We start from the raw sequence: 72,089 nt of genomic DNA on the forward strand, positions 1-72,089 counted from the left end.
AGTTGTGAAGCACCGCCAGAGCACTGCATGCCCTGAAGTACCCCTATAGCACACAGACACGTGGGTGTTCGGTGGAGGTCCATATTGGAGCCCCTCAGCCCTCTCCTAATATAATTTTTTTAATTTTTCTTTTTTGTCTCGGCTGTCACTGAGGAAGACGCCAAGCATCTCACCAAGCCCCGCAAACAGCCCACTGGGAGGAAGGGAGAAGGAGGCAACCCCAATTGTACATACAGGAAAGAAGTGTACCGAGAAAGACTGCTTCCTTTGTCTGCGGACTGTTCCACGACCCCTGTATTTTTTTTGTCTTGTTGTTCTTTATACCTTTCCTGAATAAAGAAAGCACTAGAAAGGCCGAAGCCCTCCCTGTCCCTCACTAATAAACCCCTGCATGACAAGTAGAGAATTACAGGTGCCATTAGAAAGTTTGACATCGCTGAACACTTAGAAATATAAATTGCAACAAGGCCATGGGGACCGCTCTCAAAAAGGTAGTAAATATGTATGCGAGCAGGTGCAAATTTACCACTTTTTGGAATTCCCACCCATGTCCAGTAATATCTCTGGAAAGCAGCGCTAGTTGCAGACTTCCATGCACACTCGAGGGAATGTCACGGGACAAAGGGGCAGATTTACAATTCCTGTCACATCCCTTGCAAATCAGCAGGGATGTGCCAGGAAACTTGCGACACGCATTACAATCCTTGCGCCACCACGGATGCGCTGCATTTACAATGCGGCATGCCATGGCGCAAGGAAATGCAGATGCGTGTCGCATCTGTAGGCGTAAGGTTGGTGCAGTGCTGGAGTCATGTGGCGGGCGCGATGCAACTCCAGCACTGTTCCAACCCAGCTAATCTGCAACATGGTGCGTTAAACCTGACGCAGGTTTCCTGTGGCACAGGGCTTTACAACGTGACGCATCTCCCTAGATGCATCACGTTGTAATTCCGTTGCATCATGGCGCTAGCTTTACGCTGCCGCTGCGTTACAGAAGTGACGCAACAGTGGCGCAAAAGTGGCGCAAGGGGCTTGTAAATCTGCCCCATAGTCTGCAAGCTCCTATTTCTCAATCTGTAATTTAATGCAGGGAAAGCGCAGTCCGACGTGCAGTGCAAATCCATACATAGGGGCATATTTACAAGGTCTGGCGCATCTCTGCAAATCAGCAGGGATGCGGCAGAACACTTGCGACAGGCAAAACCACCTGTGCGCCACCACTGATGTGCCGCATTTACAATGCCCATGGTGCACAGATGGGCAGATGCGTGTCGCACCCCTCGTCGTAAAGGCGGCGCATTGCTGGAGTCGCAAGCGCGACGCTGCTCTAGCAAGGCTTGAGGGCGCCCTATGCCTAACATGCCTCGTCACTCCTTGCACCTGCTTCAAGCAGGGGCAGGGTTTTGATGCAGCATGGCCGTAAAAATGACTCCGTGAAATATTGTAGATTTCACTGCGTCACGTTTACGAGGCGTACCTGCGAGGGAACGCCCACCCTGCACCGTAATGCCAACATGAAACTTGACGCAGGTTTCATGTTGCGCAGGGCTTTACAACGTGACGCATCTCCCTAGATGCGTCACGTTGTAACTAGGGCGCAACGTGGTGCAAGGTTTAAGCCGCCGCTGTGTCACAGAAGTGACGCACGGGCGGCGCAAATGAGGCGCAAGGCGCTTGTAAATGTGCCCCATAGTTTTTCCCGATGTCTTACAAGGCAAACGTGGACTGTGTTGTTGAGTTCACAAATTGTTGTTTACTTAAAGAAAGTAACCACATGCTAAGAGAATTACTCGTAATCATTTCTTTATTCCTGTTTTTTTTTTTATGGTGTTAAATAGTTCAAAATAAATGCGCTCATGTTAAGTACTTTGGGGCAGATTTACAAGCCCCTTGCGCCACTTTTGCGTCACTTTTCCCATGTTAAAAGTGATGCAAAAGTGGAGCAAGGGTCTTGTAAGTCTGCCCCTTTCTACTCAGCTCCATAACGAAGCTTTCCAGCGTCACAGTACAATATATGATACAGTACAATACAGGCCAGCACAATGCAATGCATGTCACAGTGAACAGTGACCAGCAGCAGTAGAAGGACTTGGGAATGAGACCTACATTACCGTACACAAGGCAGGTGAAAACGGAGACACGTCACGCATGCTTAATGGTGGCTATGTTGTCGTGCAAGTTGAATGAGACTGAATAATATGTATCAGTGTTCAGTTCGGTTTTAGGGGCAGGGGAAGCCCTCCCCACAGCGAGGAGCCTCTCTGCCTATCTCCTCCACAAGCAGTATCAGCTCTACCGGCCCGGCCTGCATTCTTATATCCAGGCCGGTATAAATAAGGGGAAACTGCGTAATCCAGTTTTTTTCATATCGCAAACATAAACCTAAAAAAGAAAACAAATTGAAATCAGATAACAAGTATTTGAGGTCTGTCGTTTCCGTGGGGTTATTGGAGCAAACAAAAGGATAACTGACGCGTTACAAAAGAATCATGACATTTTTACACTAGGGTGCCGATTACGATCCTGGAAAAAAATTCCCCGTACGACTCGTATCCGGTCTTTTTAGCGTACGAATCGTACAAGTGCCGTACAAACTGCCAAGTACGATTCGCATGGGAAAAAGTCCATACGAATCGCATTGGGAATAATTCCCCACACGTCCTCGGGTCGGAAAATGTTTCCGACACGTCCCCGGACGATTTACCGTACAAATGTGAAAAGTGAAGTCCGACCGCGCAAGTACGATCCATCCCGTGCGTCCAATGTTACAACCGCATGGAAAAAACACCGTCCGCACCGAACTTCCATAGCAACCATGGAGACATGTGCCCGCATACGCGCCCAACACTCCCCCCAGCCCTCCAATGTACGAGTCGAATCCCCACCCGTGTATGTACAGCCGTGTATGTACGAGACGTACCCCCACCCGTGAATGTATGGAGCGTACCCCCACCCCAACCGTGTATGTACGACCCTTACCCTCACCCGCGTATGTATGGAGCGTACCCCCACCCCAACCGTGTATGTACGACCCTTACCCCCACCCCAACCGTGTATGTACGGACCGTACCCACACCCCAACCGTGTATGTACGACCCTTACCCTCACCCGCGTATGTATGGAGCATACCCCCACCCCAACATTCTAAGTACAGAGCGCACCCCAGGCCCCAACACCAGCACCTTCACCCAACATCGCGCATGTACGAGTCGTACCAAGCCAGACACAAGGACAGCACTGTACAACTAAATTCCCGAAGTACACACCGTACACACGCTAAAAACGCACGTACACAACCAGGACAAAGCAAAACAACACAAGAATACACCATTCGAATGGCACAAAGCCACAAAACATGTCCAACAAGCACAAAAACAACACATCCACTGACCTGCAACTGCCAAAATCCCAAACAGAGGCCCAAAACCCAACCACTCCTTATAACACACCCACCCAAAGTTCAAACACAGCCACACCCACCAATGGACCAATAAAAAGGGCCCACAGACACAAACCATGAGCCTTTGCAACAGACTCACTGCTGCCAGACCCCACAGACAACCTACAGCACCATACTTGAACCTTTACTACACCTTACACTTGCACACCTTCACACACCCACCTTCACAAACATCCCCTCATCACATTCACACACACACCTGCACAACCACACCCACACACCCACAACCATCCACACCCACACCCCTCACCATGCCCACTAACAAGAATCCAAAGTTCACTAGCCGAGAGTTGGAGGTCCTTGTCGATGAAATCCTCAGAGTCGAGCCACACCTCTTTGGAACATTGGTCAGACAGACCAGCATTTCAGAAAAAACAGCCATGTGGCAGACGATTGTCGATGCTGTGAATGCTGTTGCGTCCACCAGAAGGACCAGGCATGAATGCCAAGCCAGGTGGTACGATCTGCTGAGGAGGGTCCGAGCCAAAATGACCGACGACCACAACCAGGCCAACGTCACTGGAGGAGGGCCGCCCCGCAGACCCGTACAATACCATCCCTGGGAGGAGAGGGTGATGGCCATACTGCCGGTGGTGTCAGTGGACGGATTAGAAGGACTCCGAGACCCAGGTGAGTACACAAACAACTCACCTCACATGGGGGGAACGTCATCCACAACCAAACTCACAATCAGGCACGCAACCACCCCAAGCTATCGCATGACTCAACCACACTCCATGAACACGCACATGCCACTGGCGCCACCATGCCCCATGCACCCAGCTGGACAATGCAAAGTCACAGGCCACAGAAAACACCAACACAAGACACGGTAAGCCGGATGGTGGGAGTGTGGGCCCCAAAAATCACATAGTGCAACTCAGAAGCAGACAACAATGCCCTCTGCCCATATGGCCTAGGTCACAGCCAGACAAACAGTGTGTCCCCACACAGGAAAGACTTGCCAGCAAATGGCGGACGCCTTGCATTAAGACATGGGGGTGACGGCACGTTTTTGCACATGACAGCAGCTAATGAACAGCCAACACTGTGAAAGAGTGGCAGCACACACCACCACAGCAGCAGCGCAGACACAGACACTACACCCAATGGGTGCCTGGAGATCAGAAACAAACTCACATCAACAAGCCAAGGGCCATTCAAAGATCTGCAAAAAGTGTGTGCCTAGGAAGCTGGGCTGAGGTGACAGAGGGTGACACACAGAGGGAGGGAGAGGGGGAGAGAGAGGGAGGGAGACACAGGGAGACGGACAGAGGGAGGAGGCTGACACAGGGAGGGAGGGAGAGGGGGACAGAGAGGGAGTGAGAAAGGGAGACACAGGGAGACCAATTCATCCTTGGGGGGTGTGGGAATGTCTGCTCGTCAGCAGGTGGACTGCGTGCATGTAGACAAGGGTGGCCAGTGCCTGAATCCCCCTCTCTTCTCCATGGCAAAACACTGGGCCATGTCTCAACCTGTGCACGAGCACAACGACAGCTACCTGCATCATATAAGTGTGTGGAACAACTCCATGTGCCCACGTACAGTGCAACACGGAAGGCGCCAATGCATGGCTCGCCACACCTGCCCACTCCACTGCTGACTGCAGTCACAATTGATGCAGCAAGTAAGACTGTGCCACACATAGGTAAAGTCACAAAAGCTGTGGCCAAGGGACATACCCATGCACAAGTGCACTGTGAGTGGAATGCAAGACATATCCAAATTCCCAGAGGAAATGTGCCAACTTAGAAATGAATGAAACATGGATGTTGCATGGAACAAAATTAACATTGTCTCTCTCACACACAGGTCAACGTCGTAGATCACCCCCCAACACTGGGGGGGGGGAAGACTCACAGGACCCGGCTCTGCGGGATGACGGACCCACCGGCAGCGACGACTCTCACCACTCTGTGGACGACCCCGACCAACCTGGCCCCTCTGGTGTCCAACCACCTGCAGCACCTGCGTCAGGTACAACTGGGCCAACCACCACCCCCACTCCTGCCACATCCCAGGAGACACCCAGGATCCCTGCCCCACCACCACAATGCAGCCAGGCTGGCCAGGAGGGACACGGTGTACCGGGCACCCAGGAGGAGGCAGGCGACAACGCCAATGCCACCCCTCAGGGGTCCCGGAGACCCGATGTGCCCACAAGGGCAGGCCAGGTGCAAGTGGGCAGGGGTGGTGGGAGTGGAGGACGGCGGAGGCGCGAGCCTGACCAGTTGGCAGCGGAACCGGTATATTCCCATGTCAGAAACATCCTGGACACATACCGGCAGGACACCACGGGCATGGCCCAGGTTGTGTCCATCCTCGAGGAGATCAAAACCCAGCAGGCCCAGCAACATGCGGAGCAACATGCCTGTCTACTGCGACACCAAGGGCGGATGGAGGACAGACAGGCTGAGCTCGTGACGGTGTTCACGGGAATTTACCGTACACTCCGTCGGATAGCCGACAACATGGGCAACCCTCCCTGTGCCACCAGGCGTAGAACATCACCACCCACAGGGAGGGATCAGCAGGAGGAGGAGTCATCCGACGGAGCATCCCAAACATCGTCACGGCCTGCTTCTGAGGGTCCCCGCAGGAGGGCGGGTCGTCCACGGAAAAGACCGTGAGGGTCAGCGCAACAGCACCATCTCCCAGGACACCTGGCCTGGCACCTGGCCCACTGGACCAACAGCAGCAGAGCAGCAAAAGACATTCTCTGCCACATGGACTTGCTGGTCACTGTCTGACCAATGTTGACAAAGACTGTGGCATGGACTCTGAGGATTTCCAATGGCAAGGACACCAACTCCCCTAGTGAACTTTGGATTCCACACACCCGCAAAGCCCCTCATGTCATACCCCCCCCACGTATCCCAACCAAAATAAAAAGTTACACGATAAAGAGATGATGCCTACATTTTGCATTATTACCTTACATGTGTCTTGTAAAGTCTAACCATGCCTGAGTTCTCATTTGACTTCAACCATCCACACCCTGGGGCCTGAGTCTGGCACAGGACACACATGGGTCACAATGTATTAGGCAAGACGGACATGGAGCACCATACACACCCGTGATGGGCCCAACCAGCTGAGGGGGTGGCCGCACAACTGTGCCGACAGACATATTGAGTACAGCGACAGCCATGCGCAGAGGTCAGGGATCATGTGGAGTGTCCTGGGGGGCACCCAGGTATGTGTGGACAGGTGGCAGAACCATGGCCTGCAAGCTTGAGTCAGGTGGATGCAGAGAATGGTGGCCTGGCCAACGTTGGATGCATGGGGATGGCACATGTCACAATACCCACACAGTCATGGACATCATGCACAATACACAGTCTAATCCCACACAAACAGCTTGCATCTTGCTACTCGACACATAGACACATAGCCACTATCACGGAAAACCACGCCAGACATGCCGGATGCACCGTGGCAACACACCAGCATTGACTGAGAATAGGCACCTTGGAGGCATAGGGACACCTTTATTATTCATGTATTCGGGAATGCAGAGGCAACTCGGAGTACACATAAACAGGTCATGTGGAGTAACATGTGGGTCCAACACTGGAACCCCCCTTCTGCAGCACAAATGCGTGATAGCCATGGAACTGGCACACAAGTGTCGGCTAACAGCTAAACACCCCCTGCTGCTCACGGAGAGGCTGCCATACACCATTGATCCTCTGATGTGGAAGTCCCACACCATGTCAAGCCAATGCAAACCGTATGTGTCCGAGGGCAGTGTTACACACATTGATGCCATTATCACAATCCACTATCCCATCACAGATGACTGTCAACAAGTCTGACCATCTATTCAGGTGTACCCAGCTACATGTTATGTGTCCCATGGTGATGCGAAATGTCTGCAGAGGAACCAAACATCGACAGGGGCAGTGTGCACACATCGTAAACAACTGCCACACCCAATACACCCCTGATGCATCCCTTACCCTAAGGAGACTTCCAAACTTGTTCGTGCGTGTAACGCTGAGTCAGCACACGATGACGTGTCCATGAGGAATAGCAGTGCCACAACAATGCAACCAGCAGACGGCATGCGCAAGTACCTGTGGATGAGAGACACACAAGAAGTCAGCCACAAAAAGCACAGCCACTTGCATGTGCATGTACTCGACACACTCGACACATGTAAGGATGACAACATGCTAGGTCACAATTATGACTGGGGAAATACACTCATCACTGGCACCATCACTCCAGTGACACATCCACACACACCTCTGACTCAAGTGGCATACATGCAGATGGACACACACATCGCAACACATGCCACACGGGGACCAATGCGTGCACACACAGACACTGGTACTCACCACTAAGCAAAGAAGTCGCGTATGAGCCGACTCCGGATGTCCTCTTGCGGAACCACATCCTCCACATCACTAGCCCCATTGCCAAGCCCTTCGTCCTCCACGGGTGGATGGTTCTGATCATCTTGATCCAGGATGAGTGGCACAGCTTTCTCAACTGCCATGTTGTGCAGCATGCAGCAGACCATGAAGATTTTGCAGACCTTCGCCGGGGCATATGGGAGGGCGCTGCCGGTCTTGTGGAGGGATTTGAATCGGCTCTTCAGGAGGCCAAATGTCCTCTCTATCAGTCGCCTTGTCCGGCCATGGGCGGTGTTGTAGCGGAGCTGGGCCGGCGTGATGGGGTTGCGGAGAGGTGTGATCAGCCATGGCATGTTGGGATAGCCAGCGTCCCCTACATGGAAACATCATGGACAACAGTGGGTCAGGAGAAGCAGTAAGACAGGGAGATGACGTTAAATACAGGACTGCTAGAGTGTACCCACCAACAACACATGCTCGTTCGTTGCGCAGCTGCGCCATCATTTCAGGCACCCTGCTACGCCTCATGATGTAGGCATCGTGTGCTGATCCTGGAAAACGAGCACAGACATGTGAAATCACCATGTTGGACAGACACACCACAAGGTCATTGATGGAGTAGTAGTGTTTCCTGTACGCTACCTCCTGTGCCTGTGGTGGTACCAAAGCCACATGTGTCCCATCTATGGACCCAATGACATGGGGCATCCCTCCCAGGGCATAGAATCCACGCTTGACCCCAGTCAACAGTTCAGGAGTAGGGAAATGGATGAACTCATCCAGGTGAAGCAACATGGCCTCTAAGAAATCATGCAGCACACGGCTGAACATGCTCTGGGACATGCCACCAACATGAGCTATGGTATATTGAAAGGTACCCGTGGCAAGAAAATGTAGGGCTGCCATTACCTTCAGCTTGGGTGTCAGTGCCGTAGGATACCTGTGCGAGAGTTTAAAAGAACAAGGGTACCCCTTATGCGAACCTGGGGTGATACAATGTGGAAGAGAACAATGGTTCGGGATGGCCTGAGAAGGTCCAGTGAAATGAAAAGCCCTAAGGAGGGCGAGATGATTTAGTATAGGTTCAAGAACTCATATTGGAGAGTGATACTTAATATAGAGAAACAAGGGACAGGGGAGGTCAATGTATGACACTTATCTATTGAACAAAGATTGAATTCAAGTGCTCACATATTTAGTGACAAGAAAGCGTGACATGCAGGTGAGGGTGGAGTCTTTAAAAGAGAACATCGCATTGGCAACAATAGAGAACCATTTTTAAATAAAATTAGTACAGAATAGGTTCGAGTTGCATAGGGTCGACGGCGTTTCGAACTCAGTTATTTGAGTTCATCATCAGGACAAAATGTGAGCATATGAACTTGAGCATATGAGCGGTAGAGTGACGGGGTAGTCGTCAGTAAAAACGTGTTCGTCGCGGTAGTGAACGTCTTGGTTTGAATCAAGAGCTGAACTAATAAGCTGGGTCCGGACTTCTCATTAATTGGGAGCGCGGTGTCTGTGCCGAAATTTATTTCAAGCAGGTATCAGGAGGAAGTTGCTTAAGGTAGGAGTGTAATCATGCCTGGTACGCGCGGTAACTACACGCACACAGGATTCGCTCCACCCCGTGACCCCCATTGAATGCACCGAGTGCCGCATGGATTAAATTGAGTTCCTCGGCACCGAAAACTCGCCTCTACTCGCTGAGCAGGCATGATTACACTCCTACCTTAAGCAACTTCCTCCTGATACCTGCTTGAAATAAATTTCGGCACAGACACCGCGCTCCCAATTAATGAGAAGTCCGGACCCAGCTTATTAGTTCAGCTCTTGATTCAAACCAAGACGTTCACTACCGCGACGAACACGTTTTTACTGACGACTACCCCGTCACTCTACCGCTCATATGCTCAAGTTCATATGCTCACATTTTGTCCTGATGATGAACTCAAATAACTGAGTTCGAAACGCCGTCGACCCTATGCAACTCGAACCTATTCTGTACTAATTTTATTTAAAAATGGTTCTCTATTGTTGCCAATGCGATGTTCTCTTTTAAAGACTCCACCCTCACCTGCATGTCACGCTTTCTTGTCACTAAATATGTGAGCACTTGAATTCAATCTTTGTTCAATAAATAAGTGTCATACATTGACCTCCCCTGTCCCTTGTTTCTCTATATTAAGTATCACTCTCCAATATGAGTTCTTGAACCTATACTAAATCATCTCGCCCTCCTTAGGGCTTTTCATTTCACTGGACCTTCTCAGGCCATCCCGAACCATTGTTCTCTTCCACGTAGGATACCTGTGCAGCGGTTGCAGGTGTGGTGCCAGCCTTGCCGTCAACTCCTCAATCAACGGTTGGGGGAAGCGGTAGCACTGTATACAGTCATTCTCCCGCATGTCAGCCAAGTCCGGAATTGGTCGGGGAAGAGGCGGCGCTCTGCAGTAATTTGGAAGTGACAAGGAAGATTGAGTGCACTACAACAACAATTTATTTGTACTGAGCACATGTTAATCTGACAATACACATATGCTACATACGGAGTCAGGTATGTGCCACATGCCCTGGACACGTATGGCTGCCAGGTGACACTCCTACCAAGACCCAGCTACACACGGAGATTGTGAACCTCCACATGCCATGGCATGGGATTAGCTGTGTCCCAGTGTAAGTGAACAGCCAGACGCAACACAGGAGTGACATACATCAACACAGCAGAAGTAGGATGTCGATTTCAGAGACAGGTAGCGGAACACTAGAGCCACAGGTCACATGACATTACACTAGGACAGCCCACACACCTTGCCAATAAGGTGTTCATGTAATGACTCACCACACATTCATTGAGAGGATGCAGACATGTCCTTGTTACGCTACTCCGTGTCCTATGCATACATACGCACCTCACATCCGATACCACATGTGGCCTGGTGTGCGTAACAGTGTGCCATGTCCATCTACACACAGACACATGTTGGTTGCTGCAACAGCTGATGCTTTTGAGGGAGCACCAACATCAAGCTAATGGGAACACCCCACACATACATGACATAGACACATCGTGCACCGTGGGTAGTCACATGTCTGGTGTGGTAACCCCTGTAGCGGGCATCAGGAGACACTTGCGTGTGTTGTTGACTGTGCCATGCCAATGACGCTCATCCCAAGTGTGCAGTACGACATGCACACATGTCAAAGGAGTTAAGGGCATGCCTGGCACACATTGCACCGTCACACATAACATCTGTACACATCTCATCATACATCTGTTGCCTTCTCGACTCAGGAGTAATGTGCCACATCACAGCCTTTCACACCTGTGCCCCACACATGTAGTACTGCCCAGACAATGCCTTGATGTCCATCCATGGACAAGTATGTCAGCTCTATTCCTTCCTGTGTGCTGCCTGTCACCACTGTGATGTGTGAAAGGCACCGTACATTCGCTCAGAGGGCCTGTGTACGTTCCCTATCACTATGGGAGTGCTGCCGTATGCGTACCCATAGTGAAAGTGAGCATACGCACGGGTGTACGGTCCATATCACTATGGGTACGCATACGCGAGCACACCCATAGTGATAGTGGGCGTACAGGCGTGTGTACGGTCCGTATCACTATGGGTACGCATACGCGGGCACAACCATAGTGATAGTGGGCGTACAGGTGTGTGTACGGTCTGTATCACTATGGGTACGCATACGCGAGCACACCCATAGTGATACGGACCGTACACACGCCTGTACGCTCACTATCACTACGGGTGTGCTCGCGTATGCATACCCATAGTGATACGGACCGTACACATGCCTGTATGCTCACTATCACTACGGGTGTGCTCGCGTATGCGTACCCATAGTGATACGGACCGTACACACGCCTGTACGCTCACTATCACTACGGGTACGCATACGCGAGCACACCCATAGTGATAGTGAGCGTACAGGCGCGTGTACGGTCCGTATCACTATGGGTACACATACGCGGGCACACCCATAGTGATAGTGGGTGTACAGGCGTGTGTACGGTCCGTATCACTATGGGTACGCATACGCGAGCACACCCATAGTGATACGGACCGTACACACGCCTGTACGCTCACTATCACTATGGGTGTGCTCGCGTATGCGTACCCATAGTGATACTGACCGTACACACGCCTGTACGGGCCGTTGCTATGCATTTGGGGTGCCCTAGGGTCCCGGTACGCACCGTACCTGTGTGTGAAACTCCAAATTACATAGGGGACACATGAGGGACAAGTATAAAGGTCTACATGCATGCTGGTTGTCATGGAGACCAAGTTTAAAGTTTGAATTTTTTCCGGAAGGTGCACAGCAGAAGTCAGTTTGAATGAATCTACTTTGTTGCAATGTGGTTCTGGAGTTGACATCATGCTCAAGAAAAAAAACAATAAAAACCCACTGACTGTGCTAGGTTTGAAGGGATTGGAGGAAACATAGGATGCAAATGTGAGTGACCAATCACTCTGTACTCCTGTGCATGGAACAGACCAGCAAGGCAGATATAAGGCAGCCAGGTCCCATGAGGGAGCACTTGCCTGCACATCTTTGGATTCTACGACCCAGCTGCTGCTCCTGATTCCCTGGAACCATGTCAAGGTCTGTGGAGAGGGCACAGCCTTTCACCCTGGAGGAGACCCTGGCATTGCTGGATGTGATCCTCCCACAGTACCCCCTGCTGTATGGGCGACCAGGGTATCAGGTGAGTGCAGAGTCTAATAGCACAGACTGTGTCCCTTTTTTGTGACTGTGACTTCTGGCATTGTGTCCAGGTGTGACACACATGCTATGTACTGTAGTGGGGGTCCCAGGGGGGGGAATGCCTGATGTCTCCCAGCCAGAGCATGCTGTGGTGCATGTCTGCCGTCCTCACTTGCATTGTGTTTACTGTGACAATCACTGCATGGTGCATGCCACATTCTGCCTGTCTTGACCTCCTGGGAATGTAGCCTCTACAGTCCTCATTTGATTATGTGGTCAGCCCAGTGTGACAGGTGACTGTACCCACAGATGTGTGTTAGTTCTGTGTACCTGTGCTGAGAGTGTCCACATGATGTGTTCGTACCCTGGACATGGGTGTGTGTGTAAGTCCCCTGTCATGTGGGTGGGTGCATATGTGGAGTGTAGCACCCGGGCTGCATGAGGGATGGATATACCCTGCCCATCTGATGTGAGCAGGGAGCAGTGCTGTGTGTCTGACGTGCAGAGCCAGCCCCCCACCTGTGAGCCCCCCCGTCTAGTGGCACATGTGCAGAGTGAGGTTTGTCGCTGCATTTGGCAATGGCAGGTGTATGTCCTGTGCCTGTGTGTGTCTGTGTACTCTGCTGAGGTAGCGTCAGTGGTCTGTGGCATGTGACTGCTTAGAGGTGCTGCACATAATCCTGGTGTAGCTTGTGATGCACAGTGTGAGCCTGGATCATTGATTGTGTCGTTGCCCTCATTCCACCTGTGTACTTTCAATGGCACGTACTGCTTTTGCCCTTCCCCAGAGGATCATGTCCCTATGACAAAGGTGCAATGCGTTGGATGCATACTATGCCTTGTTGTAAACAGCAAATTTGTTCTAATATGTGTCTCTGTGACATGTGCCAGGTGTATTGATGTAGTGTCACTTGTTCATCCTCACAGGTAGGCGCCTCTGCCAAGAAGCAGATCTGGATGAACGCCGTCAGTGCCGTGAGGAGGATGGAGGGTCGCAAGCGGCGCTTGGCCCAGGTGAGAAAACGCTGGCGGGATATCCGGTGCTGGACGCGGAGGATCGCACGGGTCCTGCTGGGGGACTCACCTGAGACCCATAAGAACCGCGGGCGCCGCCGTCTGACCCACATCCACAAGCGTGTGATGGCGGTGGTCTTTCCAGGCTTGGACAGGCTCTTACAGGAGAAGCAGCAGCAGGAAGGGGGTAGGTACATGTGTGTTTGTTGTGTGTCACCAGCATTTGTAAGTGCACAGTTGCATGGATACACTGCCAGGGTTTAAAAGTGCTGTGCAGATCCTGTTACCCACAGTATAGCGGTGCTCTCCTGCCTCCCTTCCCCTTTTTTTTTTTTTTTAAGTTTTAAAGGAGAGTTTATTGAAGTTCATTAACAACAAATTAACAGTAAGACATAGTATTAAAATTCATCTCAAGTAGAAAAACAGAACATCATAATTAAGTGAGAGGAATAAAAGATAAGGGAAAGAGGTAGAAGGGAGAGGGGGAGAAAGCATCATCAAATAACACAAAAGCAGTTGCAATAGAGATGTAATCGTTGTCATACTAAATTATATAAAAGAATAAAGAAATAAGTCAAACGCACAAAAAATTCCTCCAATAAAAGAAAACTAAAAAATATACAAGGTAGGCATAAAACAAGCAGTAAAAGTATGTACATGAAACCATCAGGAATGCATTTATGGGGGTTTGGGAACTTCTTCTGTACATGGATTATGTAGGGGTAGGGATCGAGCCGACACATCTAAAAAATCTGTAATGGGAAGCCATAATAAATCACGTTTAATGGCAAGTGTAATGGGATAAACATAGGCTCTGTCAAGTCTATGATGATAACAGACTCCATACCACCAAGCCTGAAAGGAAACATTGGAGGTATCCTTCCAAGATTTAGTGATTTGCTGAAATGCTACAGCTAGAAGTAAGTCAATAATGGACGTATTAGTGGTGGAAGAGGACCATATGTCTGAGAGACTACCTAAAAAGATATGTGAAAATGTAAGAGGGAAAGAGGTGGAAAAGATCTTATTGATCTGAGTCCACACATCAGTCCAAAATCTATGAATCCTCGGACAGCTGAATAACATGTGTTTAAGATCTGCCCTCGATGCTGAACAAGACCAGCAAGAGGGAGGGATGGAAGGATCAATTGCATGCAAGTTGGCAGGAGTAATCAAAAGTCTGTTATATATAAAAAATAAGGTTTGAGTTGTATTCGCTGCTCTAGAGGACTTCCTTATCTTGATCCAAACCTTTTGCCACAAGGAGAAAGAAAATGTGTCCTCTACATCTGATTCCCAGTCCGTTTCTGTTTTAGATTTATCCCGAGTGCCAGAAGTATCTCTTAGTTTTGCATATATCTGGGAGGCAGAAGAGGAAGCAAGCAAACAAGGGAGAGAAAGAGGGGATAAATTAGTGTGAATGATGGAATTAGAAAGAGTGTCATAACTGTTTTGCAAAACCGTACTCAATAGATTATATTTGGATTCAAAGGAATCATGTAAAGAGAAGCGAGATTGAAGGGTAGAGAAGGGGACACAAGCGCCTTCATCAAACAATTGATGGGTCCAATTAATACCAAGGCTATTCCAATCTTTCCAAAAAAGCATCCTATTGCGAAGTTTGATAAGAGGATTATACCACAAGGGAGAGTGTAAAAAACGCGACCGTCATCTAAACCTCCCAGGAAAAGAGGAGAAAAAGTTTTGCGAGAATTTTTAAGAATAGGGAGGGAAAATTTATTTGGAATATGGGACAGTGATACAAATTCCTCAAAAGTAAATGGATGGAAAAAAGACGATTCAATCTCAACCCACAAAGGCCTTGAAATGATATCGGCTTCCTGCTCAGATAATAAGGGAACAGAATGCTTAAGGAAAAATGAGGAATGATAAGAGGCAAAATCCGTAAAATTAACTCCACCCAACTGCTTAGGTCGTTTAAGTTTTGCAAAAGACATTCTAGCTTTTTTATGCTGCCATAAGAACTTAGACAACGTAGAATATATATTCTTATAACAAGATTTGGGTATATTAACTGGAAGATTAGAAAGGTAAAATAAAATAATGGGAACCAACATCATTTTAATTGAATCCAATCTTCCCCACCAGGATAAAAACAAAGGATGCCAACGAGTTGTAGAGTCCTGAATCATTGTTTGTAGATTGTTAATGTTAAGTGCTACAGTGTCTTTAATAGAGGATTTAAACCACAGGCCTAGGTATTTTATCTTAGCCGGACTCCAATGGAAAGAAGAAGCCAAGAAGTCTGCATGAAAACAAAATTTATTCAAAGGAAGAATTTCACACTTGTCAACATTGAGTTTATAACCCGAGACTTTCGCAAAATCAGATACTTCCGACAAAAAGGATGGAATAGAGGATTGTGGATTGGAGATGAATAAAAGAATATCATCCGCATAGGCAGAAAGTTTCAAATTCTTATCCCCATAAGGGAAACCAGTAATATCTGTATTCATACGAATTTTTATCAGGAAAGGTTCTAATGCCAAAATGAAAAGAAGAGGAGAGAGCGGACATCCTTGACGAACGCCTCTGAAGAGAGGAAACGAGGAAGAGACAAGGCCATTAGCCAAAATAAAGGATCTAGGAAAGGAATACAACAGAGAAACATAAGCAAGAAATTTCTGGCCAAAACCAAACCAAACAAGGACTGCGAGCATAAATTGCCAATTAACCCTATCGAATGCTTTTTCAGCATCTAATGCAACAGCAGCTAAAGAATGTGGAAAGGAGTGAGACTTACTCAGAACATTAAAGAAAAGACGAGTGTTGTCAGAAAGGTGACATCCTTTAATGAAACCGCATTGTTCCTTGCCAATTATGCTAGGTAAAATTTTGTCAAGACGGAGCGCAAGAATTTTTGCAAAGATCTTATAATCCAGATTGATTAAAGAGATGGGCCTATAATTTTTACACAAAGTATGGTCTTTATTATCCTTAGGTATGAGACAAATTAAGGCCTCTTGAAAAGATCCCTCAGATTTTTTGGAAGATATAAAAAACAAAAATAGTTGATGAAGTTTGGGAACAAGCAAATTCGCAAAATGTAGATAGAATTCTATCGTAAAGCCATCTGGCCCAGGAGCCTTACCTTTTTTAATTATCCGAATGGACTCTAGGATATCTTTAGGACCTATATCTGCCTCCAATGGGGCAAAGTCTGTGTCTGGAAAGGAAGGAGAAGGAATGGAAGATAAATAATGGTCAATATCTGTTAAAAGAGGAGGAGATTCCGGAGTATAGAGATTTTGATAAAAATTAGTGAACTCTCTTAGAATATCTTCATCCTTATGAAGAGTGGGGCCCGACGAGGAAACAATAGATTCAATTTTTGTGCGTTCTTGTTTAACTTTGAGATACTTGGCAAGAAGATTGCCTGCCTTATTTAGCGCACAATAATATTTGGCACTGGATTTAAGCAAAATTAGATTAGCAGAGTCCGTGGAGAGTTTATTAAAGGAGAGTTTGGCCTTGAGAAGTTTATCCAAGTCATATTGAGAGCTAGTTAAATAATAACGATGTTCCAATTGCTTAATTTGTGCATTAATTGACTGTAAGGAATGGAATGCAGCTCGCCTCTTATGGGAAACAAACGAGATAATGAAATCTCTAGAAGCAGCTTTGAAAGTGTCCCATAATACCTGAGGGGATATTAGAGGGATGAAAACTCAAGGAAAGCTGGAGTAAATTTGGGGTCTAATAGGAGGGAATTATTGAATCTCCATCTCCTAGTACCTTTTATGGGGGGAAGTAAATCAAGGTGCAAGGAAACTGGGGCATGGTCAGAAATTAAAATGGAGCCTATTTCAGAATGGGTAATGTGTTGGATCAGAGCTTTAGAAACAAAAATATAGTCAATTCGGGACTGTGAAGAATGAACTGGTGAGTAATATGTGTACTCCTGAAGTGTAGGATGACAGAGTCTCCAAGAATCAACAAGAGAGCGTTGGGAGATAGTGGATGTGAATTGAGTGTGCATGGAAGAGGGAGAAAAACGTGAACGGGATTTCCGGTCTAAAATAGGATCCATAACCATATTGCAATCCCCTCCTAAAATGAGATAATCATCAGAGGATTGCATCAACGAGACTAATATCTGGGGCCAAAAAAGTTTATCATGTACAGTAGGAGCATATAAATTAAAAATAGTTAAAGGGACTTTATCAACCAACAAAGATACGATGACCCATCTACCATCAGAATCATTGGTTTGATTTACAACTTTAACATTCAACCGTTTATGACAGAGAATTGCAACACCATTACGCTTCCCTGAACCAGGAGATGCAAATACATGTCCTACCCAATTACGGCGTAATTTGACAACTTCAACTTCTTGTATATGAATTTCTTGTAATAGCACAATATCTCCCTTTAAATTTGCTAAATGGGACAAAACTCGTTGCCGCTTAATGGGAGAACCCAAACCCTTAACATTCCAGGTAAATATATTTAGCAACATCTAACTATATACCTCATAATAAAAAATATCATTTATATAAGAAAGAATCAGGCAAATGAGTATCCATAAACTCATCATATAAAAATTGGAGAAAAGTAATATTAGCACAGGAAGAGAAACGATAAGATGCAATAAAGAAGTATGATAGGAACAAAACTGAAAGCGAGGAAGTAAGAAGTCTAGCAAAGCAGGAGGAGAGAAAGAAATAACAGAAAACAGAGAAACAACAACAACATCATGCGTAATGCAACAATAAGAAAAGAAGAGAGAAGAGAGGGAACTAGAAAAAGAAAAAGGTGAGAAAGAATCCACACTGGAATAACCAATACAAAATAATGTCGATATTTGAGTAGAGAAACAGAAAACAAAAAGACATAATAGAGAAACCCAATATAATATATCAAAAAGACGTACCACAGATAAACATTGAGGATGGGGAGGGTGAAGCCATTTAGGAAAAGGCAGCATACCAAGACGAACAACTCCAAAAACTGACGAAAGTACGAAGGACGACGACCTCCAGGGACAAGGAATAAGGAAGTAGAAAGGGACTGAATAATGTATCTAAAAAGGAAACAAAGAAGAGAATATGTTAACCACCAAAGTTATATGCGGAACATAGAAAAGACAATGCAACAATGAAGCATAAAACAGAGAACCATAACAAATGACAATGTGCTGATCGAAATTACGATCGAGACACGTCCATAGATTCATCTCTACATGTATTCAAAAAATGCTGAAGAAGCGCAGGATCCTCATAATTAGTTGTTTTGTTCTGATATGTGACTTTAAACAAACATGGGTGAAATAAACCATATCGAGCATTTAAATTACGGAGAGCAGGCCTCATGTCCAAAAATTTCTTCCGACGATCTGCCGTGGCTTTAGAATAGTCTTGGGCAAAGAACAAATTAGAACCGTTCCAAAGAATCTTCCCTTTTTGCTTGGCAGCCTGTAGGACTCTGAGTAGGTCGGTATACTCCAGGAAATATAAGATAATACCTCTAGGTTTCGCAGGAGAGGACGAAGCAGAAGAACCCGGGCTGTGACCCAAGCGGTGAGCCCGTTGGATGTTGAGAGGGGGTGTTGCAGGAAATCCAAGAATTTTTGGCAGAAAAGAGCGGAAAAATAGCAGGGGGTCAGGACCTTCAAGTCCCTCCGCAAGGCCATAAATGCGTAGGTTGTTACGCCTATTCCTGTTTTCCAAATTTTCCACCTGCTGTGTCAGATGCATGATTTCCCTTCGCATATCAGGAATGTGGTCTGTGACCGCTTGAATAGATTCGACATGAATTTCCAAATCATCGACTCTCTTCTCAGTATTTGACCAATTATCTTCAAGGTGTTGGAGGCGAAAATTGGTCTCTGTCATATATGGCTTAAGAGAGCGGATTTCTTCCAACAGAAGTTCCATTGAAATTGTAGGTGAGGTATTGGGAGGAGAAGGAGGGTTAATTTTAGTTCGTTTACCAGAAGATGAAGAAGAAGCAGAGGGAATCTTAGAGATTGACTTATTACTGGAGCATGAAGGAACAGAAGCCAAAAGTGTAGGATTAACAGAATCAGAACCAGGCTCCTCCACAAATTCCTGCAGCACACTATAAGGATTAGGGTCTGCCATGGACGAGGATTTGGGCTGCTGTGCACCACCACGGCTAGTGCGAGGCATTGCCATTCAACTCTAGAAACGGGACACCAGGAAATGTGGAGAAAATATCCTGCGTTTATAAATTCGGTTAGTGATGATGGAACGAGTAATCCACTATATAAATATAGCCAAAGTCAGAAATAGCACATCACGGCGTCAGGAGGAAATAAAAAGTCAAACTGCAAAACACTTGAGGCGACAAAAAGCTCACCGTCAGTCACATGAGAAAGTGAATGTGAGGAAAATCTTCAGCGACGTAGCGCGGGAAACCGGAACTTCCAAAATGGCGGACGCGGCATTCACAGAGCCGCTGTAGACACAGGAATCAAAAAAAACAGCCAACTCCGCTATCAATTAAAGCTGCTAACATCTCAGTCAATGCCGGCAAGCATGCGGAGCATGATTCCGCAAGTATAGAAGACCGCCGTGAAGAAAGAAAGCCCTGGGGGAGGTCGAACACGTTACTCCGTCACGGAGCTCCGGCAGGTAGCGGCCATTTTCTTCGGCGTTCAAGCCACGCCCCCTCCCTTCCCCTTCTTGCAATGTGTTCCCTGGTCTGTGTGTAGTCACTCCTTCACAAGGTTATCTAGGCTGGCAGTTTATCCACGTGAACAATGCCTGTGGCATCATGTGTGGGGGTGGTGTGTAACAGGTTTTGGGACCTTGGCTGTGCCCTGTCCAGTTCATAACTTGTGGGTTCCATGTCAGTTGGCACTGATGCTGAGTCCAGATATGGGAGTTAGTCTCTCAAGTGTCATGCCTTACAGCACGCATGTCCTATGTTGTGGCCTGTGACATGATGTGCATGAGTGTGTGATACGCATGGTGCAGGGATGGTGGCGTGTGTTGCAGTCATTCCCATTCAGGACCATGGAGTTGTGTGGCCACTACTGTCCCCTGGGGCATATTTTCATAGGTGTCATGTGTGTCATCACAAAATGTGGACACTCTCAGTGTCCACAGCATAGGTTGTGCTCTGTGCCATTGTCCCCTGGCACCATGTATATTGACGTAAAATGTAGTACAAGTGTCCACTGTACAGCCTGACCTGTTTTCCTTGTTCATAATCACGGTGGCCAGTGCCTGTGTGTCTTGTTACAATCATCTGATGATGACAATTTGTACATGATTATTTGGACAGGCGCACCTTGGATATTTGGTGTACAATCTTGCATTTATGCAGCCCATGGGTATTTCACCCGGACTAAGAGATGTAAGTGCTTCCTGTGTCTCAACTAATTGTCTCATGTAGGGGGTGGTTGGTGCGGGCAAAGCCTACATGTCAAAACCTGATTTCTCCTTGCTAGGTCTGGCCAGTGTGTGATGTTTGTCTGGACATACACTCAAGGTGCAGTGAGCCAGTCATGGTGGGCATGTTTTCAGTATTACCTATGCAGCATGTGCCTCAAGTTCATGGATATGGTCCATGCTCATGCCTATTTTCGGCGACGCTGTGTGGTGCAGATGCAGTGCTGGATTGTCCCCAGGGCCTGGCTCCTCTGTCAAAATCCATTTCATGTCATTTGCTATTGTGTCATGCTCTCCATAGTTTTTAAGTGGCATGGTGGGTCAACCAACTGTGTGTTGCATGCCCTACATATGTACCTTGTTTTGTAGATGTTACTCATCTTTCTTTTCAGGCTATGCACTGTAACCTATGTAGATTGGACTCATGTGACATATGTATACAGATGTATGATTAATTGCTGTCTCTTCACCTTGCCCACAGCATCGTCGGGGGACACGGAGGGAGACATCAGCACAGACGGAGCGGAGGGACCGAGCACCAGTGCCAGCGGTGACATCGTGCCTGGCACATCGAGTGGAACTGAGGCGGAGGAGAGTGAGGCCGAGGACCTGTCCAGTGCCACCACAGATTATGAGGCTGATGGGTCCGAGGATGATCTCTCTGAGTGGGCGGAGGCTGCACCAGTGGCTGACAGCGGCACAACATCTCTACCCGCCCCCTCCATTGCCATCAGCCGCATCCCACTTGCTCGTGTCCCTTCCCAGCGTGCCCAGTCACCGCATGTCTCCTTCCTGCCAGGCACCGCACCCCCTGCCCCTGTCTCCACTGCTGCCGCCAATGCCGAGTCTGTGGACATCCAGCGGCAGTTGCAGGTTGGTCAGGCTGCGATGGTTAATGTCCTCCATGGCCACAGCCAAGTGCTGACCAACATGGAGGCATACTTGGAGGGCATTTACTCATCGCAGGCTGACCAACGCAACTTGCTGAGGTCCATTGACTCGACACTGACTGCAGCAGTGGGTCTCCTGCAGCGCTTCGTCCAACCCCCTACCCCTGACCCATCCACACTTCCCACTCCCATGCCTGTCCCACGTACACCCAGACGTCAGCATGCACCCACCACAACAGACACAGGCACCACACCAGCAGGGAAGGTCCAACGCACACCTCCTGGCACGCACACACAGGGTGAAGTAGGCACACCCACTGGGTCGGGGGGCAAACGTAAGACACGCAGCCAGAGTGGGAGTCCGCATTCCACCAAATCCACTCCCTCCAAATCCCCTCCCCTCAGCTCTCCTGGCCACATATCCGGCAAAGATTCCTTCATGGCCGCTCTGTCCCTGAGCCCCACAGTGACACCACCCCGCAAGCGGTCAAGGGAGTCCCCGGTCAGGGTGGTTGAGTCCCCCCCCTGTCCACACCCTCCCCCAGTGGCGCTGCAACCCATCCCTCTGACCCCCCCCCTCCTTGGGGCCTGTGGTTCCTTCGGGTGCAGGGGAGTCGCTGGAGGACCTTGCTAAGGTGTGCAGCGCCATCCTGGCCTCCGCCTTTGGCCCTGCCCCACCCCCTGTGGTGGAGTCCTCCATCCCTGCACCCACGACGCCTACCCTTCGCCCTCATGTCCCTGCGGTGCCTGGTCCTTCCCCCCCACATGATGCCCTTCCCCCTCTGGAAGACGATGGAGTCTGACTGTGCAGGCAAGCTAGGGGACATGCGTCCCACTGTGTCCCCCACCTGGATTAGAACTTTTGATTGCCCTATGGGCATTGTACATTTTGAACTTTCAAGGGACAAACACATTTTTGGATGCTGAATAAAACTATTTCTTTTTCCTTAGTACACTACTGTCTGTCTGGTATTGCTGTTGGTGGACCTGCCCCATTATTTTGGGTGGTGATAATGTGTTGGGTGTGTGGGAATTGTAGTCTTGTGCTGGTCATAGGGTGGATCCTGGTATCTGTGTGCCATCACAAGCTGTTGGCTACATAACTTTGTTCATGTAAGCAGTTACTGCATGGTGACATCGTCCCAAGGTGTGTTCCTTCCTCTGTGTAACCTGACATCTTCCCTGCAGGGTCTTTCCAATATGTGGTGCTGAGCTGTGTCTACATTGTCTGGGTGTGTGACGGACTCGTTAGACTTGGGCCATGCATGCTGAGCGATGTCTCCACCTGCATCATTCGTGGCGTCCTTGGTGGTCACTGTACTTGTGTATGTAGACTGTTGTCATGACTTCATGTGGACATGTTTTCTTTTCGGCGCTATGCATGTGTATACTCCCAGCCTCGCACACATGTGGTACATGTACTGCAGGATCTTTGTGCACCTGACTGACATTTGTGGGCATTGGATCTGTGGGTACTCCACCCTTTTCTTTGCAGGGGCACTGCTGTGAGTGTTAGGCACCACCCCTCCTGTGTCTGGGCACTGCTGGGAGGCCTCTGCACACACCCCTCATGTGTCTGGGCACTGCTGGGAGGACTCTGCACACACCCCTCCTGTGTCTGCGCACTGCTGGGAGTGTTAGGCACCCACCCCTCCTGTGTCTGGGCACTGCTGGGAGGACTCTGCACACACCCCTCCTGTGTCTGGGCACTGCTGGGAGTGTTAGGCAGCCACCCCTCCTGTGTCTGGGCACTGCTGGGAGGACTCTGCACACACCCCTCCTGTGTCTGAGCACTGCTGGGAGGCCTCTGCACACACCCCTCCTGTGTCTGGGCACTGCTGGTAGGACTCTGCACACACCCCTCCTGTGTCTGGGCACTGCTGGGAGTGTTAGGTACCCACCCCTCCTGTGTCTGGGCACTGCTGGGAGGACTCTGCACACACCCCTCCTGTGTCTGAGCACTGCTGGGAGGCCTCTGCACACACCCCTCCTGTGTCTGGGCACTGCTGGTAGGACTCTGCACACACCCCTCCTGTGTCTGGGCACTGCTGGGAGTGTTAGGTACCCACCCCTCCTGTGTCTGGGCACTGCTGGGAGGACTCTGCACACACCCCTCCTGTGTCTGGGCACTGCTGGGAGTGTTAGGCACCCACCCCTCCTGTGTCTGGGCACTGCTGGGAGGACTCTGCACACACCCCTCCTGTGTCTGGGCACTGCTGGGAGGACTCTGCACACACCCCTCCTGTGTCTGGGCACTGCTGGGAGGACTCTGCACACACCCCTCCTGTGTGTGGGCACTGCTGGGAGTGTTAGGCACCCACCCCTCCTGTGTCTGGGCACTGCTGGGAGGACTCTGCACACACCCCTCCTGTGTCTGGGCACTGCTGGGAGGACTCTGCACACACCCCTCCTGTGTCTGGGCACTGCTGGGAGTGTTAGGCACCCACCCCTCCTGTGTCTGGGCACTGCTGGGAGGACTCTGCACACACCCCTCCTGTGTCTGGGCACTGCTGGGAGGACTCTGCACCCACCCTTCCTGTGTTTGGGCACTGCTGGGAGGACTCTGCACCCACCCCTCCTGTGTCTGGGCACTGCTGGGAGGACTCTGCACACACCCCTCCTGTGTCTGGGCACTGCTGGGAGGACTCTGCACACACCCCTCCTGTGTCTGGGCACTGCTGGGAGTGTTAGGCACCCACCCCTCCTGTGTCTGGGCACTGCTGGGAGGACTCTGCACACACCCCTCCTGTGTCTGGGCATTGCTGGGAGGACTCTGCACACACCCCTCCTGTGTCTGGGCACTGCTGGGAGTGTTAGGCAGCCACCCCTCCTGTGTCTGGGCACTGCTGGGAGGACTCTGCACCCACCCTTCCTGTGTTTGGGCACTGCTGGGAGGACTCTGCACACACCCCTCCTGTGTCTGGGCACTGCTGGGAGTGTTAGGCACCCACCCCTCCTGTGTCTGGGCACTGCTGGGAGGACTCTGCACACACCCCTCCTGTGTCTGGGCACTGCTGGGAGGACTCTGCACACACCCCTCCTGTGTCTGGGCACTGCTGGGAGTGTTAGGCAGCCACCCCTCCTGTGTCTGGGCACTGCTGGGAGGACTCTGCACCCACCCCTCCTGTGTCTGGGCACTGCTGGGAGGACTCTGCACACACCCCTCTTATGACTGGGCACTGCTGGGAGGACTCTGCACCCAACCCTCCTATTTCAGCATATGTACGCTTAGAACATACACGGGTGTGGGTTCGCTCCATGCATACGCTGGTGGGGGTACGGGTCGTACATATACGGTTGGGGTGGGGGTACGCTCCATGCATACGGGGTGGGGGTACGCTCCATACATACGCGGGTGAGGGTACGGGTCGTACATACACTGTTGGGGTGGGGGTACGCTCCATACATACGTGGGTGAGGGTACGGGTCGTACATACACGGTTGGGGTGGGGGTACGCTCCATACATTCGCGGGTGAGGGTACGGGTCATACATACACGGTTGGGGTGGGTGTACGGGTCGTACATACACTGTTGGGGTGGGGGTACGCTCCATACGTACGCAGGTGAGGGTACGGGTCGTACATACACTGTTGGGGTGGGGGTACGCTCCATACGTACGCAGGTGAGGGTACGGGTCGTACATGCACTGTTGGGGTGGGGGTACGCTCCATACGTACGCAGGTGAGGGTACGGGTCGTACATACACTGTTGGGGTGGGGGTACGGGTCGTACATACACTGTTGGGGTGGGGGTACACTCCATACATACGCGGGTGAGGGTACAGGTCGTACATACACTGTTGGGGTGGGGGTACGGGTCGTACATACACTGTTGGGGCGGGGGTACGCTCCATACATACGCGGGTGAGGGTACGGGTCGTACATACACGGTTGGGGTGGGGGTACGCTCCATGCATATGAGGTGGGGGTACGGGTCGTACATACACGGTTGGGGTGTGGGTACGCTCCATACATACGCGGGTGAGGGTACGGGTCATACATACACGGTTGGGGTGGGGGTACGCTCCATGCATACGGGGTGGGGGTACGGGTTGTACATACACTGTTGGCATGGGGTGTAGACTCCATGCATACGGGGGTGGGGGTACGGTCCGTACATGCACTGTTGGCATGGGGGGTACGCTCCATGCATACGGGGGTGGGGGTACGGTCCGTACGTACACTGTTGGCATGGGGGGTACGCTCCATGCATACGGGGGTGGGGGTACGGTCCGTACGTACACTGTTGGGATGGGGGGTACGCTCCTTTCATACGGGGGTGGGGATACGGTCTGTACATATCCGTACCCACGCTGTGGAATGCTTGTGCGGGCCGTACCCAGGCCTTTGCCACGTGGGTACAGCCGTCCCGCCATTGTTGGGGTGACGTAGGTGTGGGCGTGGTACGACTCGTACCCACGCTCTTAAGGCATGGGTACGGGACGTACCTGTATTGTTGTGTTGCCGGTTCGCGTCGTCAACCACTTCCGTTGTGGCGGACGCTGGCTTCGCTGGACACGCCCCCACCCCCTCGTAGTGACCAGGGCCTGGGGGTCAGGTATGTCCAGGGCATGTGTGCTGTGTGACTTTGGTGGGGGTTATGTGGCCTGCCCCTGCTCCTGCCCCCCCCCTTTCCCCCCTCCCTTTGTTGTTCTGACCTTCTGCGGCGTCTGCGTCGTAACCTGTAGAGGAGGTCGACTGCTATGAGGGCCGGGATGACACGTAGGTTCGGGTCCATGTCTGTCCGTCGCGTATAGGTACTCCTTGTTCGCGTCGTCCTGATTTCCCGGCAGTTTTTGGCTGCCGGAAAATATTCTCCGTGCGGGATGACGTCGGTGCGAATCGTACTTCCTGGTTCGTGAATGGCAGGCTTCGTGCGTCCCGACGTCACGTCGGCGCTTTCCCGGATCACATTTGTATGTTTATTTTCGTCGGTCGGGGTTTTGTACGATTCGTACGGAAATAGTATTTCCGTGCGAATCGTACTTCCATGTTTGTATATTGTTACGACCGGGTACGCGTCGGACGGAGAATATGCTCCGTCCGACGGTTCGTACCCGGTTTTTACAGGATCGTAATCGGCACCTAGGTATTCTTCCTACCAGCCCCTGGCTATGCCTGAATAGCAAAACGTAAACAAATAGTCGGTATGTTTTTTTGTAAGAAACGTGGATGCCCTAAAATTTGAAAATGAGAAAATGAATGGGAGAGTTTAAATGACCAGTGAAGGGCTCCTGCAAATAATAATTTAACACACGCCATTTACCTCCTTCCTCGCGCTTACCTTTACCTTTCACCCCTACAGTTTATTTGCCATGAATGGGAAAGATTACGCAAAGATTAACGTTTTCATAGATTAAAATCAGGTTTAATCTTGCAACACAGATCCGCCTAAATTACAGATAGAAACAGCTCAGTCAGCTACTGCACCGTCTGAAGGTTGGCATCTCGTGATATTTCTCAAGAGGTGAATACAACCAGTGCCAGTGAGTCGGGTAATAAATAACATCTGTTTGAAATCACCGTGAAGCCGTTATATTCTAATGAGCTTCCGCCCTCGCCCTGAGACTTGAACACAACCAGAAACACAAACGCTGACGGATGCACACGCACGCGCGTGCGCACAGAGTGCCAACTACCATCTGTTTTTTCTAACACATTTATGTGTGGGGTAAACGCTGGCTTCCAAGTGGTAGGAAGTAATTTACGATTTACGACTGTCTCTTATCAAGGCCTGGCCTTCAAAGATACTGAGAATATAAATGACTCCCTACAGCCCCCACCTCCCGGACCCCCGCGCTATCTAAAGATAAGTGGATGAGACCACTCTACCCCCATTTCTTGGCTTCCGAATAGTCAAGTTCTCTCCTTTTCAGGTATATGTTAAACAAACATATATGCGTGAAGTACGTCTATTGGGAGGAAGCAGGGGGTCTCGCCAGCCTCGCGCTGCTCATGCTGCAAAATGCACTTCCCACTGGAAGTCAGAAGGGAGCGCACAATCACGAGATGCTTTGTTTTCTTTTTTTCTCGTCTCCTTTTCGTCAGAACTCGGCTCTCGCATCTGTGTGCGGGATGCAGACGCTGAGAATAACCCCTTCACCTTTTGCTATTTAACGATTAATTAACAGCACTGTGTGCGCCATCAATACGTGGTGAGATTTTTTCTTAAGATGGGTAATAGGTGAAAAGACAGAGACCAGAGGGGAAGGAACCATTTTGTGGATTTATTGTAGGGACAATAAAGCTGTCTCCGAGTCTAATTCAACCCCTGAAGAGATACATCTGCCCCTCCCTCGCATATACCCCTTTTCTAGAAAGTGAAGATGTTCCAAGAGATGTCTGTGTGTGGATGTGCCGGACACTAGGGGTCTCTCACACAGGTAGGGCTTGGCTTTGTGCCCGAACATTTTAGGAATTAAAGTTAATGTAACGAATTCCTGGACAAGGCGGCGGGTTCTTTAAATGTGTGTGCAATTATTGTCTGTGGTATGAATTGTCAGACCCTGTTAACGGGGCCCCGGGGTAAGCAGAGTCTGCTTACTGGACCTCAGCCCTGGGGGCGGGGATCATTCGCCTCTGACATCCCAGAGCCTGTCCTCCTATGGCCCAGCACAACCCTATTGGTACTTGGGCCCAGATTTACTGTGGGGCTTGGAGGGGGGACGGACAGCGGGAAGAGTATGTGGTCCGTCGGCTAGACTGCAGACTTTGGTGCTGGAAACCAGGGTTCGAGCCTCGGGGTCGCATCCACATCCTGTGATTCTGGGCAAATCACTCAATCTCCCCGTACCTGAATATGTAATGTCAATAAGGTGCTCATGTACAGCGCTCCAATACCTTCGGGTCAAGTTCGAGCTATATAGAAGATGCAAAAAAAAAACAGCCAGCACATGAGAGGCTTGCCAATGGTGTGGCCTGGGCCCAATTGGGCTGTTTGGGTTATGCCTTTGGTCTGGCGGGCGGTATATATATTCCTCCATCTTGTGCTGCGCGTCATCATTTTGAGTAGGGTGACACGGCAGCTGGCCATGGGGGAAGAAACATATTTTCCCTCCCACCCCCTTTATTTTTATTCTGGGGAAATTTCATTACATTTCTACATTGTTGGCGGTTTTGTTGAGCACAGGTGCGCAAGGGTGGGATAATTGTATTTGGTTGTTGGTTGAAGTAGGTGCATGCCGTTTGGCAGCTAGTTTTTTTTTTACATGGTTACAGGTTAGATTTACGGTTGTGAACAAGTTACACCAGGAAGAAGCTATAAATGAGAAGTTAGGATAAGAGATATTTAGATAGCTAGATGTTTATAGAAGTAGGTAAGAGGTTACAGGGGTTAAAGTTAAACAGTTGATGACCCAGTAGGGGTTTTAAACAGTTGCAAGGAAAGGATATAAGGCGGGAATATTAGAGGTGTGGGAGGAGCCAAGTAGGTGAACAAAAGTATAGATAGGTGTAAATTTGAAAAGCAAAGGCAAAGGTTAACATTGTAAGGTGCACCTGTCTTCAATAAAGCAGCCCTTTTCACACATAAATTGCGAGTTTGTGGTCTGTGCTGCACCTCCTTTGGCCCGAAAAAGACTTTGGGGTCCATTAGGATGTTGGGCGGTGGCACCACCCGGTGCTGGCGGTGCGGAATAATGCTTTTTTCCGCCCGCGAGCAGCGGTCCTCACGTCTGCCATATTAGTATGGCCAAACATAGCCCATTTCCCGACCGCTGTGGTGCGACGCGCACTGCCATCAAAGTGCACTCGCCACCACGGCGGTGGGAGCCAATGGAGACTCTCCGCCGTGCGGAATGACGTCCGCCCCGCTCCACAAATTAGGATGCCCCAAACAAGCAGACGCACCGCAGCGGAGATACCGCCCAACCAGAGACGGCGGAAGCTCGACAGCGGAGCGTGAAACCAGAATCCCGGTCCACACCACCCGGTCACGACCGCCATGGACCCAGCTCTACAAGTCTTTCCGGTGTTGTACCTGCTACATCACCAGGAACTCATGGACCGCCGTGGCCGCCGCCGCAAGTATGCAATAACACAAACACAACACACAACACATGGGCTGACACAGGGTCCAAATCCACATCAGACACCCTGGTGGGGACAGGGAGACATCCAGAAGGGCACCCACACATCACCCACCTGCCACAAAGTCACCCCTCTGCATCATGGACACACATGTACAATGCAGAAGGCAGGGCCAGCGCCAGGCATGGGCAGGGCACAAAGACCACAGGGCCACACCCCCTCCCACCACACACAAGCACACCCCATGAAGGCACATGCCATGTGCCCCTCCTGTGCATCCCATGCACAACAACAAGCCAGGTCAATACACACCCTGCACCACACAACAAGCAATCAGGGAGACAGACACTGCAGGAGTGGCTGCAGAGGAACCCACAGCACAGTAGTACAGGGCCAGGGAAACAAACACACCACCACAACACTACACTCAGGAAAACTAAAATGAGGACAAGCACCAAATGAACACATACAAGGAACTAACATCCAAATGGACACATAGCCTGCATAGTTACACATACATACCACAGACTGACACACAGACACATACACACCCAACATGCCAACATCAATGGAGCACAACAAATAAGAAAATCAAAGTGGGCTGAACACAAATGGAAGGCCATGGAGACACACAACAAGCATGTGTACATCACATGCAAGACAAGGAACAGAGAACAGCACCCTCAGACCATCAAAGCACACATGGCTGGTACAGTCAGTGAGGACAAACCACAGAGATCACAGTGCTACAACACAGGGAGACAGCAAGGCAAACCATGTAGAGGCACAAGAATGAAAGGAAGGCCCTGAAGTCAAATTGAACAGCCACACATATGTATACAACTACTTCACAGGAGTATGCCAGCAGCACTACAGACAGGGCCCATTGACACACCCTATGACTGACAAACACCAGTAGGAATCTACACACATACCCCCCTCACACCAGCAGCACACAACACCAGTGTCAAACACACTGAAGGCTGGCAATACTTGCCAGGCAACACACACACAAACAATCACACACTCTGGGGGTAGCCACACACATCACACACACACACACAGAGATGCCACAACAAATGTCTGCACAAAAACAGCACACAAACACATAACCCAACCTAAATACACACAGAACCACAACAAGACCACACATGGCCTGTGCAGCTAAACTGTGGAAAGGCAATGGGAGCACAGACACAACAGGAGGGCACAACATCATCACTCAGGAACAATGCACAGACAACATACCACAACACACACAAGAAGTGCACCATCACAGAACAACACAGCCACATCAAACAAACAACAGATGCACAGGCGAAAAAATCACATAGCAAACACAGCAGGACATCAGGGGATGCACACCAGGCAAGGACAAGGCAACAGACACACACAACACTGCATGCACAACAAGCAGTGTGTGCACACCAAGCATACCAGCCACACACAGACATCAGTGAAAGAACAGCAACCCACACAACACCATACAGCACAGCACAAAGACAACAGCACACCTAGGAAGTGAAGCAATAACACAGACAACACACATACATCCAACACAACACCAACAGATGCACAAGTCTGGGACACAAAGGTGGAAACAACTTGACCAGAGAACTGGGCAGCACACACAGTTGGACTGCATAGGAGCAACCATGACTGCCACACAACACAGCCCTGAATTGATACTGCGACAAGCAATCCCCCTTCTCCTGTATGAACAGGGTCTGCCCACTCCCTAATGGATGGATCGCTAAGTATGCTTCCATCCTGGCTACTGGGCATACATCCACCCCAGGAGCAGGGCCCAGCCTAATCGTGGCCCCCCTCCCCAATGGGTCTGTCTTAGATTTTCTCAAGGCCACCACCAATTCACCCTGGACTATGTTTGTGTCCCGCCACTGGAGCCCCCTGACTGGGTCCTCTTGGATGATCCAACCAACTCCCCTACCTGGAAAGCCCCATAAAAGGCGAGGGAAAACGCTTTCCCAAATAGGAGGCTCTCATAATATGAGGAGCACATCACCTGCAAGGACCCAATAATGTCACCCTGAGTCTTCACATCCAGTGGCCTTCTACTATCCTTCTGGACCCCTTCCAACCTGGCCCATCCCAACAGCGCTTTCCTGACTACAAATGCTGCCCCAGGGTCACGCTCGCCAATTTGGCAAAGAAACCTACCGCTGTCACATGCGCCCTAGCATAAGAAGCTGGCCTGCACTGATCTTTTAAAACTTGCACAAAACCGCTTAGCGCCCCTGTAGAAAAAAGGGCCACTCGGCCAGTGTGCTAAGCAAAATTCCTGTATGATTTGAACTATTGCTGGTAAGTTCTTTTGGTGCGTTCGCTCAATGAAGCACCCACTAGCCTTGCTAAAGCGGGGCTCCAATCTTCCACAGAGATGTCCGGAACATTGTCTTCTGATCCTCGGCCTGTGGGTGATACCTCCGGAAATCCTGCAACTTGGAGTGAGACAAAGCATCAGCAGCCTGATTCTCTACCCCTGGAATATGTGTCACTTTGAACAGCAGATTTAGCTTTAAGCAGGCGAGAACCAAATGTTTTAACAACCTCAAAACATGCCTACATGTGGCTCCCTGCCTATTGATAGCCTCCACCACTGCCATGTTATCTGACCAAAAAAACACTGACTTGTTCTCAAAGAATTCTGCCCAAATTGTCACTGCTACTACAATTGGAAACAATTACAAAAAAGGCTATATTCCTGGTCAGCCCGCTCTCCTGCCATGCTGTCAGCCAGTCTCCCCTGCACCAGCGTGTCCCCAACACTGCTCCAAAACCTACGCTACCCGCTGAGTCTGTGAGTAAGCCCAAATCTGCGCTGGATATTGGCGGTGCAGGCCATATCACCTTACCATTGAAATCCCTCAAGAAACTACACCACACCCTCAGGTCCTCCCTCACATCTGACTGCAGTCGCACGTGATGGTGCTTTTGAGTCAGCCCCACCATTTCCCGTGCAATTGACCTTGAGAAGGGGCATCCCATTGGGATGATCCTCAAGGCAAAGTTCAACTGACCTTTTAGCACCTGGAGTTTATGTAGCGTGACTTTAGCTCCCGCCAATGCAGAGTCTATTGCTTGTGAGAAGGCCTGTACTTTGTCTATTGGTAACCTACTTTCCCCCAACACTGTATCTATCTCAAGTCCCAGGAAAGACATGCATGTCGCTGGACCCACCGTCTTACCAGGGGCCAATGGCACCCCCAACTCATCAAACATTGCAACTAGTTTACCCAAAGCCTGACCACACTCCTCCGATGTAGGGGGGCCCATGATCATAAAATCATCCAAGTAATGTACAATGTATTTGTGCCCTGTTCTGAAAACAAACAGCCACTGAAGCATGGAACTAAACATCTCGAAATACTTGCATGACATCGCACAACTCATAGGCATGCATCTGTCGTAATAAAATTAGTGGTTCAGCTAGAAACTTAACAGATGGTAATCGTCGGGGTGCACAGACATGAGCCGGAAAGCTGACTGAATGTCTGTCTTTGCATGAAGGCGTTGGGCCCTAAATCGCGCAGCTTCTGTAATGCTGTGTCAAAGGAAGAATATGTCACTGAGCACAAGCATCATTCACCGACGCTCCCCTGGCGCTGATAAGTTATTTATCATCCTGTACTGACCTGGCTCCTTCTTAGGAACAACTCCCAGCGATGAACATACATATCCTGGCAGAGGGGGGGGCGGAGAATGGGCCAGCCACCCTCCCCAGCTACACTACTGTGGGGTGCATGCGTGCTGACAATAGGTTATTGCAATACTCAACAAGAGGTACCCCTTGCGCTGGAATGTGAAAACCTGTGGAAAAACCCTGATACAATGTCCTGGCTGCCGACCTGATGGGGTACTGATTCAGCCAAAAAATCAGCCTCCCTATCCCAACTGGCATGGTAACTTACTGCTGGGATGGCTTGGACTCCCTCCCTCTATCCTTTGATTTTTTAATGCACTTAAACTCGGGGTGGGAGGGGTGACCGCAGAATGCACAGGCGTGTTTAAACATACATGGCCTGGTTGGCCAAGTACAGGTCTTTTGGTTAAAAGCCCAACACGTCCCTTTTTTCTCGCCTGCTCCCCTGTGAGGTCCGAAAGGGCTGCTTCATGGGTACTTTGTTATTGACGCTTTCTAACCATACATTCACTTCTGTTTGGTCCCACCCCATGTCAGGGTCTTCTACTTTGTCCCATCTGATGTCCCTATCATATATCAGCCAGGCTATACCCCCGTACATTGACTGGGCCTTCAGGATCTTATTCGCATAGCACATCAAAGGTATTGCCAGTTCAGGCTTCTTCTCTAACATTACTGTTGCAAAAACATTGAAACCAAACAACCAGTTAGTGATTGATTCTTCTACTCTTTTGGGATTGGGATGTTGGCTTATAGGGGATAAGGGTGGGGAGTGTTTTAAAAATTTATTTTAAATTAGTAATATTGAGTCATTTATATTAAAAAAAATATATTATAATATAATATTTTGGGATAAATTTTAGAATGGGGAGTTGGATTTGTAGAGGATAAGTGTGGGTATTGTTTTATGTAAAATGTTTAATAATGATTATAACATATCTTTTTTTTATATATTAATATTTCTATATTTGTATTGCAATTACTGTAATTAAATACATATTGGAGTGGGAATATAAAATTAATTAAGATCAGTATACATGATCTAGTGTAATTAAATATATTTATGAGTGGGAATACTAAATTAATGAAGTTTAGTGTTTTGCACCTACCATAATTAAATATAGATTTGAGTGAGAATAGTAAATTTATTAAGTTCAGTGTCCAGCACCTACCCTAATTAAATATATTTTGGGGTGGGAATAGTAAATTAATTCAGTTCAGTGTCCAGCACGTATCTTAATTAAATATAGACTGGAGTGGGAATAATAAATTAATTAAGTTAAGTGTCCAGCACCTACTCTAATTTAATATAGGTTGGAGTGAGAATAGTAAATTAATTAAGTTCAGTGTCAAGCACTTATCTTAATTAAATTTAGACTGGAGTGGGAATAGTAAATTAATTAAGTTCAGTGTCCAGCACCTACCCTAACTAAATATAGATTGGAGTGAGAATAGTAAATTAATTAAGTTCAGTGTCCAGCACTTATCTTAATTAAATATAGACTGGAGTGGGAATAGTAAATTAATTAAGTTCAGTGTCCAGCACATACTCTAATTAAATATAGGTTGGAGTGAGAATAGTAAATTAATTAAGTTCAGTGTCCAGCACTTATCTTAATTAAATATAGACTGGAGTGGGAATAGTAAATTAATTAAGTTAAGTGTCCAGCACCTACTCAAATTTAATATAGGTTGGAGTGAGAATAGTAAATTAATTAAGTTCAGTGTCCAGCACTTATTTTAATTAAATATAGACTGGAGTGGGAATAGTAAATTAATTAAGTTCAGTGTCCAGCACATACTCTAATTAAATATAGGTTGGAGTGAGAATAGTAAATTTTTTAAGTTCAGTGTCCAGCACTTATCTTAATTAAATATAGACTGGAGTGGGAATAGTAAATTAATTAAGTTCAGTGTCCAGCACATACTCTAATTAAATATAGGTTGGAATGAGAATAGTAAATTAATTAAGTTCAGTGTCCAGCACTTATCTTAATTAAATATAGACTGGAGTGGGAATAGTAAATTAATTAAGTTCAGTGTCCAGCACCTACTCTAATTTAATATAGGTTGGAGTGAGAATAGTAAATTAATTAAGTTCAGTGTCCAGCACTTATCTTAATTAAATATAGACTGGAGTGGGAATAATACATTAATTCAGTTCAGTGTCCAGCACCAACTCTAATTAAATATAGGTTGGAGTGAGAATAGTAAATTAATTAAGTTCAGTGTCCAGCACCTACCCTAATTAAATATAGATTGGAGTGAGAATAGTAAATTAATTAAGTTAAGTGTCCAGCACTTATCTTAATTAAATATAGACTGGAGTGGGAATAGTAAATTAATTAAGTTCAGTGTCCAGCACATACACCAATTAAATATAGGTTGGAGTGAGAATAGTAAATTAATTAAGTTCAGTGTCCAGCACTTATCTTAATTAAATATAGACTGGAGTGGGAATAGTAAATTAATTAAGTTCAGTGTCCAGCACCTACTCTAATTTAATATAGATTGGAGTGAGAATAGTAAATTAATTAAGTTCAGTGTCCATCACTTATCTTAATTAAATATAGACTGGAATGGGAATAGTAAATTAATTCTGTTCAGTGTCCAGCACCTACTCTAATTAAATATAGGTTGGAGTGAGAATAGTAAATTAATTAAGTTCAGTGTCCAGCACTTATCTTAATTAAATATAGACTGGAGTGGGAATAGTAAATTAATTAAGTTCAGTGTCCAGCACATACTCTAATTAAATATAGGTTGGAGTGAGAATAGTAAATTTATTAAGTTCAGTGTGCAGCACTTATCTTAATTTAATATAGACTGGAGTGGGAATAGTAAATTAATTAAGTTCAGTGTCCAGCACCTACCCTAATTAAATATATTTTGGAGTGAGAATAGTAAATTAATTAAGTTCAGTCTGTAGTGGGAGTAGTATATTAATTAAGTTTGTTAAATAGCAATTATTATAATTAAATATAGAGTTGAATAGGAACAGTTAAATTACTTTGTTTTAATTTACAATAAATCTGTAGATTTTAGTTTTGGTTGGATAAAAGATAGAAGTTATATCAGAATGCAAATTGCAAATTTTTGTATAAAATAGTAGAAAGGATAATAAGATTTGCTTTATAGTTGTTGGAATGTATATTAATTACAGAGAAAATATTGTTTATTATTACGAATATTATAATCATTAAATCATTGAAATAAACATGTAATAAAATAATTAATATTTAACATTTGTATTACTGTAATAATTTTTTTATAATGGATATATATTTTTGTAATGTATATTTTGGACATTAATATATGAACAGACAAAATAATTAAAAAAAAACAAAATTCTGATTTTTATAGCTGTTTAATATTTTTAAATTTATATTGTGTACTCTCAATATTTTTAGACTTTATTTGAATTTATAAGAAATTGTATGTTTTGAAATATATGATTAATATATTTTAATTGTTACTATTAATATTAGATAATTAATATTGAAAATGTTTACATTTTAGAATAGTTCTTTTTATTTTTAGTTTTGGTATGTTGTAGATACAATATATTAGTAAATATATTTTGTTTATTATATTTATTATTATAAGTTAAATAATTTTCACATATATAAAGAAAATAGGTGTTATTTTAGAGTATTTAGTTCTAATGTTTTACTAATTTTTAAAGTAATGTGTAATGTTAAATAAATAGTTAGGGCATTTATTGGTATTTTTTTAGTTGTTATGTTTGTTTGGGTCTTTTATTTTGTAACCGCTCGCTGTTGTTTTGGGTTATTTTGGTAGAATCCAGGTCGCGGTCGGGAGCTGTTTCGCGTTTGAGAAGGTAAGAGTTATTTTCTTTATTATTAAATAGTTTTAAGTGTTTTGTGGAAGTAGTAATGTTGTAATAAGTGTGTATGGATTGATGTTTTAGAAGTTAGGGTGTTAGTAATAGTTTGTATACGGTTTTATAATTTACGTTGTGTTCCGTGTTTGCGGCTTTGTTAGTGTTTTGTTATTTAGGTGTGTTAAAGTTTTATAGTCTTTGAATAATGTTTGTAGTGATGTTTTTAGGTGCATTATGTGTGTTTGTGTGTGGGTGGGAATGTTTGTTTCTCTTTTGTAGATTTACGGAGAAGATATTTTCGTCTCTTTCAAACATCGGTTTTTTTTAAAAGGAAGTGTGTATTAGTTGTGTTTACTAATATTTATTTTACACTTCCTTTATTGTTCGGGTTTCCAGGAGCGGTTATTTATCATTTTAATATTTTTCGGGATTTTTATGTTTAATGGATTGTCGTTTTTTGGCGTAGACGTTTTTTTTGAAAAACAGTTGTATTTTTCCATTTTATTTGGATTCATTTTTGATAACTATGGATTTTGAACTACCTGGATTTATTTGGAAGAAATGTTATTATCCTATTGGAGCAACTAGACAGGTAAGTTCATTTAAATATTTTAATTGTGGGTGGGCAAATCTTATATATTTAATATTGTTGTTGTGTACTTGTTTTGTTTAATTATGTTGTCTAAATATATGTAGATAGAAATTATTTATATATTTTAGACCACATAATTAAATATGTGATATAATAAAGTGGTTTCTTTATGTTGTGATAGTTGTTTTAGTAGAATTGTGGGTTTATATTTTTGAAAGGGTTTAGAAGAGAGTTTGAGCTATTATATTTAAGTACTCAAGTCCTCTTGTGGATGGGTATAGCTGTACCTGTTGTTGTAGGTAATTATACATTTGAGTAGTTTGTCTAGATTGTTTTGGTTTTAATTGTAGGACAGATTGTTGCATTCTTAATTCTTGGAAACTTTGTTCCTTTTGTATGGCAATTAGTAGTTTTTGTAGTGTTGGAGTTGTTCTCCCAGTAGAAGTTAGGAATGCATTATGCCAGCCCTCGACTGCGTTGTAAGTTTTGGCTTGTTGGTTGAGTGTACTTACATATACATTCCACCAAGGTATTTGGAACTTGGGCTGACGTCTATGGCCTGATCTGTGTAGTCTCCCCACCCAGGTATCCTCAAAATAATCTAAGAGGGGAGATAACTTTACTTCATTTTGTTTGTAGAATGGACTTTCTAATAAAAGATTGTAATGTTCTGCAACATCTGTGGTTGGTACATAAGCTAGGGCTGTTAGAAGTTTTATTTGATGTGCAAAAGTTATGTTTGTGGCATATTCTACACTTAGTGAAGATTTTTGTAAATGTCTCCATATACATTGGTTTAGATGGAAGTAACATCCTTGGATAGCTGTATGGGGGTACAGTTTTAGAATGCAATTTATCATGGCTTGCTCAAAGTCTATGATAATTCTTTCAGGGGAAAAATCATTTGATTCTTGTTTTAGTTTTCCTAGCATTTCATTATATGTTGTGTTTTGTTTGTTAGGTAATAGTGCATAGATTAAAGGTATGGAAGTGTTGTGATATTGACCGTGTATTGTGTAAAGCTGGTAGAATGGTTTTGGGCATATTGTAAAGGTGCCATCCATCATCCATGTTTGGCATTGTTGGAGTTTAGTTATATTGTTTGCAGTAGCAAACATTATGATTCTTTTTTCTGTACTTTTGTTATCAAAAAAAATAAAAGGTTCATTATTGTGGGTGATAGTTAATTCTGGTGGAATGATGATATCTTGAAAAGTTTTAGGGGATGGTATTGTTGTTGTGGTTGATTTTTTGGTCCTAGCAATTGTTCTTTTTATAGAAGCAATTGATGGTAATTGGCCTCTTGCTTCTTTGGGCACTCTAAGTAATAGTTCTTTTAGGATTACACTTGTAGCAGTTTGTGAACCAGTGCTTAATTCTTTTATATTTTCAAGGGTTGATCTGACTTCTATTTCAGAGAGATTGGGTGGATGGTTATGCTCTCTTGTATATAGTACAGTTGTTTCTCTTGTTGTTGCTCGTCCGTAGCATTTGTTAGAATAATATTTAGAACACTTCCAGTTCACTTTTCGTTCCGTCTGCTTTTCTTGGGTGTATGTGTAACCCATGTAACACAATAGGAATTTTCCTTTCTGTGATGTTATAAATTGGGCTTCTTCTGTCATTGTGATGTGTTAGAAATCTGGAAAAAATTTATATGAAAATATATGCAATAGTACTTTATATATTTCTATGAAAATAGGAAACAAAAAAACTTTTTTATATATACTTACCAAGTGTTTTTGGTTGTATTTGAATGAAGGTGTTCTTTGTAGACAAAATGCTGTTTAGTTGATGTAGTCTCTGAAAGTTAAAGAACATATATTGTTTTGGTTGTTTTAGTTTTTTTAAGTGGGGTGGTATTGCTGTTTGGTATAGACTATATTTTTTTTGTTGAAACGTTTTTTATTGTTTTCCAAATCAACAACTCAACAAACATCCCCCCGCCTCCACCCGTCCAGGAAGTACCACACATTTATCATCAAGACCAATTATTCAGGAGAAGGAACAACCTTCCCACCCAGTCCCCTACCCCCCCCTCCCCCACCCCATGTCAGTGTGCCCCCGTCCCCTACCCCTCTTCCGATGTGCCCCTCCTCCCTAATAAATAAGATACAGGAGCCCAACCTCTCCCTAAGCAAACGGAGCCTTCCCTCATGCCGAGTGGTATAGACTATAGGTGTTAATTTATACAGGTTTTTAAAAACTTAAAAAAGAGAACATGGATTTGTTTAGGGGTTTAGGATGTTTTGGGGTTTGAGTAGGATTTAATTAATATTTTAGAAAGTATTTTGATAGTATACTTACTTTTTTAGTGAGTCCTTTCTGGCAATGTTCAATCTTTTCTTTAGCTGTTTTGAGTAATATCTGTAGTGGAAACATAAACAGATGGAATATATAAGTTAGTTATTTATTTGAGGAAAGATAAATTAGTGTTTTAGTTTAATTTGGCAGTTTAGTTAGAAAAGATAATTTACTTACGTTTTTAGAATAGTAGTAGGATGTAGGTTTCTTCTGTTTAGCAGAGTTTCTTCTTCGTTCAATGCTTTGGTTTAAGGCACAGTAGAAGACTTGTTTTAATTGGTTTATATAGTGGTTTTAAATTGTTTCTTGAATGTTATTGGTTGTTTTCTGTATGTGGCCTTTCTTTTGGATGTTTTGATTTTTTTTTTATTTAATTGGTTTCCTTTTATGGAAAATGCTAAGTAAGAGTATATTTAGTTTTAAAGGAGGACAGTTTTAAATAATTATATAGAAAAAGATTGTTTATAATGTGTTTTAATTTTTTTGAATGTGTTCGAAATGCCTATGTGATAATTATTTCAGTGTTTTTTTATTATGTTGTTAAATATTTATATAGTTATAAATGTTATGTTTATGTTTAAGTCGAATATAATTGGAAAATGTATGTTTTAGGAAAATATTGTATTTATGTTGTTTAAAGTATTGGTTTTATTAGTATTAGAATTGTCGATATATTTGAAAAATAACGATATTATTGATGTCTATATTTTGGCTATCGATATTTGTTACATGTGTTATATTTATTTATTTATGTCGATATTTAGTATTGCGATATTGATGTGTGCGATTTTTGTGTGATCGATATAATTGTATTACGATATTGTAGTGTCGATATTAGTGTAGTTTTTTAATTAAGTATACAATGTCGATAATTTTGATGTCGATATTTTTGTTGCGATATTTGTGTAGTTCGATAATGTGTCTTTCGATAATATGTCAGAGATCCCAAAAATGCATGTTGTCCATTGGCATGCACAACGTGACAGGCACCGCGCGGTACCTGCCACCTTGTGCATGCCAATGTAGGGGGGTACCATAGGTACCCCACATGTGCACCCCCTGACATGTCGACCGGCAGAAAAGCGGCGGACGGTCTTCCCGTCCACTGCGGTGCCCCCGCCATACTAGTATGGCGGGGGGAGTACCAGGGACTTTTGGCAGGTGGATCGCCACTGCCGGGCCGGCAGTAGACACCGCCTGGCAGTGGCAATCTGCCCGCAATAGTAATGGGCCCCTAAAGTAGGTCCTAAACTTAGTAAACAAACAAAAACAATGTAAGAACACCTACAGTACAAAACTAGACTCTACCCAAACACCAAAGGATTAGTATATCTAGATACAATAGCTAAATCTATACTTTAACAAATAACAGAATTGCAAACACCATACACTATAAAAAAGTAACAAAACCATCAAACAGCATATTACTACTCATTTTAAGGTCTCGCCTGGCGTAGGCTGCACACATGCGCAGTCTCGCTGGCGAGATTTAATGATTTTGGGTATTTTCTGTAAAGTTCATTAAGCCCCACCTCTCTTTTCCATTGGCTGGCATCACTGTTTATGCTAAACGGTGGCCAGCCATTGGAAAAGAGCTGTTCATGATGTTTTTGTTCGGCTTTTTGAGCTGTCCCATTTGGCCGGGCAAGTCTGCCTTCCGTGCGTCGTGAAAGCTTTCTTATCTTTATGGGACCATGTGTTTCAAACACATGGCCCCATAAAGACAAGAAAGCTATCACGACGCACGGAAGTGAAAGCGGACTGTGTTTGTTGCATTTTTGCGCAAAAGGAAGATTTCTCAGTGTTTCCCGATGCCGAGCGATGGATAGGGCCGGAGAGAAGGTGGAGCGGCGGGAGGAGGGCGCTGCCAGGGTGGGGCTGCTAGGGCGGCGCTGCCAGGGCAGCGCTGCCGGTTCCCGCGGTGGCCGAGGCTGGCGGCAAGAATGGAGGGCAGGGTTCGGTGGCGGGGGGCCCGGGTGCGGCACTGCAGCACTGCGAGGTCCTGCACCCTCTTTTCCATTGGCTGGCATCGCTGTTTATGCTAAACGGTGGCCAGCCATTGGAAAAGAGCTGTTCATGATGTTTTTGTTCAGCTTTTTGAGCCGTCCCATTTGGCCAGGCAAGTCTGCCTTCCGTGCGTCGTGAAAGCTTTCTTATGTTTATGGGACCATGTGTTTCAAACACATGGCCCCATAAAGACAAGAAAACTATCACGACGCACGGAAGTGAAAGCCGACTGTGTTTGTTGCATTTTTGTGCAGAAGGAAGATTTCTCGGTGTTTCCCGATGCCGAGCCATGGATAGGGCCGGAGAGATGGTGGAGCGGCGGGAGGAGGGTGCTGCCAGGGTGGTGCTGCCAGGGCGGCGCTGCCAGGGCAGCGCTGCCGGTTCCCACGGTGGCCGAGGCTAGCTGCAAGATTTGGAGGGCAGGGTTCGGTGGAGGGGGCCCTGGGTGCGGCACTGCAGCACTGCGAGGTCCTGCAGAACATGATCGATATCTCCATCTCCAACCTGCGGGGGCTCCGCACCCAGTGAGCCGACTCCAACAAGCTGACCCAGCGGGAGATCCGCACAGTGGAGGGAAGAGCGGCGCTATATCAGGGGAGGGTTTGAGCATGCTGGGTGGAGGGCAGATCCGCGCATTGGAGGTAGGTCAGGCGTTATATCGAGGGGCGAGGTTTGCACACTGTATGAGCCTGCGAGAGATCCGTGCTGTGGGGGCAAGGGCACCATTATATCAGGGAGCGTTATATAGAGGGGTGGGGCCTGCACTATGTATGACCCTGTGAGACATACGCAGTATGGATGTAAGGGCAGCGGTAGACCAGGGTGCGTTATATGGAGGAGTGAAGGCTGCACTTTATATGACCCTGCAAGACATACGCAGTATGGATGTAAGGGCAGCGGTATACCCGGGGCATGATAGGCGGGGAGGGGAATTCCACACACTATGGTCTAACGGGAGATCAGCGATGTGGATGTAAGGACAGCTCTATATGGGGAGTTATGGTCGATTGCATAATCATTCTCTGATCTGCACGGTGGAGGTAAGGGCAGCGTAAGCATTAAATCAGGGCAGTTATGTGCAGCGGGGTGGGTCTCGGGAGAACCGCACTGTGGAGGTAAGGGCAGATTTATATTTAGTGCGTTATATGGAGGGGTAAGTTCTGCACACTGTATGGTATGACCTCTGCTAGATATTTGCAGCGTGAATGTAAGGACAGCATTATATCAACGGGTGTTATGAGAGGGGACGGCGATGTCTGCGCACTGTATGGCCCTGCGGTAGGTCAGCACAGTGAATGGCAACGTTATATCAGAGGGGGTGTTTGTCTGCACATGGCATCGCCCTACGGGAGATCCACACAGTGAAAGTAAGGGAGGGCCTCGTTATATCAGGGGCTGCATATTGGTGGGGGAGGCGGGAGTGCCACACGCTATGGCCCTGCGGGATATCTGTGACGTCACATGGCTGTAAGAGCAGCGTTATATAGGGGATGGGTGGTTTGGTCACATTGCACGGCCCTGTGGAGATAGCACTGTGGAAGGAAGGGCAGCGTTATATCAGAGGGCGCTAGATGGGAGGGAGGTGAAGTCTGCACACTCTATGGTCCGCCAGAAGAGCACAGTGAATGCAAAGGCAGCGTTATATGGGGGAGTGGGGGTTCACCTGAAAAATGCATGCCCCTGCGGAAGATCAGCACTGTAGTAGTAAGGGTGGCGATATATTGGGGCCATATGTACAGTGATAAACTGTACATTATGTAGCCCTGCAGAGATCAGTACTGTGGTGGGGGTTGTGGGCCGCGTTCTATCGGGGCGAATAATGGCGAGATGGTGAGGTCTGCACACTGTGTGGGCCTGCAAGAGACTAACACTTTGGGGTAAGGTCAGCGTTATAGCAGAGGGGTGTTATATATATTTTGGGAGCGGGTCCGTAGTTGCATAGTCCAGCGGCAGACCGACCGGCATGCAAAGGTAAATGAGTAGACAGACTTACATCAAGGGGAGCGTAATATGCGTGAAGGGTCCACACATTGGGTCGCCCGCGGGACATCCGCTTTTTGTCCTGGGGGTGGGGGGTATTTTAATATGAAGGGGTCAGATATTGAGCGGTTCAGCGAAACCTATTACTGAGGTAACTTGGGCACCGACCAGCTTTATATCAGGTGGACCCTCTCCGTATATTGCTCCGCCACTTGTACACCCCCACCTCTGGGGGGAAATCCAATATTATATCAAGAGCGTTAGGTATAAGGGATGAACATGGTACCGCCCAGAGGCACGTCAGCTCCACGGAGGTAACTTGAAAGTGGGCCTGCGTTATTGCCTTATGTCAGTGATGATTGGAACAATCTAGTGAAAATATCTTGGCTAATTTTACTTTTGTTGTGGATTCGCCACGAGGCATGTCAAATAAAAGAGCCATCATGCAGCCCTGGCTTCCCAAACAGCTGAAATTATACTGTTTCCTTCCTGTGTGACGGCGTTCCCATTCCTCTGTTTAATATGCAAATAATCTGGTGTTTATTCAGAGAAACCAACGTATTTTCAGCGTTTCATTTCATTTAACCGTTACGCACGTACCAATCTCCTTCAGGAAGCCGCTGACATTTTGTGTTCTGTGGCGTGGTTTCTGCATCACTCAAGTATCTAACTGAAGGCAGCGGATCTAGCTTGTGCGATATGTCTCTGCTGCAGCACTGTTGTGCTGTGACCTCTGACCTATCGAAACTCAGTCAGGATTATTGCTCGCTTCAGAAATTTCCATCAATGGCGAATTGTAGCCATCTGCGGTATGCAACTAAACCAGTGTGCGCACATGCTGCCCAAACTCTCCAAACAAGTCATGTCTTTTTTTGACATCCTGCCCAGTTCTAAAACTTATATCCAATGCCATTTACAAACAAGCATTGGCAAAGCTAATATGCCTGGTCCTATATGTTCGACTTTAACAAGCCTGCAATATCTTGTGAAATTTACGTAGTAGGCAATAAAATTTTAGAAGAAATAAAAAGTAAGCATACCGCCTCTGAAGGGTTACCTACTTGTCTCTGCAAAAAAAAAAACAATAATAATAATAGTAAACAAAAATGACCAAGGTGCCAATCACGATCCTGTAAAAACCGGGTACGAACCGTCGGACGGAGCATATTCTCCGTCCGACGCGTACCCGGTCGTCAAAATATACCAACATGGGATTACGATTCGCATAGAAACACCATTTCCGTACGAATCGTACAAAACCCCGACCGACGAAAATAAATATACAAATGCGATCCGGGAAAGCGCCGACGTGACGTCGGGACGCACGCAGCCTGCCATTCACGAACCAGGAATTACGATTCGCACCGATGTCACCCTGCACAGTGAATATTTTCCGGCTGCCAAAAACTGCCGGGAAATCAGGACGACGCGAACAAGGAGGACCTGTATGCGACAGACAGACATGGACCCGAACCTACGTGTCATCCCGGCCTTCATAGCAGTCGACCTCCTCTACAGGTTACGACGCAGACGCCGCAGAAGGTCAGAACAACAAAGGGAGGGGGGAAAGTGGGGGGGTGGCAGGTCCAGGGCAGGCCACAAATCCTCCACCATAGTCACACAGCACACATGCCCTGGACATACCTGACCCTCAGGCCCTGGTCACTACGAGGGGGTGGGGGCATGTCCAGCTAAGCCAGCGACCGCCACAACGGAAGTTCTTGACGACGCGAACCGGCAACACAACCAGACAGGTACGTCCCATACCCACGCCTTAAGAGCGTGGGTACGAGTCGTACCACGCCCACACCTACGTCACCCCAACAATGGCGGGACGGCTCGTACCCACGTGGCAAAGGCCTGGGTACGGCCCGCACAAGTACCACATAGCGTGGGGACGGATATGTACGGACTGTACCCCCACCCCGTATGCATGGAGCGTACCCCCCACCCCAACAGTGTAAGTATGAAACGTACCCCCACCCGCGTATGCAAGGAGCGTACCCCCATGCCAACAGTGTAAGTACGACACCTACCCCCACCCGCGTATGCAAGGAGCGTACCCCCCATGCCAACATTGTACGTACGACACGTCCCCCCACCCGCGTATGCAAGGAGCGTACCCCCCACCCCAACCGTGTATGTACGACCCGTACCCTCACACGCATACGTATGGAGCGTACCCCCCATGCCAACAGTGTAAGTACGACACGTACCCCCACCCGCGTATGCAAGGAGCGTACCCCCCATGCCAACAGTGTAAGTACGACACGTACCCCCACCCGCGTATGCAAGGAGCGTACCCCCCATGCCAACAGTGTAAGTACGACACGTACCCCCACCCGCGTTTGCAAGGAGCGTACCCCCCATGCCAACATTGCACGTACGACACGTCCCCCCACCCGCGTATGCAAGGATCGTACCCCCCACTCCAACCGTGTATGTACGACCCGTACCCTCACACGCGTACGTATGGAGCGTACCCCCCATGCCAACAGTGTAAGTACGACACGTACCCACACCCGCATATGCAAGGAGCGAACCCCCCATGCCAACAGTGTAAGTACGACACGTACCCCCACCCGCGTATGCAAGGAGCGTACCCCCCACCCCAACAGTGTAAGTACGACACGTAACCCCACCCGCGTATGCAAGGAGCGTACCCCCCATGCCAACCGTGTATGTACGACCCGTACCCTCACACGCGTACGTATGGAGCGTACCCCCCATGCCAACAGTGTAAGTACGACACGTACCCCCACCCACGTATGCAAGGAGCGTACCCCCCATGCCAACAGTGTAAGTACGACACATACCCCCACCCGCGTATGCAAGGAGCGTACCCCCCACCCCAACAGTGTAAGTACGACACATACCCCCACCCGCATATGCATTGAGCGTACCCCCCACCCCAACAGTGTAAGTACGACCCGTACCCCCACCCCAACCGTGTATGTACGACCCGTACCCTCACCCGCGTACGTATGGAGCGCACCCCCCACCCCAACAGTGTAAGTACGACCCGTACCCCCATGGAGCGAACCCACACACATGTATGGACAAAGCGTACATATTGTTAAATAGGAGGGGTGTGTGCCAATCACTCCCAGCAGTGCCCAGAGTCAGGAGGGGTGGGTGCAGAGTCCTCCCAGCAGTGCCCAGAGTCAGGAGGGGTGTGTGCAGAGTCCTCCCAGCAGTGCCCAGACACAGGAGGGGTGTGTGCCTATCACCCCTAGCAGTGCCCAGAGACAGGAGGGGTGTGTGCAGAGTCCTCCCAGCAGTGCCCAGAGGCAGGAGGGGTGTGTGCAGAGTCCTCCCAGCAGTGCCCAGACACAGGAGGGGTGTGTGCCTATCACCCCCAGCAGTGCCCAGAGTCAGGAGGGGTGTGTGCAGAGTCCTCCCAGCAGTGCCCAGAGTCAGGAGGGGTGTGTGCAGAGTCCTCCCAGCAGTGCCCAGAGGCAGGAGGGGTGTGTGCAGAGTCCTCCCAGCAGTGCCCAGAGTCAGGAGGGGTGTGTGCAGAGTCCTCCCAGCAGTGCCCAGAGTCAGGAGGGGTGGGTGCAGAGTCCTCCCAGCAGTGCCAAGACATAGGAGGGGTGTGTGCAGAGTCCTCCCAGCAGTGCCCATACATAGGAGGGGTGGGTGCCTATCACTCCCAGCAGTGCCCAGACATAGGAGGGGTGGGTGCCTATCGCTCCCAGCAGTGCCCAGAGACAGGAGGGGTGTGTGCAGAGTCCTCCCAGAAGTGCCCAGAGGCAGGAGGGGTGTGTGCAGAGTCCTCCCAGCAGTGCCCAGACACAGGAGGGGTGTGTGCCTATCACCCCCAGCAGTGCCCAGAGACAGGAGGGGTGTGTGCAGAGTCCTCCCAGCAGTGCCCAGAGGCAGGAGGGGTGTGTGCAGAGTCCTCCCAGCAGTGCCCAGAGTCAGGAGGGGTGTGTGCAGAGTCCTCCCAGCAGTGCCCAGAGGCAGGAGGGGTGTGTGCAGAGTCCTCCCAGCAGTGCCCAGAGTCAGGAGGGGTGTGTGCAGAGTCCTCCCAGCGTGCCAAGACATAGGAGGGGTGTGTGCAGAGTCCTCCCAGCAGTGCCCAGACATAGGAGGGGTGGGTGCCTATCACTCCAAGCAGTGCCCAGACATAGGAGGGGTGGGTGCCTATCACTCCCAGCAGTGCCCAGAGACAGGAGGGGTGTGTGCAGAGTCCTCCCAGCAGTGCCCAGAGGCAGGATGGGTGTGTGCAGAGTCCTCCCAGCAGGGCCCAGACACAGGAGGGGTGTGTGCCTATCACCCCCAGCAGTGCCCAGAGACAGGAGGGGTGTGTGCAGAGTCCTCCCAGCAGTGCCCAGAGGCAGGAGGGGTGTGTGCAGAGTCCTCCCAGCAGTGCCCAGACACAGGAGGGGTGTGTGCCTATCACCCCCAGCAGTGCCCAGAGTCAGGAGGGGTGTGTGCAGAGTCCTCCCAGCAGTGCCCAGAGACAGGAGGGGTGGGTGCCTATCACTCCCAGCAGTGCCCAGAGTCAGGAGGGGTGGGTGCAGAGTCCTCCCAGCAGTGCCCAGACGCAGGAGGGGTGGGTGCCTATCACTCCCAGCAGTGCCCAGAGTCATGAGGGGTGTGTGCCTATCACTCCCAGCAGTGCCCAGAGACAGGAGGGGTGTGTGCCAATCACTCCCAGCAGTGCCCAGAGACAGGAGGGGTGTGTGCAGAGGCCTCCCAGCAGTGCCCAGAGTCAGGAGGGGTGTGTGCAGAGTCCTCCCAGCAGTGCCCAGACACAGGAGGGGTGGGTGCCTAACACTTACAGCAGTTCACATGTAACGCAAAGGGTGGAGTAGCCACAGATACCATGCCCACAAATGTCAGTCAGGTGCACAAAGACCCTGCAGTACATGTAACCACACGTGTGCGAGGCTGGGAGTATACGCAGAAAAGAAAACATGTTCACATGAAGTCATGTCAATAGTCCACATACACAAGTACAATGACTATCCAGAATGCCACGAATGATGCAGGTGGAGACATCGCACAGCATGCATGTGCAAAGTAGAAGGAGTCCATCACACACCCAGGTAATGTACACACAGCTCTGCGCTAAATATTGGGAACACCCTGCAGGGAAGATGTCAGGGTACACAGAGGAAGGAATACACCTTTGGACAATTTCACCATGCAGCAACTGCTTACATGAACACAGAAACCTAGCAAACACCGTGTGATGGCACACAGATCCCAGGGTCCCCCCTATGACCAGCACACTACTACATTTCCCACACAACCAACACATGATCACCACCCAAAATCATGTAGCAGCCCCACCACCAGCAATATCAGAAAAGCAGTAGTGTTCAAAGGAAACAAAAATGGCTTTAATCAGCATGATCAAAAATTGTATGTTCGTATAAGGTTCAATATTTGCAAAGCCCATTGGGCAGTCCAGAAGTCACAGCTGGATGGGGGACACAGTGGGATGCATGTCCCCTAGCTTGCCTGCACAGTTACATTCCGTCGTCTTCCACAGGGGTGAGGGCATCATGTGGGGGGGAAGAAACAGGCACCGCAGGGACAGGAGGGTGAAGGGTAGGCGTCGTAGGTGCAGGGATGGAGGACTCCACCACAGGGGGTGGGGCAGGGCCAAAGGCGGAGGCCAGGATCTCGCTGCACACCTTTGCAAGGTCCTCCAGGGAATCCCCTGCACCCGAAGGAACCATAGGCCCCAAGGAGGGGGGGGGGTCAGAGGGATGGGTCGCAGCGCCACTGGGGGAGGGTGTAGACAGGGGGGGGGAATCAACCACCATGACCGAGGACTTCCTTGACCGCTTGCGTGGTGGCGTCACTGTGGGGCTCAGGGACAGAGCGGCCATGAAGGAGTCTTTGGGGGAGATGTGGCCAGGAGAGCTGAGGGGAGGGGATTTGGAGGGAGTGGATTGGGTGGAATGCGGACTCCCACTCTGGCTGCGTGTCACACGTTTGCCCCCCCACCCAGTGGGTGTGCCTACTTCACCCTGTGTGTGCGTGTCAGGAGGTGTGCGGTGGACCTTCCCTGCTGGTGTGGTGCCTGTGTCTGTTGTGGTGGGTGCATGCTGACGTCTGGGTGTACGTGGGACAGGCATGGGAGTGGGAAGTGTGGATGGGGCAGGTGTAGGGGGTGGGACGTAGCGCTGCAGGAGACCCACTGCTGCAGTCAGTGTTGAGTCTATCGACCTCAGCAAGCTGCGTTGGTCAGCCTGCGATGAATGAATGCCCTCCAAGTATGCCTCCATGTTGTTGAGGACCTGGCTGTGGCCATGGAGGACATTAAGGATCGCAGCCTGACCAACCTGCAACTGCCGCTGGATGTCCACAGACTCGGCATTGGCGGCAGCAGTGGAGACAGGGGCAGGGGGTGCGGTGCCTGGCAGGAAGGAGACATGTGGTGACCGGGCACGCTGGGAAGGGACACGAGCAAGTGGGAGGCGGCTGATGGCAATGGAGGGGGCGGGGCGAGATGTAGTGCCGCTGTCAGCTGCTGGTGCAGCCGCCGCCCACTCGGAGAGATCATCCTCGGACCCGTCAGCTTCATACTCCAGTCGACAGGTCCCCGGGTTCACTCTCCTCCGCCTCAGTCCCACTTGATGTGCCAGCCCCGATGTCACCGCTGGCACTGGTGCTCGGTCCCTCTGCTCCGTCTGTGCCCATGTCTCCCTCCGTGTCCCCCGACGATGCTGTGGGCAGGGTGAAGAGACAGAAATTAATCATACACCTGTATACATATGTCACATGAGTCCAATCTACATAGGTCACAGTGCATAGCCTGAAACAAAAGAAGAGTTACATCTACAAAACAAGGTACATATGTAGGGTATGCAAGACACAGGTTTTTGACCCACCATGCCACCGAAAAACTATGGAGAGCATGACACAATAGCAAATGAGATGGAATGGAATTTTGACTGAGGAGCACGGCCCAGGGGACAATCCAGCACTGCATCTGCACCACACAGCGTGGCAGGAAATAGGGATGAGCAGGGACCATATCCAGGAACAAGAGGCACATGTAGCATAGGTTAAACTGAAAACATGCCCATCATGACTGGCCCACTGCACCTTGAGTGCATGTCCAGACCAACATCACACACTGGCCAGTCCTAGCAAGGAGATATCAGGTTGTGACATGAAGGCCATGCCCGCACCACCCACCCCCTACATGAGACAATTATTTGGAGACACAGGAAGCACTTACATCCCTTAGTCTAGGTGAAATACACATGGGATGCAACAAATCAAGGTTGCACACAAAATACCCAAGGTGCGCCTGTCCAAATAATCATGTACAAATGGGCATCATCAGATGATTGTAACAAGACACACAGGCAATGTCCACCGTGAGTATGAACAAGGAAAATCAGGTCAGTCTGTACAGTGGACACTTGTACTACATTTCACGTCAATATACATTTGGCCAGGGGACAATGGCACAGAGCACAACCTATGCTGTAGACACAGAGATTGTCAACATATTCAGATTACACACATGATACCTAGGAAAATATGCCCCTGGGGACAGTGGTGGCCACACAACTCCATGCTCCTGAATGGGAATGACTGCAACACACGCTACCATCCCCGCACTATGCGTACCGCACACTCATGCACATCATGTCACAGGCCACCACATAGGACATGCATGCTGTAAGGCCTCACACTTGAGAGACTAACTCCCATGTCTGGACTCAGCATTAGTGCCAACTGACATGGAACCCACAAGACCAGAACTGGACAGGGCACAGGCAAGCTCCCAAAACATGTTACACACCACCCCCACACATGATGCTGCAGGCATTGTACACGTGGAGAAGGTGCCAGGCTACATAACCTTGTGACGGAGTGACGTCACACAGACCAGGGAACACATTGCAAGGAGGGGAAGGGAGGCAGGAGAGCACTGCAATACTGTGGGTAACAGGATCTGCACAGCACCATTAAACCCTGGCAGTGCATCCATGGAACAGTGCACTTACAAATGCTGGTGAAACACAACAAACACACATGTACCTACCCCCTTCCTGCTGCTGCATCTCCTGTAAGCGCCTGTCCAAGTCTGGAAATACCACCGCCAGCACACGCTTGTGGATGTGGGAGAGACGGCGGCGCCCGCGGTTCTTATGGCTCTCAGGTGAGTCCCCCAGCAGGACCCGTGCGATCCTCCGCGTCCAGCACCGGATATCCTGCCAGCGTTTCCTCACCTGGGACAGGCTCCGCCTCCGACCATCCGCACCCCTCACGGCACTGACGGCGGTCAGCCAGATCTGCTCCTTGGCAGAGGCGCCTACCTGTGAGGATGAACAAGTGACACTACATCAATACACCTGCAACATGTCACAGAGACACATATGGGAACAAATTAGCTGGTTACAACAAGGCATGTCATGCAGCCAATGCATTGCACCTTTGCCATAGGGACATACTCCTCTGGGGAAGGGCAAAAGCAGTACGTGCCATTGAGAGTACACAGGTGGACTGAGGGCAAAGACACAATCAATTATCAAGGCTCACACTGTGCATCACACCCACCCCTCCTGTCTCTGGGCACTGCTGGGGGTGATAGGCACCCACCCCTCCTGTGTCTGGGCACTGCTGGGAGAACTCTGCACCCACCCCTCCTGTCTCTGGGCACTGCTGGGAGTGATAGGCACCCACCCCTCCTATGTCTGGGCACTGCTGGGAGTGATAGGCACCCACCCCTCCTATGTCTTGGCACTGCTGGGAGGACTCTGCACCCACCCCTCCTATGTCTGGGCACTGCTGGGAGGACTCTGCACACACCCCTCCTGTCTCTGGGCACTGCTGGGAGTGATAGGCACCCACCCCTCCTATGTCTTGGCACTGCTGGGAGGACTCTGCACCCACCCCTCCTATGTCTGGGCACTGCTGGGAGGACTCTGCACACACCCCTCCTGTCTCTGGGCACTGCTGGGAGTGATAGGCACCCACCCCTCCTATGTCTTGGCACTGCTGGGAGGACTCTGCACCCACCCCTCCTATGTCTGGGCACTGCTGGGAGGACTCTGCACCCACCCCTCCTGACTCTGGGCACTGCTGGGAGGACTCTGCACACACCCCTCCTGACACTGGGCACTGCTGGGAGGACTCTGCACCCACCCCTCCTATGTCTGGGCACTGCTGGGAGGACTCTGCACCCACCCCTCCTATGTCTGGGCACTGCTGGGAGGACTCTGCACCCACCCCTCCTGACTCTGGGCACTGCTGGGAGGACTCTGCACACACCCCTCCTGACTCTGGGCACTGCTGGGAGGACTCTGCACCCACCCCTCCTATGTCTGGGCACTGCTGGGAGGACTCTGCACCCACCCCTCCTGACTCTGGGCACTGCTGGGAGGACTCTGCACACACCCCTCCTGTGTCTGGGCACTGCTGGGAGACATCAGTCATTCCCCCCCCTGGGACCCCCCCTACAGTACATAGCATGTGTGTCACACCTGGACACAATGGCAGAAGTCACAGTCACAAAAAAAGGGACACAGTCTGTGCTAGTAGCTCTGCACTCACCTGATACCCTGGTCGCCCATACAGCAGGGGGTACTGTGGGAGGATCACATCCAGCAATGCCAGGTTCTCCTCCAGGGTGAATGGCTGTGACCTCTCCACAGACCTTGACATGGTTCCAGGGAATCACGAGCAGCAGCAGTGTGTTAGATAGGAAATATGTGCAGGCAAGTGCTCCCTCATGGGACCTGGTTGCCTTATATCTGCCTTGCTGTCCTGTTTCATGCACAGGAGTACAGAGTGATTGGTCACTCACATTTGCATCCTATATTTCCTCCAATCCCTTCAAACCTAGCACAGTCAGTGGGTTCTTATTGTGTTTTTTTCTTCAGCATGATGTCAACCCCACAAACACATTGCGACAAAGTAGATTCATTCCAACTGACTTCTGCTGTGCACCTTCCAGAACAAATGCAAACTTTAAACTTGGGCTCCATGACAACCAGCATGCATGTAGGCCTTAATACTTGTCCCTCATGTGTCCCCTATGTAAAATTGAGCTTCACCCACAGGTACGGTGCGTTCCGGGCCCCTAGGGCACCCCAAATGCATAGCAACGGCCCTTACACGCGTGCGTACGTTCACTATCACCATGGGTGTCCTCGCGTATGCGTACTCGTACTGGTACGGCCCGTACACACGCCTGTACGTTCACTATCACTACGAGTACGCATACGCGAGGACACCCATAGTGATAGTGAGCGTACAGGCGTGTGTACGGGCCGTACCACTATGGGTGTCCTCGCGTATGCGTACTCGTACTGGTACGGCCCGTACACACGCCTGTACGTTCACTATCACTATGGGTGTCCTCGCGTATGCGTACTCTTACTGGTACGGCCCGTACACACGCCTGTACGTTCACTATCACTATGGGTGTCCTCGCGTATGCATACTCGTAGTGATAGTGAACGTACAGGCGTGTGTACGGGCCGTACCAGTACGAGTACGCATACGCGAGGACACCCATAGTGGTACGGCCCGTACACACGCATGTACGCTCACTATCACTACGAGTACACATACGCGAGGACACCCATAGTGATAGTGAACGTACAGGCGTGTGTACGGGCCGTACCAGTACGAGTACGCATACGCGAGGACACCCATAGTGATAGTGAATGTACAGGCGTGTGTACGGGCTGTACCAGTACGAGTACGCATACGCGAGGACACCCATAGCGATAGTGAACGTACAGGCGTGTGTACGGGCCGTACCACTATGGGTGTTCTCGCGTATGCTTACTTACTGACCGTACACATGCCTGTACGCTCACCATCACTATGGGTACACATACGGCAGCACTCCCATAGTGATATGGGAACGTACACATGCCCTCTTAGCAGCAGTATGGCGGTTTTCACACATCACAGTGGTGACAGGCAGCACACAGGAAGGAATAGGGCGGACATACTTGTCCATGGATGGACATCAAGGTATTGTCTGTGCAGTACTACATGTGTGGGGCACAGGTGTGACAGGCTGTGATGTGGCACATTACTCCTGAGTCGAGAAGGCACCAGATGTATGATGAGATGTGTACAGATGTAATGTGTGACGGTGCAATGTGTGCCAGGCATGCCCTTGACTCCTTGGACATGTGTGCATGTCGTACTGCACACTTGGGATGACCGACACTGGCATGGCACGGACACCAACACATGGAAGTGTCCCCTGATGCCCGGTACAGGGGTTACCACACCTGACTTGTCACTACCCACGGTGCACGATGTGACTATGTCATGTATGTGTGGGGGTTTCCCATTAGGTTGATGTTGGAGCACCCTCAAAAGCTGCAGCTGTTGCAGCAACCAACATGTGTCTGTGTGTAGATTGACATTGCACACTGTTCCGCACACCATGCCACATGTGGTATCGGATGTGAGGTGCGTATGTATGCATGGGACACGGAGTAGCGTAACTAGGACATGTCTGCATCCTCTCTATGAATGTGTGGTGAGTCATGACATGTGCACCTTCATGGCAAGGTGTGTGGGCTGTCCTAGTGTAATGTCATGTGACCTGTGGCTCTAGTGTTCCGCTACCAGTCTCTGCAATCGGCATCCTACTTCTGCTGATGTGTGGGTGTATGTCACTCCTGTCTTGCGTCTGGCTGTTCACTTGCACTGGGACACAGCTAATCCCATGCCATGGCATGTGGAGGTTCTCAATCTCCGTGTGTAGCTGGCTCTTGGTAGGAGTGTCACCTGGCAGCCATACGTGTCCAGGGCATGTGGCACATACCTGACTCCGTATGTAGCATATGTGTATAGACAGATTAACATGTGCTCAGTACAAATTATTTGTTGTTGTGGTGCACTCACTCTTCCTTGTCACTTCCAAATTACTGCAGAGCGCCGCCTCTTCCCCGAGCAATTCCGGACTTGGCTGCCATGCGGGAGAATGATCGTATCCGGTGCTACCGCTTCCCCCAACGGTTGATTCTGGAGTTGACGGCGAGACTGGCACCACACCTGCAACCGCTGCACAGGTATCCTACGGCACTGACACCCAAGCTGAAGGTAATGGCAGCCCTACATTTTCTAGCCACGGGTACCTTTCAAAATACCATAGCTCATGTTGGTGGCATGTCCCAGAGCATGTTCTGCCGTGTGCAGCATGATTTCTTAGAGGCCATGTTGATTCACCTGGATGACTTCATACATTTTCCTACCCCTGAAATGTTGACTGGGGTCAAGCGTGGATTCTATGCCCTGGGAGGGATGCCCCATGTCATTGGGTCCATAGATGGGACACATGTTGCTTTGGTACCACCACAGGCACAGGAGGTAGCGTACCGGAATCGCAAGCACTACCACTCCATCAATGCCCTTGTGGTGTGTCTGTCCAACATGGTGATTTCACATGTCTGTGCTCGTTTTCCAGGATCAGCACACGATGCCTACATCATGAGGCGTAGCAGGGTGCCTGAAATGATGACGCAGCTGCGCAACGAATGAGCATGTGTTGTTGGTGGGTACAGTCTGTCTGTCCTGTATTTTGCGTAGACTACCGGCACGACCGCTTCTCCAGTTCTAACGATGTCCATGTGCTTCCCATGTAGGGGACGCTGGCTATCCCAACATGCCATGGCTGATCACACCTCTCCGCAACCCCATCACGCCGGCCCAGCTCCGCTACAACACCGCCCATGGCTGGACAAGGTGAGTGATAGAGAGGACATTTGGCCTGCTGAAGAGCCGATTCAGGTGCCTACACAAGACCGGCGGCGCCCTCCCATATGCCCCTGCGAAGGTCTGCAAAATCTTCATGGTGTGCTGCATGCTGCACAACATGGCAGTTGAGAAAGCTGTGCCACTCATCCTGGATCAAGATGACGAGGACCATCCACCCGTGGAGGACGAAGGGCTTGGCAATGGGGCTAGTGATGTGGAGGATGTGGAGCCGCAAGAGGACATCCGGACTCGGCTCATACGCGACTTCTTTGCTTAGTGGTGAGTACCAGTGTCTGAGTGTGCACGCATTGGTCCCCGTGTGGCATGTGTTGCGATGTGTGTCTCCACATGCATGTATGGCACGTGAGTCAGAGGTGTGTGTGGGTGTGTCACTGGAGTGATGGTGCCAGTGATGGTTGTATTTCCCCAGTCATAATTGTGACCTAGCATGTTGTCATCCATACATGTGTCGAGTAAATGCACATGCAAGTGGCTGTGCTTTTTGTGGCTGACTTCTTGTGTGTCTCTCTTCCCCAGGTACTTGCGCATGCCGTCTGCTGCTTGCATTGTTGTGGCACTGCTATTCCTCATGGACACGTCATCGTGTGCTGACTCAGCGTTACAGGCACGGACACGTTTGGAAGTCTCCTTAGGGTAAGGGATGCATATGGGGTGTATTGGGTGTGGCAGTTGTTCACGATGTATGCACACTGCCCCTGTGGATGTTTGGTTCCTCTGCAGACATGTAGCATCACCATGGTACACATGACATGCAGCTGTGTACACCTGAATAGATGGTCTGACTTGTTGACAGTCATCAGTGATGGGATAGTGGATTGTGATGATGGCATCAATGTGTGTAACACTGCCCTCGGACACATACGGTTTGCATTGGCTTGACATGGTGTGGGACTTCTACATCAGCGGATGAATGGTGCATGGCAGTCTCTCCGTGAGCAGCTGTGGGTGTTTAGCTGTTAGCCGACAATTGTGTGCCAGTTCCATGGCTATCACGCATTTGTGCTGCAGAAGGGGGGTGCCAGTGTTGGACCCACATGTTACTCCACATGAAGTGTTCATGTGTACTTCAAGTTGCCTCTGCAATCCCGAAAACATGACTAATAAAGGTGTCCCTATGCCTCCAAGGTGCCTCTTCTCAGTCAATGCTGGTGTGTTGCCACGGTGCATCCAGCATGTCTGGCATGGTTTTCCCTGATAGTGGCTATGTGTCTATGTGTCGAGTAGCAAGATGCAAGCTGTGTGTGTGGGATGAGAGTGTGTATTGTGCATGATGTCCATGACTGTGTGGGTATTGTGACATGTGCCATCCCCATGCATCCAACGTTGGGCAGGCCTCCATTCTCTGCATCCACCGGACTCAAGCTTGCAGGACATGGTTCTGCCACCTGTCTACACATACCTGGGTGCCCCCAGGACACTGGACAGGATCCCTGACCTCTGCGCATGACTGTTGCTGTACTCAATGTGTCTGTCAGCACGGTTGTGCGGCCACCCCCTCAGCTGGTTGGGCCCATCACGGGTGTGTATGGTGCTCCATGTCTGTCTTGCCTAATACACTGTGACCCGTGTGTCCTGTGCCAGACTCAGGCCCCAGGGTGTGGATGGTTGAAGTCAAAAGAGAACTCAGGCATGTTTAGACTTTATAAGACACATGTAAGGTAATAATACAACCAGCAGGCATCTTCTCTTCATGGTGTGACTTTTTATTTTTGTGGGGGGGGTGGGGGGGGGGTATGACGTGAGGGGCTTTCCGGGAGTTTGGAATCCAAAGTTCAGTAGGGGAGTTAGTGTCCTTGCCATTGGAAATCCTCAGAGTCCATGCCACAGTCTTTGTCAACATTGGTCAGACAGTGACCAGCAAGGCCATGTGGCAGAGAATGTCTCTTGATGCTGTGATGCTGTTGCTCCAGTGGGCCAGGTGCCAGGCCAGGTGTCCTGGGAGATGGTGATGTAGCGCCGACCCTCACGGTCCTTTCCGTGGACGACCCGGCCTCCTGCGGGGACCCTCAGAAGCAGGCCGTGACGATGTTTGGGATGCTCCATCGGATGTTTCCTCCTCCTCCTGGTCCCTCCCTATGGGTGGTGATGTTCTACGCCTTGTGGCACAGGGAGGGTTGCCCATGTTGTCGGCCATCCGACGGAGTCTATTGTGAATCCCCTGGAACACCGTCAAGAGCTCAGCCTGTCTGTCCTCCATCCTCCGTTGGTGTTGCAGTTGACAGGCATGTTGCTGGGCCTGCTGGGTCTTTATCTCATCGAGGGTCCCCTTCATCTCATTGAGGGTGGACACAACCTGGGCCATGCCCGTGGTGTCCTGCCGGTATGTGTCCAGGATGTTACGGACATGGGAATATACCGGTTCCCCAGCCAACTGGTCAGGCTGGCGCCTCCGCCGTCCTCCACTCCCACCACCCCTGCCCACTTGCACCTGGCCTGCCCTTGTGGGCACATCGGGTCTCCGGGACCCCTGAGGGGTGGCATTGGCGTTGTCGCCTGCCTCCTCCTGGGTGCCCGGGACACCGTGTCCCTCCTGGCCAGCCTGGCTGCTTTGTGGTGGTGGGGCAGGGATCCTGGGTGTCTCCTGGGATGTGGCAGGAGTGGGGGTGGTGGTTGGCCCCGTTGTACCTGACGCAGGTGCTGCAGGTCGTTGGACACCAGAGGGGCCAGGTTGGTCGGGGTCGTCCACAGAGTGGTGAGAGTCGTCGCTGCCGGTGGGATCAGCCTCCCGCAGAGCCGGGTCCTGTGAGTCTTCCCCCACAGTGTTGGGGGGTGAACCACGAGGTTGACCTGTGTGTGAGAGAGACAATGTTAATTTTGGTCCATACAACATCCATGTTTCATCAGTTTCAAAGTTGGAACATTGACTCTGGGAATTAGGATCTGTCTTGCATTCCACTCACAGTGCACTTGTGCATGGGTGTGTCCCTTGGGCACCACTTTGGGGCCTTTAACTATGTGTGGCACAGTCTTACTTGCTGCGTCAGGTGTGACTGCAGTCAGCAGTGGAGTGGGCAGGTGTGGCGAGCCATGCATTGGCGCCTTCCGTGTTGCACTGTACGTGGGCATATGGAGTGGTTCCACACACTTAGTTAATGCAGGTAGCTGTCGTTGTGCTCGTGCACAGGTTGTGACATGGCCCTGTGTTTTGCCATGGAGGAGAGGGGTGGTGCTGGCACTGGCCACCCTTGTCTACATGCACGCAGTCCACCTGCTGACGACCAGACATTCCCACACACCACAAGGCTGATTTGCTCTCCCTGTGTCTCCCTCCCTCTGTGTCCCCCTCTCCCTCCCTCTGTGTCCCCCTCTCCCTCCCTCTTTGTGTCAGCCTCCTCCCTCTGTCCGTCTCCCTGTGTCTCCCTCCCTCTGTGTCCCCCTCTCCCTCCCTCTCTGTCCCCCTGTCCCTACCTCTGTGTGTCAGCCTCCTCCCTCTGTCCGTCTCCCTGTTTCTCCCTCCCTCTGTGTCTCCCTCTCCCTCCCTCTGTGTCCCCCTGTCCCTCCCTCTGTGTGTCACCCTCTGTCACCTCAGCCCAGCTTCCTGGGCACAGACTGTTAGCAGATCTTTGAATGGCCCTTGGCTTGTTGATGTGAGTTTGTTTCTGATCTCCAGGCACCCATTGGGTGTGGTGTCTGTGTCAGCGCTGCTGCTATTGTGGTGTGTGCTGCCACTCTTTCACAGTGTTGGCTGTTCATTAGCTGCTGTCATGTGCAAAAACGTGCCTTCACCCCCATGTGTTAATGCAAGGCGTCCGCCATTTGCTGGCGAGTCTTTCCTGTGTGGGGACACAGTGTTTGTCTGGCTGTGACCTAGGCCATATGGGCAGAGGGCATTGTTGTCTGCTTCTGAGTTGCACTATGTGATTTTTGGGGCCCACACTCCCGCCATCCGGCTTACCGTGTCATGTGTTGGTGTCTTCTGTGGCCTGTGACTTGACATTGTCCAGCTGGGTGCATGGGGCATGGTGGCGCCAGTGGCATGTGCGTGTTCATGGAGTGTGGTTGAGTCATGCGATAGCTTGGGGTGGTTGCGTGCCTGTTTGTGAGTTTGGTTGTGGATGACGTTCCCCCCATGTGAGGTGCGTTGTTTGTGTACTCACCCGGGTCTCAGAGTCCTCCTAATCCTTCGACTGCCTCCACCGGCAGTATGGCCATCACCCTCTCCTCCCAGGGATGGTAGTGTACGGGTCTGCGGGACGGCCCTCCTCCAGTGTCGTTGGCCTGGTTGTGTTCGTCCGTCATCTTGGCTCGGACCCTCCTCCGCAGATCGTACCACCTGGCTTGGCATTCTTGCTTGTTCCTTCTGGTGTCCGCAACAGCATTCACAGCATCGACGATGGTCTGCCACATGGCTGTTTTTTCTGACATGCTGGTCTGTCTGACCAATGTTCCAAAGAGGTGTGGCTCGACTCTGAGGATTTCATCGACAAGGACCTCCAACTCTCGGTTACGGAACTTTGGATTCTTGTTAGTGGGCATGGTGAGGGGTGTGGGGGTGGATGGGGGGGTGTGTGGATGGTTGTGGGTGTGTGGGTGTGGTTGTGCAGGTGTGTGTGTGTGTGAATGTGATGAGGGGGTGTTTGTGAAGGTGGTTGTGTGAAGGTGTGCAAGTGTAAGGTGTGGTAAAGCTTGTAGTATGGTGCTGTAGGTTGTCTGTGGGGTCTGGCAGCAGTGAGTCTGGTGCAAAGGCTCATGGTTTGTGTGTGTGGGCCCTTTTTATTGGTCCATTGGTGGGTGTGGCTGTGTTTGAACTTTGGGTGGGTGTGTTATAAGGAGTGGTGGTGTATTGGGCCTCTGTTTGTTTTTGGCAGTTGCAGGTCAGTGAATGTGTTGTTTTAGTGGTTGTTGGACATGTTTAGTGGCTTTGTGCCATTCGAATGGTGTATTCTTGTGTTGTTCTGTTTTGTCCTGGTTGTGTATGTGCGTTTTTAGCGTGTGTACGGGGTGTACATGGGCCATTTGGTTGTACAGTGCTGTCCTTGTGTGTGGCTTGGTACGACTCGTACATGCGGTTGTGATGTTGGGGCCTGGGGTGTGCTCCGTACTTAGGAGGTTGTGGTGGGGGTGCGACTCTGACGTACACGGGTGTACATACATGGGTGGGGGTACGACTCTGATGTACAGGGGTGCACATACACGGGTGGGGGTACGACACGTACAGGGGTGTACATACACGGGGGGTATGACACGTACAGGGGTGTACATACACAGGAGGTACGACACGTACACGGGTGTACATACACGGGGGGTACGACACGTACAGGGGTGTACATACACGGGGGTACGACACGTACAGGGGTGTCCATACACGGGGGTACGACACGTACACGGGTGTACATACAGGGGGGTACGACACGTACAGGGGTGTACATACACGGGGGTACGACACGTACACGGGTGTACATACACGGGGGGTACGACACGTACAGGGGTGTACATACACGGGGGTACAACACGTACACGGGTGTACATACAGGGGGGGGTACAACACGTACAGGGGTGTACATACACGGGGGTACGACACGTACACGGGTGTACATACACGGGGGAGTACGACACGTACACGGGTGTACATACAGGGGGGGTAGGACACGTACAGGGGTGTACATACACGGGGGTACGACACGTACACGGGTGTACATACAGGGGGGGTAGGACACGTACAGGGGTGTACATACACGGGGGTACGACACGTACACGGGTGTACATACAGGCGGGGTACGACATGTACAGGGGTGTACATACACGGGGGGTACGACACGTACACGGGTGTACATACACGGGGGGTACGACACGTACACGGGTGTACATACAGGGGGGTACGACACGTACAGGGGTGTACATACACGGGGGGTACGACACGTACACGGGTGTACATACACGGGGGGTACGACACGTACATGGGTGTACATACAGGGGGGGGTACGACACGTACAGGGGTGTCCATACACGGGGGTACGACACGTACACGGGTGTACATACACGGGGGTAGGACACGTACACGGGTGTACATGCAGGGGGGGTACGACACGTACACGGGTGTACATACACAGGGGGGTACGATACGTACACGGGTGTACATACAGGGGGGGGTAGGACACGTACAGGGGTGTACATACACGGGGGTACGACACGTACACGGGTGTACATACAGGGGGGGGTACGACACGTACAGGGGTGTACATACACGGGGGTACGACACGTACACAGGTGTACATACACGGGGGTACGACACGTACATGGGTGTACATACAGGGGGGTAGGACACGTACAGGGGTGTACATACATGGGGGGTACGACACGTACACGGGTGTACATACAGGGGGGGTACGACACGTACACGGGTGTACATACAGGGGGGGTACGACACGTACAGGGGTGTACATACACGGGGGTATGACACGTACACGGGTGTACATACACGGGGGGTAGGACACGTACACGGGTGTACATGCAGGGGGGGTATGACACGTACACGGGTGTACATACAGGGGGGGTACGACACGTACACAGGTGTACATACACGGGGGGTACGACACGTACACGGGTGTACATACAGGGGGGGGTAGGACACGTACAGGGGTGTACATACACGGGGGTACGACACGTACACGGGTGTACATACGGGGGGTAGGACACGTACAGGCGTGTACATACACGGGGGTACGACACGTACACGGGTGTACATACAGGGGGGGTAGGACACGTACAGGGGTGTACATACACGGGGGTACGACACGTACACGGGTGTACACACAGGGGGGGGTACGACACGTACAGGGGTGTACATACACGGGGGTACGACACGTACACGGGTGTACATACACGGGGGGTACGACACGTACACGGGTGTACATACACGGGGGTACGACACGTACACGGGTGTACATACAGGGGGGTACGACATGTACAGGGGTGTACATACACGGGGGTACGACACGTACACGGGTGTACATACACGGGGGGGGTACGACACGTACACGGGTGTACATACAGGGGGGGTACGACACGTACAGGGGTGTACATACACGGGGGGTACGACACGTACACGGGTGTACATACAGGGGGGGGTACGACACGTACACGGGTGTACATACACGGGTGGGGTGTACATACACGGGGGGTACATCTCGGATGATAGGGGGCTGGGGGGAGTGTTGGGCGCGTATGCGGGCACATGTCTCCATGGTTGCTATGGGTGTTCGGTGCGGACGGTGTTTTTTCCATACGGTGTGTCACCCTCTGTCACCTCAGCCCAGCTTCCTGGGCACAGACTGTTAGCAGATCTTTGAATGGCCCTTGGCTTGTTGATGTGAGTTTGTTTCTGATCTCCAGGCACCCATTGGGTGTGGTGTCTGTGTCAGCGCTGCTGCTGTTGTGGTGTGTGCTGCCACTCTTTCACAGTGCTGGCTGTTCATTAGCTGCTGTCATGTGCAAAAACGTGCCTTCACCCCCATGTGTTAATGCAAGGCGTCCGCCATTTGCTGGCGAGTCTTTCCTGTGTGGGGACACAGTGTTTGTCTGGCTGTGACCTAGGCCATATGGGCAGAGGGCATTGTTGTCTGCTTCTGAGTTGCACTATGTGATTTTTGGGGCCCACACTCCCGCCATCCGGCTTACCGTGTCATGTGTTGGTGTCTTCTGTGGCCTGTGACTTGACATTGTCCAGCTGGGTGCATGGGGCATGGTGGCGCCAGTGGCATGTGCGTGTTCATGGAGTGTGGTTGAGTCATGCGATAGCTTGGGGTGGTTGCGTGCCTGTTTGTGAGTTTGGTTGTGGATGACGTTCCCCCCATGTGAGGTGCGTTGTTTGTGTACTCACCCGGGTCTCAGAGTCCTCCTAATCCTTCGACTGCCTCCACCGGCAGTATGGCCATCACCCTCTCCTCCCAGGGATGGTAGTGTACGGGTCTGCGGGACGGCCCTCCTCCAGTGTCGTTGGCCTGGTTGTGTTCGTCCGTCATCTTGGCTCGGACCCTCCTCCGCAGATCGTACCACCTGGCTTGGCATTCTTGCTTGTTCCTTCTGGTGTCCGCAACAGCATTCACAGCATCGACGATGGTCTGCCACATGGCTGTTTTTTCTGACATGCTGGTCTGTCTGACCAATGTTCCAAAGAGGTGTGGCTCGACTCTGAGGATTTCATCGACAAGGACCTCCAACTCTCGGTTACGGAACTTTGGATTCTTGTTAGTGGGCATGGTGAGGGGTGTGGGGGTGGATGGGGGGGTGTGTGGATGGTTGTGGGTGTGTGGGTGTGGTTGTGCAGGTGTGTGTGTGTGTGAATGTGATGAGGGGGTGTTTGTGAAGGTGGTTGTGTGAAGGTGTGCAAGTGTAAGGTGTGGTAAAGCTTGTAGTATGGTGCTGTAGGTTGTCTGTGGGGTCTGGCAGCAGTGAGTCTGGTGCAAAGGCTCATGGTTTGTGTGTGTGAGCCCTTTTTATTGGTCCATTGGTGGGTGTGGCTGTGTTTGAACTTTGGGTGGGTGTGTTATAAGGAGTGGTAGTGTATTGGGCCTCTGTTTGTTTTTGGCAGTTGCAGGTCAGTGAATGTGTTGTTTTAGTGGTTGTTGGACATGTTTAGTGGCTTTGTGCCATTCGAATGGTGTATTCTTGTGTTGTTTTGTTTTGTCCTGGTTGTGTATGTGCGTTTTTAGCGTGTGTACGGGGTGTACATGGGCCATTTGGTTGTACAGTGCTGTCCTTGTGTGTGGCTTGGTACGACTCGTACATGCGGTTGTGATGTTGGGGCCTGGGGTGTGCTCCGTACTTAGGAGGTTGTGGTGGGGGTGCGACTCTGACGTACACGGGTGTACATACATGGGTGGGGCTACGACTCTGATGTACAGGGGTGCACATACACGGGAGGTACGACACGTACACGGGTGTACATACACGGGGGGTACGACACGTACAGGGGTGTACATACACGGGGGTACGACACGTACAGGGGTGTCCATACATGGGGGTACGACACGTACACGGGTGTACATACAGGGGGGGTACGACACGTACAGGGGTGTACATACACGGGGGGTACGACACGTACACGGGTGTACATACACGGGGGGTACGACACGTACAGGGGTGTACATACACGGGGGTACGACACGTACACGGGTGTACATACAGGGGGGGGTACGACACGTACAGGGGTGTACATACACGGGGGTACGACACGTACACGGGTGTACATACAGGGGGGGTAAGACACGTACAGGGGTGTACATACACGGGGGGTACGACACGTACACGGGTGTACATACACGGGGGGGTACGACACGTACACGGGTGTACATACAGGGGGGGTAGGACACGTACAGGGGTGTACATACACGGGGGTACGACACGTACACGGGTGTACATACAGGGCGGGTAGGACACGTACAGGGGTGTACATACACGGGGGTACGACACGTACACGGGTGTACATACAGGCGGGGTACGACATGTACAGGGGTGTACATACACGGGGGGTACGACACGTACACGGGTGTACATACACGGGGGTACGACACGTACACGGGTGTACATACAGGGGGGGTACGACACGTACAGGGGTGTACATACACGGGGGGTACAACACGTACACGGGTGTACATACACGGGGGGTACGACACGTACATGGGTGTACATACAGGGGGGGGTACGACACGTACAGGGGTGTCCATACACGGGGGTACGACACGTACACGGGTGTACATACACGGGGGTAGGACACGTACACGGGTGTACATGCAGGGGGGGTACGACACGCACACAGGTGTATATACAGGGGGGGTACGACACGTACACGGGTGTACATACACAGGGGGGTACGATACGTACACGGGTGTACATACAGGGGGGGTAGGACACGTACAGGGGTGTACATACACGGGGGTACGACACGTACACGGGTGTACATACAGGGGGGGTACGACACGTACAGGGGTGTACATACACGGGGGTACGACACGTACACAGGTGTACATACACGGGGGTACGACACGTACATGGGTGTACATACAGGGGGGTAGGACACGTACATGGGTGTACATACACGGGGGGTACGACACGTACACGGGTGTACATACAGGGGGGGTACGACACGTACACGGGTGTACATACAGGGGGGGGTACGACACGTACAGGGGTGTACATACACGGGGGTACGACACGTACACGGGTGTACATACACGGGGGGTAGGACACGTACACGGGTGTACATGCAGGGGGGGTACGACACGTACACGGGTGTACATACAGGGGGGGTACGACACGTACACGGGTGTACATACACGGGGGTACGACACGTACACGGGTGTACATACAGGGGGGGGTAGGACACGTACAGGGGTGTACATACACGGGGGTACGACACGTACACGGGTGTACATACGGGGGGGTAGGACACGTACAGGGGTGTACATACACGGGGGTACGACACGTACACGGGTGTACATACAGGGGGGGGTAGGACACGTACAGGGGTGTACATACACGGGGGTACGACACGTACACGGGTGTACATACAGGGGGGGTACGACACGTACAGGGGTGTACATACACGGGGGGTACGACACGTACACGGGTGTACATACACGGGGGGTACGACACGTACACGGGTGTACATACACGGGGGGTACGACACGTACACGGGTGTACATACAGGGGGGGTACGACATGTACAGGGGTGTACATACACGGGGGGTACGACACGTACACGGGTATACATACACGGGGGGGTACGACACGTACACGGGTGTACATACAGGGGGGGTACGACACGTACAGGGGTGTACATACACGGGGGGTACGACACGTACACGGGTGTACATACAGGGGGGGGTACGACACGTACACGGGTGTACATACACGGGTGGGGGTGTACATACACGGGGGTACGTCTCGGACGATAGGGGGCTGGGGGGAGTGTTGGGCGCGTATGCGGGCACATGTCTCCATGGTTGCTATGGGTGTTCGGTGCGGACGGTGTTTTTTCCATACGGTTGTAACATCGGACGCACGGGATGGATCGTGATTCCTCGGTCGGACTTCACTTTTCACATTTGTACGTTAAATCGTCCGAGGACGTGTCGGACACATTTTCCGACCCGAGGACGTGTGGGGAATACTTCCCAATGCGATTCGTATGGTCTTTTTCCTATGCGAATCGTAATTGGCAGTTTGTACGGCACTTGTACGATTCGTACGGTAAAAAGACCGGATACGAGTCGTACGGGGGAAATTTTTACCGGATCGTGATCGGCACCCAAGTGTCTAAATAAAACCGAAATGAAAGTGAAGACAGAATGACCAGCCCTGGTGCTACAATCGGTGACTTTTTAGGAGGATGCACACATGTACACAAGCAAAAATGCTATCAATCTCAGTGAAGAGAGCCAAAGGAGGAAGGAGACTGAAACATTGCCCCCTGCTGCATATAGTGGTGAACCGAACCAAACGGAACATAGTTCCCTCCTATATAATGCAAGTGTCAAGCTGTGTGTTTAGCTAATGTTTGCCTGTAAAGTATTGTGAGTGCACAGTGTGATGCACAAGAGTTTTTGAGTGTTATGTGTTTTGTATGGCAGGTTTAGGTGTGTTCTGTTCGTGTGTGTGGAGTGTTGAGGGCTTTTGCTGTACTCTGTTATGTATACATGACGTTATGTGTAGTATTTTGTTATGAGTGTAACTGGGTGCTGAGTAATGAGTGTTTCTGAACTATGTGTTTTCAGGGAGGCGTCTTTGTGTCTGTGTAATGTGCATGCCTGCTTCTGCTACATGAGGTTTTATTGCTGAGGTGTGTGCACTGTCGAGCTGTCTTTTTATTTTGATGCAAGTGCTAAATAAAGGTTTATGTATTTGTGTGTGCTGTGCTGTCCTGAGTGTGGTGTGTGTTTGTGTAATGTGCTTTGTGTGTTTTGTGTCAGGGAGGTGTATACAAAAGTGTAATGTGGAGCATTTATCTCCAATGTATGTGTATAAGGCCACACAGAGGAGTTGTGGTGAACCCGGCAGGTAAACTGATGGCTTCCTGGCAGGGCCGGTGCTAGGCATGGGCAGTGTGGGCAGCTGTCCAGGACCCGGCACTCAGCCCACCAACTTGGGGCCCAGCAGCAGTGCAACACAGCCAGGCCACGGCGGCACAGGGACACTGGTCCTCCTCTGCTTTCTGCCTTTTCAATTGAAAACAAGCATTAAAAATGCAATAGGTCTCGCCTTTCATTAAGTTAAAGCCATTTGCTTTGCTATACAATGCCATTAGCAAAGCAAAGGCTTTAACTTCATCAAAGGCGAGACCTATTGCATTTTCAATGCTTGTTAAATTAATAATGATAACTATGTCATTTAATAAATGAGGATGTATATCAAAATATATGACATAATATAATTATCAAAATAAAAAATAAACAAGTAAACAAATGTTAACAAAAAACATTTCCCACCCATAATAATTCAAAATAACTTACTGTTTTGTAGCAGTAGATGGTCCTCAAAAACATACAAATCCATACGATTTCAAATGAAATGCAAATCCAGGAAAAAAGGAATGCAAAAAATAAATGTAAAAATACATCTGTAGAAAAAAGGCTCCAACGACGCAATCGCAACCACAACCACAAAATGGTGGCGTGCCTAGCAGGCGCCGTCCACAAGATTTGGATGCTGCATCCCTGCCAAATTGTCTATGGCGGTTCAACCACCATTGAAAGGCTGGTGTGGATGTACTTTGGTGGACCATTGCCAGCAGCACCCGCCGCAATGTTAAAAATTATGATAGAATCCTTCTATTGCTGAATGTGGATATATTTTTATCATTGCCAGGATAATTGCTTGCTCGAAATCTATTATTATTGTTTGTGGGAAGAAGTTTTCTTTTTGTTTTTTAATTATTGTTATTAATTCTTTATATGTTGTATTTTGTTTGTTGGGAAATAGGGTGTATATGAAAGGGATGTTAGTTTCATGATATTCGCCATGGATAGTATAAAGTTGATAAAATGGTTTAGGACAGACATTAAATGTTCCATCCATCATCCATGTTTCACATTGTTTTAATATTTGGATGTTGGTGTTGGTGGCAAAGATGATAATTCTGTTTTCATGGCTATTGTTGTGATAAATAATACATTTTTCATCTTTGAGTGTTACTGTGTATTCTGGTAGAATTTCTATTTCTGAGAAAATGTTGCGGGGTGGCGGTGTTTGAGTAGTTGATCATTTAGTTCTGGCCATGAGGCGTTTTAGGGTTGGGATGGAAGGTAATTGCCCAGTTACTTGTTCTGGAACATGGGTTAGCAAATTTCTTTAAGACTTTTGTGCTTGTTTGTTGTGAGCTGGTGCTTGTTTCTTTGATGTTTTCTAGAACATCTCTAACCTCTATTTCTGTGAGGTTGGGGGGTGGTTGTGTTCTCTAACATTAATTACAGTTGTTTCTATTGTTGTTGCTCTCCCATTGCAAGAATTGGAGTAGTATTTAGTACATTTCCAATGTGTTTAATTTTCTGTTATTTTCTCTTATGTGTAACTGTAGCCCATGTAGCATAGTAGTACTTTTCCTTTTTGTGAGGAAATTAACCTTGCCCCTTCTGTCATTTTTTTGTGTTTCTGTGAATGTATATATATGTATATATATATATATATATATATATATATATATATATATATATATATATATATATATATATATATATATATATATATATATATATATATATATATATATATATTGCTGACTTCACCTCTTTGACATCAGTTTCCCCGGAAAGGACGAACACGGACCCAAGGTTTCTGGAGCAAAGTAAGTTTATTTGCTGCCCTGCACCGCCGCCATAACGCGTTTCGGCCTTCCAAAGGCCTTGATCACATGACGCGTTGCTTGGTGCCTTACCTACATTTAAAGTGTCAGTGCAAAGGTTACGTGCTCACACAGGTGACTAATTCATAAACATGGAAGAATTACAGAGGTCAATTACCACAGAGCGTCAAACCAATAAGTGCACCGAATACAGGTAAATATACATATAGATAAATAAATATATGTAAATACATACACGGATTTATGGCTCTTAAAATCAATCAATACTTTTTGAATAAGAATTACTAAAAGAAATAAAACTTCCCAGTGCTTACGACCACTTAAAATCAGTCATATACATGCAACAATCAGTGTTTAACCTGTAAATTTAAAACACAATGTACAATGATAATAGTGTTAAAAATGTGTTAAAAGAAGTGTTAATATGATATAAAAAATCCTAAATGTAAGTACAAAGCTATTGTTTATCATGAATTTCAAAAAAACACTCTCTCACTGTGTCTGGATGGTCTGCTCTTTGTTCTATGCTGATGCCACTGATTAAGCCCTTAGTGAGCTTAGGAATTCCTCCATACCTTAATGTGTGAGTGAAAAAATGCATTTAGTGCCACCCTATTGAATCTACTTTGATTCTGAAAAGTGCTAAGTGCTATGTATGTACAGATAAGGACCATGTGATTGAGGGGCGCTAGAATAGCTAAAAGCAAAAAATATATGTATATTAATATCCAAAACAAGAACATTTTAATATCAGACAATGTGCAATTCATTGAAAGGGAAACCCATCATAATCAAGTGAAGAAATCTTCACTTGCATTGAGCCCGAAAGGTGTTTTTGCATCGAGATGTACCTAGTTTCTAAAAGACGAAGTTTGGCCTTGCGTTGCCTCCCCTCCTCGAGGGAGAGATAGTGTCGACAACAAAATATTTTAGATGTTCCGGGCTACTGCCATGTGTCTCCCCAAAGTGTCTGGCCACTGGATACGCTGGTTTGCTGTTAGTGATGGCTCTTATGTGCTGGAGTATCCGCTTGTGTGCTGGCAGCTTTGCGCTGCCTATATACCGTAAACCACAGGGACACTCCAGCACAAATACAGCGTATTCAGTCTTACATGTAAGCCTTTTCTTAATAGGTACAGGGTCTGATTTGAATGGGCTCATGTATCATGTTTTGTTTTGGGCAAATGTACATGATTTACATGTTCAGCATTTGACAAACCCTTTGTGTGAGGTGAGCCAGTTCCCAGTAGATCTTAATTCTGGACTGTTCTTAACCAGGCTATTGCTCATTGATCTTGCCTTCCT

Source organism: Triturus cristatus, chromosome 7 (genome assembly GCF_964204655.1).
Source record: "Triturus cristatus chromosome 7, aTriCri1.1, whole genome shotgun sequence".
NCBI classification, from domain to species: Eukaryota; Metazoa; Chordata; class Amphibia; order Caudata; family Salamandridae; genus Triturus; species Triturus cristatus.